A 71,555-nucleotide genomic window follows, 5' to 3' on the forward strand; every position below is an offset into this window, starting at 1 on the left:
CCGAAATAAATAAATAAAAAAGAAGAATGACAAATCAAAACAAATGGTGAGTCACAAGAACAATTCTCAAATGATCTGCATGCTCCGATTTTGTGCGAGAATATACTAGAATATCATCAATAAACACTATCACAAACAAGTCCAAGAGTGGCCTGAACACATTGTTCATTAGATTCATGAACACTGCCGGAGCGTTAGTCAACCCAAACGACATCACTCAGAATTCATAGTGGCCATATCTCGTCCTGAAAGCTGTTTTGGGAATGTCCGCTTCTCTAACTCTCACCTGATGATAACCCGATAGCAAATCTATTTTAGAAAACCATTTGGCACCTTGCAATTGATCGAATAAGTCATCAATCCTTGGAAGAGGATATTTGTTCTTCACCGTCACCTTGTTCAACTGCCTGTAATCGATACACATTCGTAGAGAACCGTCTTTCTTCCTTACGAACAATACCGGTGCTCCCCACGGTGATGAACTAGGCCTAATGAAACCCTTCTCGAGTAAGTCTTTCAACTGCGCCTTTAGCTCTTTCAATTCTGCCGGAGCCATTCGATAAGGAGGAACAGAAATAGGTTGGGTGTCCGGCAACACATCGATGGCAAAATCAATCTCTCTTTCTGGAGGAAGACCTGGAAGTTCATCTGGAAACACATCTGGGAATTCATTCACTACCGGAACTGATTGAAAAGTTGGTGGCTCTGCCTCGGTATCATGAACTCGAACTAGATGGTAAATGTAGCCCTTGGCTATCATCTTCCTTGCCTTAAGGTAGGAAATAAACCTACCTTTTGGAGAAGCTGTATTACCCTTCCACTCAAGCACGGCTCTCCCGGGAATTGAAATCGAACCATCTTCGTCCGGCAATCGACATTAGCATAGCACGAGGCCAACCAATCCATACCCATAATTACGTATAAATCAAGCATTTCCAGCTCAATCAAATCAGCTTTTGTTCGGCGATCATATATGACAACTACACAATTTTTGTACACTTTCCTTGCTATTACCGGATCACCAACCGGAGTGAATACCTCAAAAGGTCTAATTGGCTCGGGTTTCACCCCAATACATTCAGCAACATACGGAGTAACATAAGATAAGGTAGAACCCGGATCGATCAAAGCATATACAGCACGGGAAAATATAGTTAATGTACCTGTGACGACATCTAGGGAAGACTCAATATCCTGTCGCCCGGCTAAAGCATATACGCGGGGCTGAACGGCACCTGAAGTAGATGCTCCCCCTCTGCCTCTACCTCTACCTGCTAAAGTCTGAGGAATCTGTGCTGTCGGGCCCACCGAAGAAGAACCCACTGCTGAACCTGTGGGCTGAGTCCCGGCTCTATCTCTTATTGAGAGACAATCTCTCATCATATGGCCAACTTGACCGCAAGCCTAGCAGGCGTCCGAACCTCGACGACACTGTCCGGAATGTAGTCTACCGCACTGGCTGCACCGCGGTACTAGGGGTCCCCTCTGGATTGAAAATCCGAGGCCCTCGAACTGTGGCCCTGTCCTAACCGGAAAGAACGGTCAAACCTCCTATCTGGAAATCTGGAAGGTGCACTAGTCGCTGACTGGCCTGAATGCCTAGAATACGTCTGTCTCGGTCCCCCTCTATACTCACTGCTGGCTCCCATAGATCTAGCCCTCTTGCCTTGTCTCCTGTCAGTATCACGATCACTTCTTTGCGGTGGCTGTCGTCCCTCTAAATTCTGAGCTTGGGCTTGTATACGGGAAATGTCCATCCCGTCCTGCAATGAAGCTGTCAAGCAATCTTTGAATAAATATGGTCCCAGACCACTCACAAACCTGTGCACTCGATCCCCCATGTCGGCCACCATAGTCGGGGCATACCAGGCCAAAGAATTAAATTGCAAGCTATATTCCCGAGCACTCATGCTTCCTTGCTTTAGATTTAAGAACCTGTCCGCTCTAGCTCGGCGGACCTCGGGTGGCAAATAATGACGAATAAAAGCATCCACAAATTCTTGCCAAACCGGAGGAGGCGCGTTCTCTCCCCTTGATGCTACCCAGTTGTCGTACCATAATACCGCCACATCGCGGAGTCTATAAGAAGCCAACTCCACGGATTCGGTCTCGGAGGCATGAATAATCTTTAGGGTCCTCAACATCTCATCAATGAAGTTTTGTGGATCTTCATCCGGTTTTGACCCAAAGAACTCCGGAGGATTTAAGGTCATAAAATCACGAACTCTCGTGCTAGCTGAACGATCACTCGGGCCCGCATTCTGTCGTTGTGCCTGGGTGGCAACCAATTGGGTCAATAAATGTATGGCCTCAGTCACTTGTTGACCCGAAGCACCCGCTGGAGGAATCGGAGCCGAGGCTCCTCCTTGCCCTTCTACATTGGGCGGGGCCTAATTTTGTGATTCGCCCTCTTCTACATTCATCAGAGGCTCTCTTTCTGCCCGTTTTTTTGTCGTAGCCTTGACCTTCTGGGCAGCTGTAGCTTTTCCCTTTGGCGGCATTCTGAAATCACAGCACACTATTAGGGAGGATAAAATCTTACGCATGGCTCTATCGCACGATTGTCACGACCCAGCTAGGGGCCGCGACGGGTACCCGGGGCTACCCACCGAGCACCACTCACTCTACCACTCATCTTACTCACTTAAGGCCCTTTTTATCAACTTCATACACGAATTATGGGAAAAACATATTTTAGATAGAAATATAAATACTTTATATACATTTGCCTATCGGCCATCAAAATAATATATACATACAATAATATCTTGTGAGACCATCTAACCCACACTGCGTATCTATAAGCCTCTACTGACAGACTGTGTATATATATAGACGGAACAAGACTCCGTCGTGCCCAAAATATGTATATATACCAAAAGGAGAATCACAAGCACCTCCGAACAATGGAGTGCTCTCAATCAGCTGACAGCTACTATGGATCTGGATCAAGCTCACCTCCCTGTCTACCTGTGGGCATGAACACAGCGTCCAAAGAAAACGGACGTCAGTACAAATATTGTACTGAGTATGAGAGGCATAAACAATGAAGGAATACAACAATAATATAATGAGAACATCAATATGAAACATCTGGATCTGAATGACAATCATAGGAGAAGTAATGCATGTTGTCTTACTCATACTCATCATCATATCATATATGCATAATATGTAAGCTGCCCGTCCATAATGGAACGGTGTGATAATCAATAACAATAGCCCGCATCCAGGCCTCCCGCGTCTGGGGTACCATCTCATGCCGCCCACTAGTGGTGTCTGCCCAAGCCAAATGGTCATGGTGTATCCGTATAGCTGCCCGCCTTAGCGGTGACTGCCCGGCCAACTAGGCGCGGTGTAATATTATCATGACATGCTCATATTATTATAGTACATGCGTAAAACTCAAGATCAACTATACTTTATCGGGGTGACGTAAGGTCGTGATCCCCCGATTTCATTATGGAGCAATTATTGACATTCTGCCTCACCTTGAAGGAATTAGCAGATAAGGTGAGTGTGAGTAATCAATAACATCTTCATCATTATGGCATTTTAGTATTATATCTCTTATCTTATATAGACATTTATAGATATAGGCTTTTTAGCTTTCTTCGGAATACATGAACTCATGAAGAGGAAAGGAATTTATGCTATAGAATTCATGCCATTAGAAGGAAAGTACTAGCCTCACATACCTTTGTCGTTTAGCTAGGCTATCGTTCACTTAATCTCCTTCGATATCACGTCGCTACCTTCACAAGAGAATTCGAATTAGTATTAGTTAATTGACTATAAAAACGTGTCGTTATTTCTAGGGACAATTGGGCAGCGTTTCCTTTGTTTCTACTACTTTTCTCATGTCTCGTTTCAACTCCCAAACATTTACAACAGCACTTACAATATCGTATCAACAATCGTCATATATATACCTTAAGCAAAATCCACCATTTTCTCCAATTTCTCCACCTCTAGTGGTTTTAGCTCATCATCGTAATTTCGCATACTTCACACCTACTCCATGGTCTATACATCATTTATAACGTATTCATAATCATAGCACACCAACATTCATGATCCGACCTAGCTATCACCCAATTATGGCACTATTCACTCATTAATGGTCCATTTTCTATGTCTTGCTACAATTCAAGTGTCTTAGCTTTCCATACTTTAAACAACATGATAAAGTCATGAAACTTACCTTAGATGATGGTGGAATAAGTCTAGAGTGGAATTCCTTCCTCTTTCACCAAACCCTACTTCACCTCCTTTGAGATTTCTTGGTTTGGATGAACTTCACTTGAGTTTCATACACTTTGTTTCTTGGATTTAATGTTGTTGATCTTGATTTTCCTTTGATTCTCTTGGGTGAAGTGTTTTGGAGAATATTCTAGAGTGTTCTTGAATTGTGGAGATGAAAAATGAAATAAAATGAGGTTAGGGTCCCTTTTTAATACTCAAAATCTGATTTTTAATGAACAACAGTCGGGGTGTACAGTGGTCGTAAACCACAGTTTACGGACCGTATACTAGTTTACGGGCCGTATAACGTGGTTGTATTTAAGCATATCAAAAACAGAAAGGTTTGCTGAAGATCATGGCAGTTTACGACTTCAGTTTGCGAGCCGTATTTCGATTTACGGTCCGTATTCTGGGTCGTATTTTTCCATTTCAACATTTAACAAAAAGTCAAAATTTTTGAAATGTTGAAGGACGATGGCACTTTACGGTCCGTAAATCACTTTACGGGCCGTAAATCACTTTACGACCACTGGGCTGGAATAAAATTTCGCAACTTTCTTATTTCCAAAAATTCATAATTAGTCATTCCCTACTTAGTAAAACATCGCACACTCATACCCTTCATTGGTCTATTCATTGTAGGCTCGCGAAAAATTTCTGAGGTGTAACCGTGATAGCAATATTGGATTTTAAGTTGGAGAAGAAGAAATTGTAAAATTGGAGCAATTGAGCGTAGAAATTCCTCCGAGAAAAATTTGGTAAGATTTTCTTGTTTTATAGTATAATTGTATTAATAGTGTTGTAATGGAAGGATTAGAATTGGATTGGATGAAATTGGAAGTAAGAAATTGCATGAAATCGTTGTTATGCGAAATTGTGGGTTGAAAAGGATTAAGAAGGATTGTTGGGTTGTTGGAATTGTTATGGGATGAATTGTAAGAATTTTGTATGTATATCTCTATTGTTGGTATTTCTGTGATAACAGGAGAATAATTGAGAATTCGGGTTAAGCGAATATACAGGGAAAATGTTGCCCGATTTTCGTTAATTCCTTAACTAATGAAAAACCCTAATCGAGAAAGTATAAGTTAAAGAATAAGTTCTATAAGCGATGGGCTACGGATTTACGAACTAGAAAGTATAGTTACTAACGATAACGTTATTTTTATATTAAATAGGCTAGTTCTTGTGTCCACATTTCTTTCGTGTTTTTCTTCGTTTTTGCTTCGTTGTTAATTTCTTGGTTCAAGTCCGTTAGATTGAATTGAGTCGTCCGTCTTTCTTAGTCTAACAAGAATCTATTCCGACCAAGAGTAAAATTTGAACCCTTGTGACTAGTCGACATTAACAAGCACACAATCTTTGGCGGAAGCAATTTGTGAGGCAATTAAAGGTGCGCATACTTGAGCAATTGTGAGTTGGTTTTACTAATCTAACGTGTTTGCTCATTTTGTTGAGTATCTTGAATAGGTCCCATGGCTACGGAGGATGAAACACAAGTTCCCACCAGGGAACTCACACTAGTTGATGTGATGAGAGCATTGCAAGCCTTGAACGACAAAGTAGGGAGTATGGATGGTCGAATGGAAAACTTGAGAAGTAGGGTGGAAGTGTTTGAAGGAGGTAGTGAGGAGGTATCCTATTCACCCCGAGTGCAATACCAAGGAGGTACGAGGGGAGCTACTCAAAGCACTTCACTTACATTGTCAACCAGCATCTTCCACCGTCTATATAACCCCACTCCCCAAAACACACCTCAAAACACAACTCTCACCCCACCAAACAACATTCCTATAGGCCAACGGAACTGTCACACCCTAGCAATGGTAGGGTATGACGGGCACCCGACTCTCATCAGAGTCGAGCGAACCCTTAGACATTGCTCTATTAAAACCTGTCATTTCAAAAACTTTTAAGAACATAAAATTTTTTCCAAATAGAAATCATTATCTCTATAACGATTATGAGAACTTTCAATCAAATAAGTACTTTAAACTAATCTAAAATATATACTCTTTTAAAATCCATAAATGACTCAACTGACATCACTTTGTCGACATCTCGACAAACGTACCACAGGACACTGTCTGCAGAAGTCTCTAAGAAGTAAACTGAACATTATGTGTCAGGACAGATCCCTCACATACCCATAATCATACATATCTATACATGACTTAGGACAGCTCTAGAATGAGGTGGAGCTTGCCAAACCCAGCTGACGTCCAAGCATCCTAGCTATACACTTAACCTGCCAAACAATCTGGGGTTGCGGGCATGAACACAGCGTCCCCAGGCAAAAGGACGTCAGTACGGACAATGTACTGAGTATGTAAGGTGGTAACAAGTCATAATCATAATTTGACTTAGGAGAGAAGAAATCACAATCTAACTCAATACCTGCAGCCTTCGCTGGAAGAAACATAAATGTGCACACGAAGTCTCAAAATAATCTTTAAGTATATTATGAAATCCAACACATATGCCGCTTCCGAGATGTTAACAGAATGGTCCATTCAGACAGCCGCTTCCAGCTAGTATCACAATAGTCCCTTCGGACGGCCGCTTCCGGCTTAATAACGATGGCCCCTTCGGGCATCCGCTTCCGGCTTAATATCACCATCATATCAACACAAACTCAATCCACAAACATCAATTTCAATTCATATCATAAGTCACTAATAAATTCATCATAATCCAGTTATTAGCCTTAGTCTTTCATAAGAAGTTATTAAATTCGTATCTCACTAGACTTAGGAGGACATACTTTCAGGTTGGAGGGTAGAATTGTTATAAAATTCTTACTACTTATATTCTACTCAATTTCATCTTATTGCCTTACCCAAAGAATAAATGATCATATCAATACAAAGGGATGATACTATGGAATGTAGACATAAATCGTAAATGAAATAAAGTAGTAAAATCTCGCACCCCCTTCGGAGTGGTTTTGAAAATCAAACTTTATGTTTCCTTTAGTATAAAACTAATTTTCTCGAAATCATTAGTAAAACCATATACACAACTCAACTTGGCATCTTATGGGTGTTCCCTTCGGAACATAATAGGAGTACAATATCAATAAGCCATCACGAGGAACATATAGAATGAATAACAACAAGAATCATGCCAAAGGAAGGAAGGTTTGCCTTACATACCTTGTCGCTTACGTGATTAGCTTAACTTATGCGTCCAAACACTGGCCCATCCACAATCAAGGTAAAGGAAACCGTGGAAAACTTGAAAAAGGTTCATATACTTCTCTAAGCTTGTAATTAACTTCCGTAAATTCGGGCAGCATTTTCTCTGTAATCTTCGCTTCCCTCTAATTCCAATTCAATTTAACAACACAATCAGCAATAAATAACAACAACAACCATCTCATATAAGCCTCTTTAAATTCAAAGCATCAACTCCCAAAGATATACACCAAAACAGCCCAGTACACGCTTTGTATACGATATCTTCATACATTTTATTCTCCCAAATTCAAGAACCGCAACTTATCAACAACATCAACAACAATATCAACAATCATTTTATATCAATATCCAACTAATTCTATCCATTTAATCGTACCAAAACAGCCCCCAAGTCATTTGATATCCAAAAATTATAACCGAACTTTCAACGTTGTTTTCTCTATTCTAACCCGTCAAATCCATCAATTATCATGGTAAGAAAATCATTAACATCTTAAACATACCTTATATGAGCAGACACCACGAAACCAACATCCCCCAAGTTCAACTTTTAGCTTAAAACGACGACGACAACTCGTACTACACTTTATCCTTCACGAGCCTCGGGATTCGGGGCCTCGAACTTGATTGATTCTCCACTTTCTCTCTCTAACTCTCCTCTCTCCATCTCTAAAAGTTTGTGTACTGCTTGATGTGTAAATGAATGAATTTTTATTACTTTAGCCCTTATATATGGGTCTTGGGTCGGTTCCCACCGACCTTGAGTCGGGTTGGGCCGAGCCCACTGCCCAGCTTGACCTTTCTGTCTTAAAACGTCTATAAATTTTTATCCCTATGTCGTGTGAAGGCTCACAATATATGGTTGGAAAGGTATTTCAATTACCTACAACTTTTATTTTTGGAGGTTTCCCAAATTCCCAAATAATGATTGGGTTATGGCCTCTCAAAGTCAGATCACCCGAAAACGTAACTTAAAAACATATTTTTGGAGGGTTTACACTTGGATTTGGCTCAAGGGTCCTTCTTGAGAATTGATCAACTTCCCATGTACTATTCATATAACTTGTCATATACCCTTTATAAAATTCCAACATGTGGTCCCCACCTCAGCTTACGGTTACGAGGCTATATATCTTCTAACGTATCATTCTAATCATATTGTACGAATTCCAAATATCATACTCATGCTATCCTCATGATAATACAGTAGAATTCCATCCTTTATGCTTGTAGTATTTGCTCCTCCTTGAGCTCACATTAAGTCGTCTGCAACTTTAGTTACGCGAAATGTTTTGGGGCGTGACAGGAACAACCCACCCCCACAAGATCAAACTCCAAATGACCCACATCCAAATGATCCACTCCCAAATGATCCACATATTATTCTTGCAATGTTGGCATTGATAGTGAGTCCTTGTATGATTCTCTGCCTATTTATGATGATGATATTCATGCTTGGCTTTATTCAGTGATCCATTTCCCGATGAGAACGCTAGTGAGGAAAGTTATATTCATGCTAAGAGTATAGTATCATCCTTTAGTAGCCCTATGTCAATCGATAAGCTTGTCTTTGATGTTGTGAGTGATCTCGATGATAGCTATGTTGATGGTATTGCTTTGGTAGATACTTTTCTTGCTAAATTGTTTTCATGTGAAATCTCTTATGATGGTCAAAAGGCATATGTGTCCAATGGGGATTTTACAATTGAGTTTGAGCTGAGAGACACTTTCCTCTACTACTTGTTTGCTTATGATAATTGTCATTGTGGGATGATCCTTCCGGATCTCTCTAGTACTAATGAATTTGTAGTGGAGGCATGTTGTCTTCTTGTTGGATGTGTGTAGGTGACCCCTTAAATTTGAGGACATATTCCTTTCAAGATGGGGAGAATGATGCAATCCTAGTTGCCCCAAGATCACCTATGTGGAATCAAGTAAAGGAGCTCTAAACATCGCAAGGGTTGTACATGAAGATAGGTGCTCGTGAGCATGCATTAGCACCATACAAGGGATCCCAAGTGTGGAAGATTGCTTGGGAGGACAGAATGGAGAAGAGTGACGAAGATGGCTATGCATGTAAAGAGGCTAATACTTAAATGCAAGCCTTTTTCGAGTTTCATTTCCAAGAAACACTAACCAAACAAGGCCCTAACTTCATTAAGGGTATATTTGTAATAGCTAGCTTGTCTTCCTTATTTATTTCCAAGGAAGACCAACCATACAAGGCCCTTGCTTCATTAAGGGTATATTTGTAATAGCTAGCTTGTCTTCCTTATTAAGGGTACATTTCCCTAGGGTTAGACTATTTTGAATATTGATATTTGCTATTGTAAAACTCTTGAGAGTGAGAGCTTGTGAAGCCTTTGATTGTGTAATTATTGAGAGAAAAGGTTGCTTGGGATTCAAATCCCTTGAGGTCTTCCTAGAAATTTGGTGTTTCTTTTGTTCTTAATTTAGAGGTCTTAGTTTTCTATAACTTTGGTTGCTAAATTAGGTCTTATGTTGTGTCAAATTATCTATCCTTTTCTTTTCTTGAGTTTTTATTCTATTTTCGTTCTTAATCTTGCATCACCTCATCTCCATGAGCTCAATCAATTCATTCCAAGTAGGGATATCGAAATTTTATCGTTGAGCCCTATCTCGCTTCTTGGATTCCCACCACGTCTATGCATATCCCTGAAATTGGGTGAGGGCATACCTTGCTTTCAACGCTTCCGACACATTGTTGGTGAGGAATATCCTCTCACCTTGCAACTTTCATTGAAGGAACTCTTCCGGGTCACTACTCCCTTTGAACTTGGGAAGTGTCACCTTGATGGTATTCAAGCTCTGCTCATTATGCCCCCCCCCCCCCCCAGCATCATGACCTTGCCATCTCCCTCGGTCTTCATGACCTTGAAATCTAGCCTCATGGCCTTGAAACCTAGCAAAGCCACCTTGCCTTCCTCTACCTATATTGTTCATCTCCCCATGTTTTCCTCCTTGACGCGTTATATCCCACCACCTCTCTTGTGGCATCTCCTCAACCTCCTTTTCAAACAACGAATTTAAAAATTGGTTTTGGAAGGGATCTTGTTGTTGGTTTTGGTGTCACGACCCTAATTACCGATCATGCGGCACCTACCTTATTATCACTAGTAGGCGAACCCTTACCTGTTAACCCATTAATCACTAGACAATTTCAACTTCTTTAATCATTTATACTCTAACGATCAATAAATAAGTAAAAGAATAAATAGCCTGACCAAGTCATAAATAATAATTAATACTAGATGGCCCATACCCGTCCACAGGACGGGCAAATGCTCGATTCATTGTTTGCAACCTCCAGCTACAAAATGACTTGAAAGGTTCAAGACGGAAAAATATTTGTATACTCATTTCAAGCGTATTGTCAAAACCAATTACATGTACGACATAATAACAATTCATACTACTACCATGAGTGTTGCAGTAATTCTAAATTTCAAGGGCAAATTTCGAAGCTCCAGTATAAGACATCATCTTTCTCTGAGCTTTGGTAGATAATCTTTCACCCTGCCTCACCACTCTGACCTTTTCCGATTTTAAGAAACATAAGGTTGGAGAAAATATATGAGCCTCTATTAAGGAAGATATCAAAAGACCGATAGTGAAAATGTAAGCCTTCGCAATATGCCTTGCCCAAGGAAAACTTGGCTACCTAAATCACATTTCATTAACACAACTATAGTGAATGAACGTTATCCCTCAATAGCAGATGCTAATTTAGTATTATCCACTCTCTTCTTGCTCTCCAGCTATACCATTAATTAGAATATCTTTGAATTTCGTAAATTATAATTTAAGCCAACTGGCCAAACATTCTGAAATAGTAGAAATGAGGACACCTGTCAACATCCGGCAGGCCGAAGCTGGCTATTAAGGGTCAAGAACTATGCATGTCTTTTTCATGAGCATAAGACCACGATAACAAACCCCTGCACGTTAGGGAGGATTATTCAACAGGTTAACACTTAGGTTTATGCCAATAGATAATATTATACATTAAAAGAAAAAAGATGACATAAAACATGAAAAACCTTCTCTAAATAGTTTGTGAAGAATATCCAAGTAGTCGTTCAAAGTAGTCGTTCAAAGGATAATCAAGATAAGCAAATGGAATGCATTTATGTGTATTGTATCCTCTAATCTGTCATAATACGTCCCTTTTGTCTTCCCACCACCTCTCGGGCTCGTGGTTTGTTTCCCATGTTTATCATACATAGTTGACACTTGGAAAGGATCAAATAATAGTTAATGCTTTACATGGACACATCCAAAGAAACATGAAAATTTCACATCAAAAATAAACCTGCACAATTATTTTAGTACATATCTTTCAACCTCTTTCAGGTAATTTCCTTGAAACAACAAATCTTAAATCCCCTTAATCCTTAATTCCCCCCAAACAAGAAGAATCAAATCAGTCTCCGCCGAAAGCTAATATTGACATGACACAAGCACCGCGCTATTGGTACACTTTAGGTAGCAAAACTGATGAATACAGTAGATCAGTAGGCATAGTTGAAGGATAGAAAGTTAACCTTCCTACAATGCAACAGAATTTGTCTTCAACATTGAAGTTTCAAATCAACACGGAAATTCACAAGCAAACTATTAACAATCTTTAAGGTCTACATCAATTCAAACTTGTATTGTACCTACATATTTGATTGGGAATAGTCAAGTTGGAAATCATTGTTTTGTTTCATGAAATCCAGAGAGTCTATAGGCCATCGTTTTTGTAACGCAATTATATATTATTGACATATATAACTTTCTTAGTACTATTTAAAGAAGAAAATGAATGCAAACTGGCTTTACCTTAACTACTGTTCCTTCTGCTGCTCGCATCTCCAGAATATGATTTTTAATTGTATTTACCTCATCCACTCTTACTCCTGTTTGTATCTTCTGCATAGAAAAGGTTCAAAACCTTAAAATGCATGCAATTTCTATCATATCCTTCAGATAGAGTTGTATAAGAATCACCATTATGGAGAAAACAAACTTTTCCCGTATCTCAAAGTCTCTTTCAGTTTGAGAGCTCTAAAGAGTTCTTAGGATTCTCCATTATTTTCACAACTCAGGTATTATGCAGTAACAAAAGAGATACGGAAACAAAAATTTCAGTAAAATAAAACCAAAGGCAAAAGGAGAAAACAGCGTTCCAAGAGTTTGGACTAAAGCGAAAACCTTTGATTTTTGTTGAACATTGTGCATTTTGCGGAGTCCTTTTGGATCTCTTCCTTTTACCTTCCTGGAGGCATATTTATGAAGACCTGAAATGTTTTAGGAAAAGAAACAATTACTCCATCCCTAAAAAGGCGAGCATGTTTGATTTTTCAATACTTAAGGTAAATTAAAATAAGATATTTCTAAAAATATTGAAGACTGAAAATCCTCTCCTAATCTTATATATTTTATTGTCCAACAAACACAACCATGCAACACATTATTTGCTCAAGTTGATTTTAGACTATCCATTCAGTTCATGGTTGGTGTAATTATGCTGGACGAATACACTTATCAACCTGTGTATAATTCACAACACTTGAGGGTTTCTTGCAAAACAATAAAATATTTAGCAATTGGGGTGCTGGTAGTGATATATATATTTACGATGTACTTGCTAATAACAAACTGCAATTCACAGATAGAAGTATCCGTCTAAATCCTAGAGAAACCCACACAGCATGACAACATGAGAAACTTGTTATAAATTATAATACCTTTAAACATCACTTTTATAATCAAAGATAAAATTGAATAGTTCGGAGCAGTGGCTCCAAGTAAAGTTACAACATTGATTGTATGCATATTTACGATCCACTGTAAGATAGATGACATAAAGACAGAAATAAAGAATGATCCAAGACAGTAAGGTCCGTGTATTGCAAAGTAGCTTCTTATGAACATGAAAAAAGGAAAATTTATGTTGTATTCCAATGCTAAAACTCCAGATTTTATTGGACGGACCATTATCCACATCATCTTCAAACTCAAATATATCCAATTGATAAGCAGTAGTTGAACCAGCATAATGGAAAAGATATGAGACAGGCTTGCTCTAGAATTACTGCAAGTTTCAAAAACTCACCACAAATCACATTTCTAAACTTTCAAAATATTTTTTGTTGCCTCTTGGTATCACATCACCCCATTGAAGAGTTGTATTAGCTTATTCATGGCTACAAAAATGGGACAACGAAGCTATATTTATGTACAATATGTTAACCAAGTTATCCTATAATCAAATACAGCTTAAAACAAAGACTGTCTTTCATGTTTAGCACTTCTCCTCCTTCATAAATTCCATCTCAGCAATCTGCAAACAAGTAAAGTAGCAATTCTGGTATTATAGTACATCTCTATATGACATTATTATACCAAACACACTCAAGAATCTACTACATAAATGATATGGTCACAATGTATTTTAGAAAATTGTCCTTCAAAGTATATACATATAGTGTTTTGAAGGGAATGGAGCGTTTAGAGAACCATTCAAGAAAGCATCCAATATATTTTATCTACAGTTCATGAAACATCTGCAACAACCAAATCCTAATATAACAGTTGCTAAGCCATGATACATAATAATCAGTAATTCAGTTTATAGAAGAGTCATAAAATATCAGTCTAAGTTATTTTTCCAGTATATTCACTTCTTCCACAAAAGAGTCTACTGAGCAATAACCATTCCACGTTTTAATTACAGCATAAAAATATACCAACTATCTCATCTAGAAAACATCGCTGTAAGTCGTTATTAGATGTAATCAAATTTTAGAACTATGATTATAACCTTATAATTGTCTTATAATTCTCGACTTAATACTACCTATATGTGATCCATCATTAGATCATTAGTCCTCATGTTCTTTTAACATCTTCGAAATTTACCCACTTTTTCTCTAATTCCACTTATTATGGCTCAGGGAGCAATTAAGCTCCTTCGTTTTCAAAGTACCATATGAGTTGTAAAGTACTATATTTTCACCAACTGACCAAATCAATAATTTACAAACTTGATATAGCTTACTTTAGATTATTACTTCAGTAATCTACCAGAATCTTCTACACGGTCAATGTAAGTGAAGAGGAAGAGGATCTGAGTAGAGAGCTATAGAATTTGATAAAGGGCCATATGTCCATGGGAATAGTTTATAAATGTCTTTATATTGTTCTCATGGCAGAGGTCCTTGAGCGCATATATCAGTTTTCAAGAACCATTTATCTTGATTTTTTTTTTATTGGTAAATAGTATGAATGGTTGGTATTCCATAATCTCTTTAGTACAATGTATTATATAGCTTCTCAGATAGCCTATGTTCAAGCTCCCACATTTTAGCTTAAAGAGAAGTGGATGTACAGATGAAGTACATAATCTAAATACATTTCACACAAAAGAATTGAATTACCATCTAGAGATTGTTAGTGGACCGGCTCAAACTGCAACTGCTGTGATAGAGAGGAAATCAGAAATCTTGTTGGGGTAGAAATCCGGTTGTATAGAGATTTTGGGATCTTGAGGCATCGATAAAGACGTCACACCTAGAACACAATTAAAAGATAGTATTGGATGACAGACTTGTAGCATATGACTAATTAGAGAACATATTTTCCTTTTGATACCTGAAAGAACAAGAAGAGTTTTGGAGCCACCACTTTGTCCAAACAGTATATCCGTATCCAGTCTGTCACCGACCATGCATATTTTGAAGCTCTGGATCTTAAACCTATTGTCATAACTTTAAAGAAGATTAGAATCTTTGGTACTGGTTTGTGCTCAGAAATTTAAAAACTTGTAACACGTCACCCCTAAATCCTATGATCCTATTCTGCCCTCCTCACTCACCCCATTACATCAAAACTACCAACCTATTTGAATTAAGAGAGTGAATTCTCCGATATATAATACTTTTAGATGGACAAACTAATTTTAATGAATGTCCCGAAATGGAGGCTTCAGTTGATAAATCTAACATTTCAACTTCAATCACTGGGGTGTAAATGTATGTGAATCCTAATTCATTTACATCTGAATAGAAATGATAATAAATAACCCCTATATATACAAGGGAAAAGTCAAATAAAAAGGACACGAATGGGTAAATGATCAACTAAATACTAAAGAACTCTCGATATGGTGATAGTTTTTCCCATTAATCACTTATCAAAAATACAACAAACACCAAACCCGACAAATCCCCAATACCTTGTGATGGATCCCGATTGCAAATTTTGGCACATTGTGAACTATGAAGCATGATGGAATTTGTCACTGACATTTTTGTTGTTGTTGGTTGAAGACCTGTAACTGACATAGCAATGTAACTATTGCCAAAGCAAACTCAAGAAAACAACGATTTTGAAATGCTTAATTATTAATGCATTTAACATAACAGGACAATTGTAATAGTACTCTCCCACATATCTTTACCCTATTTGCCCTGCACATTAGTATAGAATATGTGATTGGCAATTCTTAAAAGAAGAAATACCTTTATAGAGGTTAGATTGATGCGAAGAGTATATGCAATCAGTTCAAAATCGAAACACCAACAAACTTTGAAGTCTTCACCACTACTAAAATAGACTAACTTTGGGCGTAATACATGAATTAAATCAAGCAGAGGATGGGCAAGGGTGAAACTCACCTGAGAATAACCCATCAAAATCTTCACACAAAAATTAATCTTGAATCTTCCAAAGCACCCACACATGAAGAACCCAGTTGAAACAATCAATCTTTACCAAAGAGTCGACCTTCATAGAGGTGTTTAGCAGTTACTTCTGTGTGGTTGACTGGTTGTAAAGTTTTTAAGGGAATTTAAAATTATCCTAAAAAACGCACAATCAGTAGAGTCGACTTGGAATTCTGATTTAGAATTTTGGAAGAAAACCTTGTAAAACTAAGAAGAAGAGCAAATAAATGGAAGAGGATGAACAGTGGGCTTTTGGTTTCCCAAAAGATGGCTCAATATAAGGGAAGAGAAGGATATCATTTTGCCCGTAAAACAGTCAATATTAACGGGAAGACCCTTCGTCGTACCCTCGACCCACGCTTATTACTGTCCTGCAATAGTCATGCGTAGACTTGAGTTTAATCCCAGAAGAGGTGAGCTTTCATCCAAACCCCATGAATAAATGGGTCATATATAAAATTTACATATAGCTCGCTAGCCTCAAGATTCTTCTAAAATGAGGCACATATTTCATACACACATGCACACCTGGTAGATATGAAAATGCAATTATCCAACAGCAATCTAGATTTATATCGTGAAACACTTCCAATCTCAAGAGTAGATGGAGTAGATACTCTGCTGCACTTTCTTACAGTACTTAGTTAAAGACAACGGTTACTAATCAAAAGGTTTCAAAGCTACTTGCGAGATCATTTACTCTATCAGTAGTGCATAGGTGAATTTAGTATCTCATCTCAATGAAATTTGGTGTGGTGGTGCTCGCAAGAAGCATTTTGCTGTTGAAATTTGGGAAGGCCAAAGGCACATACAAAGGCCACTTGAAATATCACTAAAACCAGTAACAAATTGAAAACTATCACAGGCAAAAAATTAGGTCTGAGAACTAATGATCAAAATATTACTCACACCACAATCCAACCTCTACAATTGACCAGAAAGTTAATAAATATAGAGGGTTGATATGTAGCTCTACTTAAATATGAACTAGACAGAAAGTTACTTACCACTACAGACATGCATAATTTATGTTGATAAATGAAAATTGCGTACTTCAGTATGTAAAATTGTCTTGTCTACTTCAATTTGTCTTTCACCTATACCCTTGACCCAAATTGAGTCCACATACGGGTTGGCCGTGGTAATTAGTATTCCATTTGCTGGTGGTCATACTACCTTCTTCCTTCTTTAGAGTAAATTGTTTAAACGTTCCGTTGTTTAAAACATGAAGAACGTGGAAAAAATTATTATGTCAGTTCATTTTCTCCCATTCGCTGTAGGTACAAGAGTTACCTGATATTGAACAAACCATCAAGAAATGCATAAAACAATAAAAGAAGCACCAGAAATACACGAACAATATAAGCCCCTAGCATTGTTGTTTCTTCCTATATTACCAACTGCTTTTCGATCAGTCTACCTGTATAGTAAAGCTGCTAGGAATTTAAAAATTTTAAAAACTACACGGTGTTCCATTACAATTTATTAAAATATAGGAGGATATATGCATTAAAAGAGGCCTTTGTAAGATTGGAAAAGTAAAGCAGCAAAAACCAAAGACCGATGAACCAAATTGAACACAAACTATAACGATTTCACGAATATCAAGTCAAAAACCCTATATTTAAACTACCAAAAACAAATTTAGATGTTTGTAAATGTCGGGAAAATTTGTTTACCTATCCATAAAAAAGGTTCGAAGATGTGCTCTAGGAATCGACATTCTTTGAAGTTAATTAAAAAAAAAAGGCTAAAGAGGGAACCTACATCAGCAAGATCCAAGAGAAAGCTCTGCTCTATGGCGATGGAATCTACGGAGAGGAAGAAGAACTTGTTGATGGGTAAGGTAGGGGAATGGACAGAGTGAAAGCCAATTGTCCCACATTAGTAAAAACGTTGATGCACGTGTCATTAAGTAGATTAAAGGGCTTTCCAAAAGGAGCATATTAGAATCAGCCCTCACCTCTGATTTATTTACGTATATGCCCTTCGTCGTACCTAAGCATTCAATTATTAATTGCGGAAGTCTTAACTATTACACTCCCAAAATTTGAAAGTCATCGAACAAGGACTCTAACCAATAACGTCTGAAGAATAAAATATATCTCAAATATAATAACAAATAATGTCTGGAATGAAAGTAGACATCTGGAAAGAGAGATCTTCAGGTGGCATGGCATGGATAGAAGCTCATCCTCGGATCCGATCAAGCTAACTAGCTTCAAGCTAGATATGTGGTCTGGATGAAATCTCTGGAACACAATCTGCACTCAAAAAGGGTGCAACAAGGTAGTATCAGTACAAGCACTATGTACCGGTAAGCATCATAGGCCGACTAAGATTAGTTCACTCATATAAGTATAAAATCAACAAGATAAATAGATAGGCACTTAATACTCAAATCCAAGTCACAGAATATCCCATAACAGAGTCACGGCCTAAGATGAAGCTTCTAAACCACAAGTCTGTCAAGTTTCAATAATCTCACCTGATAATCACAAGTCCAAGTTCCGTCCCTAGGTAGAGTCACTAATCCACAATTTAAATCAGTCAATGGTCATATTTATATCACAATAGGCATTCAACATCCATACCAAAATCAGAACCAAACGAGCATATCATAATGCAGAATAAAATGTAATGATGTACAATGCAAAATATGATGAAGTGCATGCAATGCACTGGCCAAATACACACTGTACACACATGCTCACTGGTGTCATTGCCCAGAAGTCATGACTTGCAGGGGATCCATAGTGTCCATGTACCACTCGTTCCGGATCCACTCCTCGGACCCGGGTACCTCTCATTCCGGAATCATTCCTCGGACCCGAGTACTTCTCGTTCCAAAATGAACCTCGGACCACGAGCTCACAACTAGGCCACATCCTCACCCCAGTCAAATGTGCCTTTTCATACACACACACACAAATATATATATATATATATATATATATGTTGTCACATCACTCTTTAATGATTAATTTATCAAGTACCATGTATCAAATAGTATCACAAGTTCAACAAGAAGATTATATTAACTTCTTCACTAATTTCACATGATAATGTATGTCTTCACGTATTCCAATTCATTAGTATGTATGGACTGTGAACAATTAGCAATATCAATATCAAGCACAAGGCATCATGCCACAAGTCTTTCATGAATCGTTACCGGACCATTTCCATCATGTATAAGTGTATGAATCCATAAATGAGTGTAAACATGGTAAATCAATGCAAACCCATAAGGCAACAGTGAAGGTACAAGACACAAGCCACAAGTCATATCAAGACTTAGATCAACTCAACCATGAAATGGATCATGCAAACCGTCTCACCCAACATAAGAGTCTATGTCCCTCCTTACTTTACATATAGCAAGTACGCCTCACAACTAAGTCTTGTATCACCAAGATGCTCCATTTTTCTATATATTATCAACAGTAAATCCTACATCAAGTTTTCATCTACGTACCATCATAAATATATAAATCATGATTCTGGTCTAAACTCAGTATCCTTCCCTTTTCCCGATGATATGTGTCCCAATAAGAGAGCATTGAGTACGACACGATAATTTAGGCAATAAGCCTAATCACAATAACAGGGCAACGAGCCACCATTAACGACAATCAACCTAATAGAAATCCATCCCGAATCACCACAGTATGAATACAACTACACCTCATATTTCAGTACATAAAGTAACGGCGACGAGCCCACAAAATCAGAAGTTATACCAACCTAGCTAATATCCAACCAAAACATCATGTCCGAAGACCTAATCATGCTTTCTCCTGTCAATTCTACACAATACATACGTCTCGCTAATCAAAGTCTAACTAAAGTAAGTCGTAACCTACCTCGAATGCAGAACAGGAGCCACAAACTACTCCACACGAGCCTTTTGTTTTTTAAGCGCCTCAAAATGGTCAAAGTCTAACAATATGATGCTAAGTGAGAAACAAACCATGTATTTAAACAAGAACAACAATTCGGAGAAGAAGACCCACTTACTTCTACCCTTTTCAATGGATGAAACCATCCTTTAATGGTGAATTTATCATAACTTCTATCTCTACAATCATTAACCTTTAATTCATGGATTTCTAATCAATTTTACCCTTTCAAACAGATTTTAGGACAAAGTTCCCATTTTTATTAGAACCCTAAGTCTCAACATGCAATTTCAACCATAAGAAATCAAATTCCCTTCCTAGAAAGTGATAATATATACTCCTAGATGATTAATTAACAACAAAATCAATAACCCATCAATTATTTAAGGGTTTACTAATCCTAGGGTTCTAGGATTCTAGGATTTTCACCCACCAATGATAGACCTTAAACTAATCATGGAACTTGAAGAAGAAAGGGAAAGGAACAAATAAAGGTAGGGACTTACCCTTCAAGATGCTTTCACCAATGAACGGAATGAAGTTTGCCTCTTTCTCTCTTGAAAACTGACTTCGGGGTCTTGTGGGTAATGGTTCGGAGTTGATATATAAAACTAGGGCTTTCCGCCCCGTTGGTCATTGCGGCGGTCATCATGGCCGATGCAGCAGTCCTGCTATGGAAGCCCTGAGTCCACTACAGCGGACCTGCTGGAACAGTCCACACAAAAATGGCCATAACTCCCTCATACGGTGGCGAAACACGACGATTATTTTTGCTATAGCTTCGTAATTACGATACGAATCTAATGTCTCAAATCTCACACAAAACAAAGGTCATTTGATCAATCTATACCCCTTTCTATCCAAATACCTATGGCGAAAACATCGAATAAGAGCGCGACAAAACTCAAACCCATCTGAAACTCTTCGGAACCTCACCAAATCTTGTGGACAAGTTCAAAATCATCATACTAACTCGTTGGAACTTTCAAAATATTGACACGGGGTCATCCTAACCTGGCGTTGATTGTGGTCAACTCTAGCTCGTTAACTTAACTAGCTTCTCTACCAATAACTCAGATCACACTCAAACCTTTCGGGAACCAAACCAATGACTTCACTAAGTCATAGATCCTACTAATGGGACTCTGGGAAAGGGTCAACAAGGATATATGGGTCAAAACCACTATAACGACCCAACGGGTCGTTACATTGGGGGAGGAGGTGTGGTTTGTTTTGTGGGGTTCTTTGGGGTGTGGGTTCATTTTGGGTTGTTTGGTATACTTGAGGATAGGTTTGTCGATTGGTGTTTTGGAAAGTGGGTGGTTGTTGTCGTGGAGCTCTTTGGTTAGGTGAGGAAATGGTAGGGGGATAGCACAAGGCTTGTGCTTGCCCGGGTGTGAGAGTCGGGGTAGTTTCCGTGTTCTTACCTAAATCTCCTTCAACTTGAGAATGGGGAGTGCCCACTCTACTTGATGTCTCAACTTGCACCACCTTCGCCTCCAAACTATCTATCCACTCCGTCAATCCTCCCACATTCGATGACAATGTTGCCAATTAACTAATGATCATGTTCATCGAACTCACCAAGTATGATGGTTCCTCCATATCTTAAGTACGATCTTCTTAATTAGACATTATGACCTGCAAAACTAGCAAACGACGTTAGAAATAAAAGCCTCACGTCACTCGTATTGAACTCTCAATCCTTACCACACTCCGTGCTCTTTCGAAGTTGTTGATGAATCGCTTGACCAATCAAACTCACACGGTTGTTTATCCTTTGTGGTAGAATGGATATTGTTTAGATGAATGACGGACGACTCAAAGAAAATCGGTCGAGAGCCAATCAAGTTTCGATGAAATAAATGGAAAAACTTAAGAAGAATTAGCACGAATGAATCACGGACTCAAAGACTAATTAACAACAAGTAAGATCGATTACACGTTGTTAAGTAGTTAGGAGAATCAAAGAAGTGAATTAGAAGTGAAAGGAATCGAATCGAGTTAAGAAGTGATCACCTGAAACTGTTGTTGATATTGAGATTTATGTCCACAGTATCCAAAAATTACGGCCACTAATTGTAATTACGGCTAGTAAAATTTGATTACGGTTTGAGACAGAAAGTTCACTTCAGCCTCTCAACTTTTACAACTTGTCAAGTACGGCCCGTAAGTTAATTTACAGTCCGTAAAAATTGAACCCCTCCAATTTCCGGTAACTTCAATTTTGAACCTCAACTTTTACGCCCCAAGAAATTATGTACAGTAATTGAATTACGGCCAGTAATTTTCAGTATATGTCAAATTCAAGTAACTTCAATTGAGCCCTCAAACTTTTACGCCCTGTCAATTACAGCCAATAATTGAAATTAAGGCCAGTAATTTTCAATATCCTAAGTTTCACTGATTTTGGTTTATACCTCGTTTGGCTCGGGAATTGTGATAGATTTTCTGAATTTGCTGACTTCTTGGGGCCCACTCAACCTTTTCACCTTCTTCTTCACCAAGAACAAGGATGAACAATGAAGAACGTTCAAAAATCCATTTTACCCCAAATCAACTCGTTTTTGTATCAAATTTCAGATCTAAGCTCCTTTTCACCTAGATAACAAAGCCCAATATCAATCAAAGCTCAATTTCACAACAATTCTAAACCTACGTGAGTTCTTCAAGCTTTGATGAACCTCTAATGGTGGAAACTTCAATTCTTACCCAAATGACTTCAAGCTTAATTTCTAGATGTTTTCCACCACAACAAACTCAAATATATCTTCAAAAACACTAAAATCAAAAAACAAAAACAATTTTCAATTTTTTTATGCTTTTCGATTTTATTTTTTATTTTTTTTGGATTTTCAAATTTTGAGCCTAGGATTAGAAATTATAGGAACAATCTCTTCACTACAAGAAAACTGACCTTTAGCGAGGGGAAATGTGACGACCCAATCGGAGGGCCATGACGGGTACCCGATGCTAACACACCCCGGCACCTCTTATCATACATTCACTTTCACATCTAGGTGAGCCACATAACTAAATCATACTTTTTATCCATCATTCATACTAATCCCATTGGGCGACAATACATTGAAATCACCATCAACAACTATGCCCGTAACAATGTACATAAGCCGACGAGGCTAACAAAATGATATCCAAAATATAAGCTGACAAGGGTAAATACATCTAACCATATACACATGTCTACGAGCCTCTAAAGAGAGTATGTCACAACATATAGGCGGGACAGGACCCCGCCATGCCCATAAGTATGTACACAAAAGAATAGATACCAAAAGCTATAGCTCCAAATGAAATGGAGCTCCGCTACGTAGTCCCTGAGTAATAAAACTATGGATCAACCTGTCTCCCTGGCTCTCTACGGGCATGACGCAGCGTCCACAAACAAAAGGACGTCAGTACGAAGAATGTACTGAGTATGTAAAGCATAATCAACATCATTATAGAACCATAAGATACAACGTAAGAAACAACATAAGATGGGAGGTAGTAGAACCATCGTCATAAACACTTACTTGCTTTTCATAGAGACCTTTCATTTCTAATACGTGATTGTGCACATACATCCTAATCCGTATCCATAATCATATCCGTATTTATTTTCATATTCATATACATATTTATATTCATAGCATACCCGACCATGAAGGATCGATGTTTCACATACCCGGCCATGGCAACGCTTGGTGATTTCTACATACCTAGCCCTACCAAGGCTCAGGGTTGTCCGTACCCAACTGCAGTGGTGCGCGCCCGATACATATCATACACGGCCATATAAGCTCAGTGTTACATAATATTCATACATAAACACATATACATAAGACCTCATAAGCATCTTTGACATCATTACAATCATCGTTTCATTGCATCTATCCTTAGAGGATCACTCATCATATAAGGAATTTCATAGAATCGTAACATAACGAGAATCATGAGCTTTAGTAGTTTTCAAAGATAGAATCATTTGGAGAACATCATAGGCTCATGAAAGAATAGATATATGGCCAAGGAACCATGCCTTATTGAAAGAAGGGTTAGCCTTACATACCTTTTCGTTCAGCTATTCTATCGCTTGAACGTTCTCCTTCAATGCTCACGTTTCTACCTTCATTAGAGTTTATACTAACATTAGACAATCGATAGCACTTGACTAAATCTAGAGAAAATAGGGAATCATCTCCTTTATTTATACAACTTCCCCCATATCATATATCAACTCCCAAACATCTATAATAACATTCACAACATAATAACAATACTCTTCATTCACCTACATTATCCATATTTCTCAATCCACTTCAAATCATCCATATTCATGGTCATGACACACTATTACATTCACTCAAATACGATGTCTATCCTATGTTTTTAACGCCATTTATAACATAATCATAATCACAACATATCAAGAATCATGACTCAATCCAAGCTACTACTAAAAAATATCACTATTCTCACATTCATGACCCATTTTCTATCTCCTTCTACAATCCAAGTCTTTCAACCTCTCAATACCTTAAACAAGATGGAAAGACCATAAATCTTACCTTAGATGGTGTAGGAATGGACTTTGGGTGGAAACACTTCACTTGAGCAAAACCCTAGTTCCACTTCCACTTGGATTTCTTGTCTTGGATGAACTTTAATGAGTTTCTTACACTTGATTCTCTTGGTTTGATGAAGTTGATCATTAACATCTCTTGAATTCTTGTGGGAGAGGTGTGGAGAAATGTTCTAGAGAGTTCTAGAGAGAAGGGGAGTGAAGATGAAATGAAATGAAATGAACTTTGTCCCCTTATTAATAATTCACAATCTGTCCCGCTTTGATTTCACGGACCAACATGCGGTTCGTATAATTTATACTGACCGTATGTTTGGCCATACTTTTGGTCCAGTGAATGCTGCCAATCTGGGATGAATATACGGCCTAACATACGGCCAGTATATTTTATACAGCCAGTATGTTGGGCCGTATAATGCCCAGCTTTTCCGAACTCGATCCCGTCGACTCGTTTGATCTCCAATCCTTATGGAACCTTCTTAACACTTGTTTAACACCTAGTTAACAATCTAAGGGATGTTATAACTCTTCTCCAAAGCATCATGAAGTCATCATTAATTCGGTACTCGTAAATCCTTTCTGATATATAACGTATACCTTCCCTTCCTTGGCAAACTTTCTTCTCTTACTTCGGATGTCTTTGAAATCTCAATTAGGGTCACCAAAGGCTATTCCTTACTTATCGAAACATCGTATACTTCGTGCCCTTCGTTAGTCTATCCATTGTGCATTAACGGAAAAATTTTCGAGCTGTAACATTCTTCCCCCCTTAAGAACATTCATCCTCAAATGTTAAGTTCTCGGGGATTCTATAAAAATTTCGCCAGAGTTTTCCCGGTAATAAGGCACTACCATCCTGTCACAACAGCCCATAGTAAAAATGCCTCACAGGGCCACAACATAATAGCAATAGAGTTTGGCCACACACGACCCAAATGCACAAAAAGGAAAACATACATACCTCATGATCTTGATGTCTCATCTTGGATCTCTTCCGGGGGTTGAAATAAGTGCGGGTACTTGGACTTCATATTTCTTCCGCTTCCCATGTCATTTCTTCTCAGTTATTGTTTCTCCACAAAACCTTAACTGAGGCCACTTCTTTGTTTCTAAGCCTCCGTACTTGCCTATCTAATATGGCAATGGGTACCTCTTCATAAGTCAACCTTTCTGTCACTTGAACATCATTTACTGGCACGATCCTAGTAGGATCTCCAACACACTTACTAAGAATCGAGACATGGAAAACTGGGTGAACTGACTCCAAATCAGGAGGTAGATCTAATTTGTAAGCCCCTTCGCCTACCTTGCGTATAATTTCATAAGGCCCAATGTACCGGGGACTAAGCTTCCCCTTCTTGCCAAATCTCATAATGCCCTTTATTGGCGACACATTTAAGAATACCCAATCTTTTACTTGGAACTCTAAGTCCCTTCGACGATTATCTGCATAGGACTTTTGACGACTTTGGGCTACTAATAACCGATCTTGTATGAGCTTAACTTTCTCTATGGCTTGCTGGACCAAGTCCGGCCTTATCAGTTTAGTCTCTCCTACTTCAAACCACCCAATTGGGGATCTACACTTTCGCCCATATAAAGCTGCATATGATGCCATCTGGATGCTAAAATGATAACTATTGTTATAAGCAAATTCAATAAGTGGTAAATGATCATCCCAATTACCTCCAAAATCCAGCATACATGCCCGTAGCATATCCTAGAGAGTCTGAATGGTACGTTCAGCTTGTCCATCAGTCTGTGGGTGAAATGCCGTGCTAAGGCTCACATGAGTCCCCAAACCCTCTTGGAAGGATTTCCAAAAATTAGCTGTAAACTGAGTTCCCCTATCAGAGATAATAGATACTGGAACACCGTGAAGTCGTACTATCTCTTTAACATAAAGCCTTGCATAATCTTCTGCCATATATGTAGTTCTGACTGGTAAGAAATGAGCTGACTTCGTGAGTCTATCCACAATCACCCATATAGAATCATACTTACGTCGAGAACGGGGTAAGCCTGTAATGAAGTCCATGTTAATTACTTCCCACTTCCAAGTTGGAATTTCTATAGATTGCAATAATTCGCCCGGCTTTTGGTGCTCGATCTTCACTTGTTGACAGTTGGAGCTATATCCTTCTTCATCCCATTCCATCAATATATAGATTTAAGATTGTGATACATTTTTGTTGCTCCGGGGTGGATAGAATAACGGGAGCAATGGGCCTCTCTCAATATTTGGTGGCGTAATCCTGCCACATCAGGAACACATAATCAGCCTCGGCATCAGAGAACTCCATCTCTTGAGATCTCAAATGGTGACTCCTCCTTCTGAGGGAGTGTATCTCCGTAATGAATTAGCATGGGATCTTCATATTGTCGCTCTTTCACTTCCACTACTAGCGACGAGACTGCTGAATTCTGAATGGTAGTTCCCATGCTACTTGAGTCCACTACTTGAACTCCTATGCTATCTAACTACTGGAGCTCATGAGCCATTTCTCTTTTCTCTGGCCGAACATCACACAAACTTCCCATAGATCTACGGCTAAGAGCATCAGCCACAACATTTGCCTTTCCGGGGTGATAAAGGATATCAACATCATAATCATTTAGCAATTCCAACCATCGTCGTTGCCGCAAATTCAACTCTTTCTTCTTGAAGATATACTGAAGGCTCTTATGATCTGTATAAATATCCACATGGACACCATACAAATAGTGTCTCCACATCCTTAATGCATGAATCACCATAGCCAATTCAAGGTCATGGGTTGGATAATTTTTCTCATGTTTCAGTAATTGCCTTGAAGCATACGCAATCACCTTACTATGTTGCATCAATACATAGCCTAGCCCAACGCCCGAAGCGTCACAATAAAAAACATAACCTTCCAATCCCTCTGGAAGTGTCAGGATTGGGGCAGAGGTTAATCTATCCTTTAGCTCTTGGAAACTAGTTCACAAGCATTTGTCCATAAAATGTGGCCCTAGGCCTCTTACAAATCGGTGCACTCGGTCACCCATATCCGCTACCATGGCCGAAGCATACCTAGCCAAAGAATTGAAGCAGAGACTATACTCTAGAGCACTCATACTTTCTTGCCTCAAATTCAAAACTTATCGGCTCTAGCTCGCCGAACCTCTAGAGGTAGGTAATGTCGGAGGAAAGCATCTACAAATTCTTGCCATACCGGGGGAGGTGTGTTGGCTCCCCGTGAAGCCATCCAAACTGTGTACCAATAAACCGCAACATCCCTCAATCTATAAGATGCTAACTCCACCGATTCAGTGTCTGAAGCATGTATCAACCGAAGTGTCCTCAACATCCCGTCAATAAATTTCTGAGGGTCCTCATCCGGCTTTGATCCAAATAATTCCGGAGGGTTCAAGCTAATAAAATCACAAGCCCTTGCACTAACAGCCCTATCACCTTGCCCTGTACCTGGTCGTTGAGTCTGGGAGGCAACCAATTGAGTAAGCAATTGAATGACCTCTTTTACATCTTGGCCTGAAGCATCCGGTGGAGGAGCTGGAGGTGTTGGAGCTGGGGCTGAGGCTCCCTCATGATCCTCAGAAATAGGCACTGAATGAGAGGACTGAGATTGAGCGGCATTCTGGGACTCACTTTCCTCTACAACCATTGGCGGTGCTTTTTCAGTCGGCTTTCCTGCCACTGTCTTGCCCTTTTGGACTTCCGTAGCCTTTTTCTTCATAGGCATTTCTGAAATACACAATACACAGTTAAGGAAAAGAGGAATACTTATATCATAGCTCTATCGCACGATCTTTTGAAGAAAGAAGGTCATTCATTCCTAAAATGCCTGCAGCCTCTTGTTTATAAGTGTGGCGCACAACACACCCATAACCAAGACTCTACTGGACACGGCTCGTAGACACACCCTAGGACATAACTGCTCTGATACCACTTTTGTCACAACCCAACCGGAGGGCCATGACGGGTACCCGGTGCTAACCCACTCGGGTACCTCTTATCATACATTCACTTTCATATCTAGGTGCGCCACATAGCTAAATCATACTTTCTATCCATCATTCATACTAATCCCATTGGGAAACAATACATTTATATCACCATCAACAACTATGCCCATATCAATGTACATAAGCCGATGAGGCTAACAAAATGATATCCAAAATATAAGCCGACAAGGATAAATACATCTAACCATATACACATGTCTACGAGCCTCTAAGGAGAGTACGTCACAACATATAGGCGGGACAGGACCCCGCCATGCCCATAAGTATGTACACAAAAGAATAGATACCAAAAGTTGTAGCTCCGAATGAAATAGAGCTCCACTACGTAGTCCCTGAGTAATAAAGCTATGGATCAAGCCTGTCTCCCTGGCCACCTGCGGGCATGACGCAGCGTCCACAAACAAAAGGACGTCAGTACGAAGAATGTACTGAGTATGTAAAGCATAATAAACATCATTATAGAACCATAAGAGACAACGTAAGAAGCAACATAAGATGGGAGGTAGTAGAACCATCGTCATAAACACTTACTTGCTTTTCATAGAGACCTTTCATTTCTAATACATGATTGTGCACATACATCCTTATCCGTATCCGTATTCGTATTCGTATTTATTTTCATATTCATATACATATTTATATTCATAGCATACCCGACCATGAAGGATCGGTGTTTCATATACCCGGCCATGGCAACGCTCGGTGATTTCTACATACCTAGCCCTACCAAGGCTCAGGGTTGTCCGTACCCAACTGCAGTGGTGCGCGCCCGATACATATCATACACGGCCATATAAGCTCAGTGTTACATAATATTCATACATAAACACATATACATAAGACCTCATAAGCATCTTTGACATCATTACAATCATCGTTTCATTGCATCTATCCTTAGAGGATCACTCATCATATAAGGAATTTCATAGAATCGTAACATAACGAGAATCATGAGCTTTAGTAGTTTTCAAAGATAGAATCATTTGGAGAACATCATAGGCTCATGAAAGAATAGATATATGGCCAAGGAACCATGCCTTATTGAAAGAAGGGTTAGCCTTACATACCTTTTCGTTCAGCTATTCTATCGCTTGAACGTTCTCCTTCAATGCTCACGTTTCTACCTTCATTAGAGTTTATACTAACATTAGACAATCGATAGCACTTGACTAAATCTAGAGAAAATAGGGAATCATCTCCTTTATTTATACAACTTCCCCCATATCATATATCAACTCCCAAACATCTATAATAACATTCACAACATAATAACAATACTCTTCATTCACCTACATTATCCATATTTCTCAATCCACTTCAAATCATCCATATTCATGGTCATGACACACTATTACATTCACTCAAATACGATGTCTATCCTATGTTTTTAACGCCATTTATAACATAATCATAATCACAACATATCAAGAATCATGACTCAATCCAAGCTACTACTCAAAAATATCACTATTCTCACATTCATGACCCATTTTCTATCTCCTTCTACAATCCAAGTCTTTCAACCTCTCAATACCTTAAACAAGATGGAAAGACCATAAATCTTACCTTAGATGGTGTAGGAATGGACTTTGGGTGGAAACACTTCACTTGAGCAAAACCCTAGTTCCACTTCCACTTGGATTTCTTGTCTTGGATGAACTTTAATGAGTTTCTTACACTTGATTCTCTTGGTTTGATGAAGTTGATCATTAACATCTCTTGAATTCTTGTGGGAGGGGTGTGGGGAAATGTTCTAGAGAGTTCTAGAGAGAAGGGGAGTGAAGATGAAATGAAATGAAATGAACTTTGTCCCCTTATTAATAATTCACAATTTGTCCCGCTTTGATTTCACGGACCAATATGCGGTCCGTATAATTTATACTGACCGTATGTTTGGCCGTACTTTTGGTCCAGTGAAGGCTGCCAATCTGGGATGAATATACGGCCTAACATACGGCCAGTATATTTTATACAGCCAGTATGTTGGGCCGTATAATGCCCAGCTTTTCCGAACTCGATCTCGTCGACTCGTTTGATCTCCAATCCTTATGGAACCTTCTTAACACTTGTTTTACACCTCATTAACAATCTAAGTGACGTTATAAATCTTCTCCAAAGCATCATTAAGTCATCATTAATTCGGTACTCGTAGATACTTTCCGATACATAACGTATACCTTGCCTTCCTTGGCAAACATTCTTCTCTTACTTCGGATGTCTTTGAAATCTCAATTAGGGTCACCAAAGGCTATTCCTTACTTATTGAAATATCGTATACTTCGTGCCCTTCGTTAGTCTATTCACCGTGCATTAACGAAAAAATTTTTGAGGTGTAACAGGAAATCCCGTCGTTAAGTGTCTAAATCCAGTCGCTATAAGTCAATAACCACCGGTAGAAATCTGGTCGTCACCCGTTGTTAAAAGCCTCGACGTTAAAAGTTAACGACCGGATTTCAAGTCCGGTCGTTAAAGATCCTTTAGCGACATAATTGTCCCCTCGCTAATTGCTACTTCGGTTATTAAAACTATTAAAAACAACTACTTTGGTCATTGAGAACATTCCCTCCTAACAATGCAATTGTTTACAGGTGGTTTTAATAAGATTACTAGACAATTTAAAAGGAATTAAATCATCACATTACTAAAAAAAATTATACACATTCAGACTACATGAAATTATATTTTCTCAACTCCAACAATAGATTTAAATTGTAGTTTCTACACATGTGACATGTCTAAACAGATTGTGACAAAATCTAAGTAGGTCTCTCATGTGCTTCAAGTTATTCTTTAACATCTCCAATTGCTTCCATTGTTCTGCACTTTCTTCAAGGGTGGTGGGGTTCTTCAGACTCCAGCTTGTAGACTGTAATTCTTCAACTGTTAAAAGAAGAAAGGTCATCTCAGTATAATAACAAAACTCCTAATAGCTAGGCAAGAGCATGTTCATGCCAAGAGAAAATGATTCTCTATCTCGTAAAGCTCAAGCTCTAAAGTATCGAAATTCTAATGCAATATTGATTTTCCTCTATTAAAAAGAATCCAGATTGATTTCCTGATTTTAGTACCAAGCATGAAACCTCATACATATACTTTATTCCATAAAACTAGAACATCTAATGAAAAAACCTCCTAAACCACTTTTCATGTAGGTCTAGTAACAAAGATATCATGACATCTGTTTTTTTATTTCATAAATGAAACAATCATGACCCTTCTACCTTATCCATACTCATTATCTTCACATAGCAAGAAATCATAAAATTTTAGTTAGTACATCAACTTAAAACAGTTACAATGGATGGGTTTCTCATCACAGATTCTGAAGCCTTGGATTAAAAGGAAAAGGGAAGATTATAAAACAATGAAACATATTTTATCAATTATTTTCAATATTTCCAAAAAACTACTAGAGGAATGTAACACCTCGTAGCTTCGGGCGAAGGTTTGACTCATAAGATGATAATATAATGGAACCAATATGAGGGTTGTAGGAAGTGTTTGGAAAACTAATCAAGTCATAAGAAATGTCTTTAGGCAAAGCAAAGTTGGAAGCCACTCTACGGGGCATGTTTGCAAGTGAGTTTGTAGAAGGTCTTACTTCCTACGACTATAACCCCTTTATTAATTTGGAATTTGAGAAAACTTCCTGAATGAAAGTTTTAGCCCTTTGAAATACCTTTCCAATGATATATTATGGGGGTCAAGGGGACATCTGTACAAAACGTTATGGCCATTTTACTGAAGGAGTACAGAGCAGTCCGTTCACTGGTCATGTTATACGAACTACTTATACGGCCCATATAATTTTATACGGACCGTATAAGTCGTCCATACTTCATGACTCTCCAAATCGACGTTCTGTTCAGCCATGATGAAATATGGTCATATTATACGGGCCGTATAACTTTATACGGACCGTATAATACGTCCATATAACTTCCGCCCCACTTTTGTATAAATTCAAGCCTTGAGTTCTTTTATTTCATTATTCACAATTCCAAGCCCTAGCAACAATCCAAAACATCAAGGTAAGTCAATCCAAACCCTTCCAACTCAATTCTAACATATATTCTAATAATCTAAGCAAGAAATTATTGTTCCTAATCTAGGGTTTTCAAGAAAACCCATCTCAAGGTTCAAGAATCAAGATTTAGGAAATCTTCTCCAAAACTCAAGTCTTTAATTCAAGTTTTGGAGCAATTAAGGTATGTAGAACTTCCATCCACATGTGGTAATCTCTACGTTCTTCCCCATGCTCCGTTTCTTGATATTCATGAAGTTCAAATCCTAGGGCACTAAACCCAACATATTGGTAGCCCGTATTTATGTATTTATGTACATGAATTTTGTATCTATATTCGTTATTGTATTCCTAATCTTCCATTACGGTTATTAGGAACCCTAGCTTAATCCATGAATCATGAATTCTTCCTCATGTGTTCTCATTATGTTTATATGAAACTTTATGATTTTATCTAGCAAGTTACAAGCATGTTTTCAAGTCAATTATATATATAATTATGAACTATTGTTATTACTCATGAATCAAGAACATGTTTGCAAGACTTTGACAACTTATCTCAAGAAACCATATTACAAGATATTTCATGAAACCATGTTACAAGTTATTTCGTGAAATCATGATTACAAGTTATTTCACGAAAATCATGGGCTTCTTAGCCAACTATATCATGTTCATGTTTTTGGGAATTGCTTAGCTAACCGAGAAGGCTCAGATAGCCTGAATCTACGTTGCCACCGTAGGATAAGGGTTGTCAGCAAGGAGGCAACACTTTCATTATGCAGTTTGGATCCTTACATGCTTATTATTACTTAAATCTCATATCCCTTGCAAGGTGTGAGTGTTCTGCTGGTAGGACGCAAGTACCAGATCATGTTGTCGGTTATACTATAGCGTTCCCCACGTTACAAGCAGTTTTACATACATGTATTTCCATTGATTTCTTGTTTTCAGACTTTACTCACGTTTCATGCTCTTGTTCAAGTTACATTTAGTTTCAGTTCATGTCATATACCTATGTTGTGCCATGTTCTTCATTTCAGCTGGTTTTACATACTAGTACTATTCACCATGTACTAACGTCCCTTTTTCCTGGGGCCTGCACTTCATGGTGCAGATATCGGTTTTCAGAAGCATACACCTGCGCAGTAGGATCACTTCAGTTATCAGCTTATTGGTGAGCCCCACTCCTCTGGGGGTTCAACATGGAGTCTGCATTAGTATTCAGTTTATGGTAGTCCAGGGCCATGCCCTGGTAGCTAGTATTCAAACATGTTTTAGAGGTTTCATAGACAGATGTTAGTCCAGAGAGTCAGTTATGCTTTCATGTTTGCAGACTGTTATGTTTTCATGATATTTCATGCTACGAGATAATTTCAAGACTTTATTCCGCAAAATTAAATTTTCATATTCATTTAATTTGCATCATATAGATTATATTGTTTTGATGCCCATGTTGACAAGCAAGCCATGAGGTTCGCTCGGACACGTGCAAGCAAGGCCCGAGTGTCGTGTTACGCCCAGGCCATGGTTCGGGGCGTGACAAGGAACTCCTTACACAGAAGATCGGAAACCAAATACCTCTACTATTAGAATTCAAAAACTGAGTTACTGCTGCTAATGAGTATGTTAAAAGAATCAGCTTTGATATAGAAGGCATATTATTGTAGAACCTGGTATAAATTGAATGATACTGGACATCATTTTACAGTTCTCCAATTCTAAAAAAAAATTACCAATGGATGGGTTATATACATGACAGTGGATGTATTACTTTTGTATCCAGAAAATAAATTTGACATGGTAAAATTAGAAGAACGCTCAAGCAGATAACACAATAAATAAGATAAAACAACACACAATTTTTAACGTGTAGATGCTCTCTTATAGATGACATTTAATAACAAGAGTTACTTAAAGTAGAAAAGAGAAACTAAAAAGTAACTAATTAAAGAATAACCATAAAAAAATGTCACCACCAAACTTATCTTTGTGTTGTATTCTGAGGGGTAAGGCCAAGCCCCCCTCTTGTACTTATTTTTAAGATATATGACACCCCTACTAACAAGGGACAGTTTAATTGTTATATCCCGCATTTTGTACATTCGGATAATTCAAGACAATTGCAAGAAGTTAAGGACAAGGCTATATTTTGATCTTGTTTAATACACAAGTTGTGTATAAAAACTTTTGATGTGGAAATATTAGGTAAAGTTAGGGGTAAAAAGGAAAATTCACAAGGTGGCCTATGGAAATCTTAAGGAAAATTTGGGGTTAAAAGTTGATTTTGGAAAGCTTGAAATTCTTGAAATAATAGGCCAAGTGGGCCGTGTAAATGGAGTGGGCTTAGGCCCACATGGAGGCTTGATGAATAAGATAAAAGATGACTAAGTCATCATATTTTTCATCTTTATCCCTAGAAATTTCAAGAAACATGGAGAACCAAAAAGAGAAGGTAAAAATAAGAGGCCATTCGGCCATGCCCAACCAAGCAAGAACCTTGGAAAAAAATTGATCAAAAATTATTTTCTTCTAGCTAAGCAACCAATTGAAAGGTCCCTAGCAAAGCGAAGTGGTTATTGGAGCAAGTAAAACATTTATTCTTGCAAACTACAAATCCTAGCCAAGTGAGAAGTTAAGGGAAAAAGGTAAGGTTTAATCCCTTTCTTATATGTTATGGATGATTATGTGTGTTGTAGTATGTAAAAGTTGATGAAATTCATAAAAATATGGATGTTATATGTGGCCGTGTATATGTAGTGTGTGTCCGTGTAGATATGGTGAGGTGTAGGAATGATGAATCAATTATTTTATCTAGTGTTTGGTTGTTGTTGTTGTGGATTCTATGTTGATAATGAAAGTTTGATGATTCTAGTTGAAGTTGTAAGTGTTGGAGAGTTGTTTTAGAAGCCAATGTAATTTGAATATAGTTTCTTGCAATTATGGAAAATAATGTTGTTAGTGTGTGAATTGTTGATGTGGTTCATGAATTTGAAGGAAGGAAATGTGTTAGTATTGTTCTTGTTCTATTTGGAAGGTTTCGGGTGGAATGGCATATTGGTTGGATTATTTTGAATATTGTTTGAGTGGTTTCGGTTAGTACTTGAATACGTGGACAATTGTGAATTGAACATAAATGAAACACCGTCGAAGTTTGTAGAAAGAAGTTGCTAATGTTAGTATGCGTTTTGGATTGATTGTGGATATTGTTAGAATAACTGTTGGTATTGTTGTTGATAATTTGGCCGAGTTGAATTCTTGGATTTGTTGTTGATGATTAGGCCAGGTTGGATTCTCAGGGATAGTTGTATTTACAGGGGAAATGCTACCGAAATTTCTGTAAATAAAGTGTTGATTGAGAATTGGGCTTCCAAGTAGCTATAGCTAATGTTTGGTATATACTAATATTGTTGTAGATCTTGCGAAGCCAAGGATTTAAATTCGGATTAGCTTAGGAAGCGGGCAAGGTATGTAAGGCTTACCCTTTCTTTCTTTTGGCATGATCTTTGTGAAACCAACATGACAAAGTATATGTATGATATCAAAGAAAATCCTATTCTTAGAGCCACTAGGATGGCTAACGTTCTTGACTTCCGAAGATTTGTTCTGCTATGTCTTGATACGTGTATATGGTTCCAAAAGTTCTATTTTGATTTGATCCATAGCGATATTCGAAAGGTACTTGATATGATTATTGCTCTGATACCACTTTTGTCACGACCCAACCAGAGGGCCAGGACAGGTACCCAGTATTGGCTACCGAGCACCCCTTATCACACTATCTATCGTTTAACCTATACAATTAAAATCCCCAACATGCTCACGATGAGATGGTCGCTAAACATCTTCACAAAACATGCATACGGGCATAAGCTCTCGAGATGTCAAAAGCGATATACAAAAATATACACTAAGGTGATCATGAGACGTCTATTACCCACACATATTGGTATATCCTTTTGTGTACATGTTTTGGGCATGGCGGGGTCCTGTCCCGCCCTAATATTCAGTATTCCCGATAGAGGCTCGTATATATATATGTGTGTGTGGGTAATAGACGTCTCATGATCACCTTAGTGTATATTTTTGTATATCGCTTTTGACATCTCGAGAGCTTATGCCCGTATGCATGTTTTGTGAAGATGTTTAGCGACCATCTCATCGCGAGCATGTTGGGGATTTTAATTGTATAGGTTAAACGATAGATAGTGTGATAAAGGGTGCTCGGTAGCCAATACTGGGTACCTGTCATGGCCCTCTGGTTGGATCGTGACATTAATATTAAAAAAAAAAAATTAAAAAAAAAAGAACATATGGCAGCATACTCTACACTTCATTGATTCAGAGTCGTTTTATGCCTTCAAAAAGGATAAAGTTAATGGCTAGTTATGGGCCACAGCGAAATGTGAAGCATCATTTACTCTCTCAATCAATAATTTGCTAAATCTTTAAATCTTTCCTACAACTTATATGAAAAGATCTATTCCGTAAGCAAAGAGATTAAGTTGAGCAAATTATAAACAAAAATTGCTCTAGATGCTGTCATGCCAGCAGTTTAGAACACCAAATGTTGAAGATCAGAAATTTCAGTACTTTAAGACCATTAAATCACCGCCACCCAAAACTTACACCTTCTCCAAAGAATTTTTCAGATTCCAACCTTTACAAGCATGCCGATCACCTGTATGTTATGCCTCCAGATATATTTTCTAAAAGGTATCTTTTATGCCTCTATATCAAAGGGAATGGAAGATCAACAACAATAGAATGTCTCATTTATTCAGTAAGAAGCAAAAGACCTACTATTGCTATTTCATTTTAAGCCATTCTTCTAAGGCAACACAGGGAACTAAGACAAATCAGACTATTATGGAAAAGGATATAAACATCTCACTTTAGTTTACATTCACGAAGCAGTTCTGGTTGGTTGACAGGCTTCTTGTGTCCTATCCACTGCTGGCTGGTTTGGTTCCAGAGGTGTCCTAATAGAAAACGCATACATAGAAAAATTGTTGAAATATATCTTTAAAGATGATGATAGAAAAGCTATTATGTCAGGCCAAATACCTAAAATAATGTATTTATTAAGTCTAAATAGAACTTATTAGATATGGACCTATTATCTTTTATCACTCTCAATGGCGTGAAAAAAATTAAACTTGCAAGGTTCAGTTTCAGGTTTAAACTCTCCACTGTAAAGTAGTAAGAAAAAGTAGAACCAAACATTATCTGCACTTGTAAAAGAAGAAAAAAAGGTCCAAGTCAACTTTAAGGAATAGATCCAGAAACACTGTCACTGCAGCACATAAACAAGACACAAAGAGTGATTCAACAAGATTCTGAACTTGAGGAAAAAGATAGAGCATCTATAGATTCAGAGAAAAATGAAACTGGGTTAGTAGTATAAGGGTGAGTAACATTTGTTTTTAATGGAACCATTGATTGGACCAATATTAAAACTGTACTAGCTTTAAATACTTGGAGGACTATTAGCGTTCCATGTTATAGAGAAAGGATCATTTTGAATACAGATTTAAACTTGAGAGACTATTTGTAGTCTTTTCTCTTATAAAATTACCTAAATAACATGACATCATAGAAAGGACCACAAATTCTCCAACACAGTAAAAGAAAATTGAATAACCAAAAACTTGGCAAAAAGAAAAGAACCAACCTCGTCATATTGGTAACTCATGCTGGTAGAGATGGCAAAAGTGATGTCTTTATATGCATTCTATCATATATAAGAACTCCGTCAACTTCCTGGTGCATATTTGATTGATAAGGCTACATGCAGCTATGCCTATTTAACTGAATCATATTTGAAGCTACAATTAAGTTTTATGCCATTATAAAAAAGAGTATAAGTTTAAGTCACAACCCTCAATGGAGAAGTAATCATAGATCGATAATAAATATGATAATCTCCACACATTTTCAAGCGCCTAACAAACTGCAAAAAGAATTAGAATTGAGAAATAGCTTGTTATGGCCATAAAGAAATACTCACAAACAACACTAATTAGGCATAAAAGAAGACTACATTAAAAGCCATTTATTAAAGTGTACACTAAGAAGCAATCCAACTTCAAATAGCAATGTCTTAACAAATAAGGTTTGCGTCTAAGTAAGCACTGGTGCTTACAAAAGGTACCTATAATGTAGTCATTCATATCCCCACTTCTAGGTCGGACGAGTTTCAGTTAATATTTAAAAAAAAAAAAAAACAAGTTTAAGAAAGATTTATCCCAATCTATGTTTGTGATGAATCTAGTGAACTCTCCAATGTTAAATTAAAACCAAACCCTCAGAAATTTGAAGATATTCAAACAAGAGGGACAAACACTTACATTTATGATTTCCATTACTGAGGGGGGGGGGGGGGGGGGGGGGGTGGAGAGAGGGGGTCGTCATCACTAGACATTTCAACCTTCAAACAATTCAGAAACGACATCAAAATAAAATAAAACAACAGATCACAATCTATAGTGAATTAATCCCTATTCATAACTTTTATAAAGGAAATAACATTGCCAGAAGCTTAAATGTAAAATTCATTCAAAATGGTTCACCAAGTACTCAAAGGTGAACCACAACCATTAAGAGCGAATAGAAATTTAACGGAAACATTTTTCATCATACTTAAGAACAATATAAGAGACATAGGGCATCTTATAACCTACCTCGTTTTGAACTAACATGGCGACTGTGGGCTAGTGATGCAACAATAATTACCAGCTACTCCTCCTTGAGCACGATCCCGGCAAGTTCACTCATTCCATAACGATCCCGGCAAGTTCACTCATTCCATCGAGTCAAGCAAGTCAATTGTCTCAATCCTAACAATTTTAATGGCTGATTTATTAGGACAGAGTCCATGCGGCAGATGGAGGCGGAGAAAATTGAGTTTCTCTCACACACATACACAGAGAGACAGAGAAGCGAGAGGGGGAGGGGGATAGTGGCTAGGTTTTGAGTTTGCGCTCATAGTGAGGGTTTTGAGAGAACAGGAACGGTTGTGGGTGAAAAAACGAGGGAAAAACACAAAAGGGTGGCGCTTAGTTTTTTATTGGGTTAATATTAACAATCGGATATAATGGGTTTTATCAACCGGATATGGTCCCATCGCTATTGTTATAATAAAAATTGATATTTAGCTACCGAAAAATATATTGGTCGTTGTTTGTCACTTCTAACGACCGGCTTTATGTCCCTTCGCTAAGTTGGGACCAAAAGTCACAAATTTGGAAGTTGAAAATCATGCAAGAAGTCCCACACTTTGTGGCCAATTTTAAATGGTCCAACACTTGTGTGGGCCATGGACACTTGGAGAGTTAGTATGGGAACTTAAAAGATGACTTCTAAGTCATCTTCTCTCATTTTATACTTAGCCAAAAAAAAACAAGAAGTTGAAGAACAACAACTACAAACTTTCGGCCAAGCCAAGAGAAAACCAAATCCAATTTGAGCCATTCCAAAAATATTTCTTTGGTGCAAATCCACTAATTGAAGGTCCCTAAGTAACGTGGAAGTGTTGTTGGAGCGATCAAGCCATCCGTTTAGTAGATCGCAAACCCTAGGCAAAGTGTGGAGTTGAAGAAGAAAGGTAAGATTTGGTCTTGTTTATGTGTTGTGAATGTTGTATGCATGTTGTAGTATGCTAAAATGAATGAAAATCATGAGATAGGGTATGTTGGAAGTGGGTTGTGTGCTTGGTGTGTTAGCAGTATGAGGTGTGTGTATGTTGTGTGGTGTTGAGGTGATGAATTAATTCTATGTAGCATGTTTGATTGTTGTAGGGTGAAGAAATAAATGAGAACCATTTAAATGTGTATGTGGGTATGTGGCCGTGTGTAGCCTCCCATGTGTGGCAAAGGATGAATTAATATCGCTTAGTGTTTTAGTTGTTGTCGTTATGAATTCTAGTTTGGAAATGAGCGTTTAATGACTCAAGATTGATGTTGAAATTGTATGGGATGGTTTGAGGGTTATTGTGCGTTTGATGTAAGTTGTACATTTATGAGAATGCTATCGTTATAGTGTGGATTGTTGATACAAATCATGATTTGAAAATGAGGAGTGTGTTGTAGTGCAGTTCTCGGGTTTGGAGGTTGTTTTCTTTTGGATTGGTCATTGGGGTTGCTAGGTTGATTATTGTTGTTGTTGTTGTTGTTGTTGTTGTTGTTGATTCTGGCCGAGTTAAATTCTCGGGGTTGGCCTATTTACAGGGGAAATGCTGCCCAAATTACTGTAGAATTAAGTGTTAGTTTGGAATAAATTGCCTAGTGCCGATGGCTAATGTGTAATACTCGTTGACGTATTTGTAGACCTTGGGGAGCCCGAGACGTAGGTTGGGATTAGCTTGAGTTGGGCTAGCTTGGAGTGCGTACGAGGTAGGTAAAGCTCAACCTTCTTTCTTTTGGCATGTCTTAGTTATAAATAGGATATGTCACGAGCCTCGAGGAAATTCTAAATCCGCAATCCGAGTATGTTATGATCTCCATATATATTCCTTGGCATTCGTAGGTTTGATGTGATGAAATATGAACCCTTATGTTTTCGAAATAATTGATTTCCAATGTTGCACTAAAAGTTTTGTTTTAAAGAATTCCGTAACTATGAACGCCGTAACTTTCACAGAAAGGCTCGGATTGCTTCGATATCTTCGTAGGAGTTTGCATGGCGTATGATAAGTATGTTTTCCATAGGCGGGCCCGGCTCGAGTCGATACCCGTCCGTGGGTCCCGCGACTTTCCTTTATGTAATTCGGAGGACTTTTGAAAGAATGTAGTATGACTATTATCTCGATTTTCAAAGTACGGTCATTTTACTTATAATTGAGTCCATGATAATGATTTTATGCATATGGTTACTCATGACTCTGCTCGTGCGTTCTGTTATATCTTTCGCCGGTTCCCGGGCCGGTTCTGTTGTCGTGCACACTTTGATATACTCCGGAGTTATGCTGTGCTTATGGTTCACCGAGCTACTCGCCAAAGAGGGTCGGGTTCCACTTATATATGATGTTATGGTGTGTATGGTGTTATGCTGTGTTATGATGTGTGACGGGGATACGGAGATTTGAACCTTCTGGTGTTATGCTGTGTTATGGCGCCATCGACGGGCGGGCGACCATATTCTCTGTGCCCTATGCATGACTTATATTTTGAGAGTAAACATTTTGATATTTTGGGTTTGCACTTATGTTCTGTACTTCTATTTCGTTTATGCCTCAGATTTGTTTTCTGTATCTTCTGCTTTGCATACTCAGTACATATTTCGTACTGTCCCCCTTTCTTCGGGGGGCTTCGTTTCATGCCCGCAGGTGCAGACGCACAGTTTGGTGATCCAGCCGTTTAGGATACCCTCTTCTGCTGTTTGGAGTGCTCTTCTTATTCCGGAGCCTACATTTTGGTATATATCTTCGTTCGTTGCATATGTATGTATTTGTTCAGGGGAACGGCGGGGCCCTGTCCCGGCATATGATTCGGTCTGTCTGTTTAGAGGTCTGTAGACGTATATGTGGGTTTGTGCCTACTTCTGCACGGGTGTGTTTGTATGATCCCACTTGCCATGGCAGCCTTGTCGGCGTGCGTTTGTATATGTTTTGGGCCGTTGCGCCATTTGATAGCCTTGTCGGCTTCTGATATATATGTACATATATGGTTGTGTTTGAAATGTGTCTGAGACAGTTTGATATAATTTGAGGCAGCGTGTGATATTTGTGCCCGTATACGCTATCTGTATGTGATTCGGATTTGATGAGTGTGTTCGGGTTGCAACAACTATAGAGGTATCAAGCTGCTAAGCCATACTATGAAAGTGTAGGAAAGGGTGGTGGAGATGAGAGTGAGGAGAGGTGTGTCTATTTCAGAAAACCAGTTCGGATTCATGCCGGGACGTTCAACTACAGAAGTCATCCATCTTATGAGAAGGTTGATGGAGCAGTATAGGGAGAGGAAGAGGGACTTACACATGGTATTCATCGACCTAGAAAAGGCTTATGACAAAGTTCCAAGACAGATCCTATGGAAATTCTTGGAGGCTAAAAGTGTACCTGTGGCGTACATTAGGGTGATCAAGGACATGTATGAGGGAGCCAAAACCAGGGTGAGGACAGTAGGAGGAGACTCAGAGCACTTTCCAGTTGTGATGGGGTTGCATCAAGGATCAGCTCTTAGTCCGTTTTTATTTGCCTTGGTGATGGATGGATTGACACGGAAAATTCAAGGTGAGGTGCCATGGTGTATGCTTTTCGCGGACGACATAGTCCTGATTGACGAGACTCGTAGCGGAGTTAACGCAAAGCTGGAGTGTTGGAGACATACTCTGGAGTCTAAAGGGTTTACGCTGAGTAGGACCAAGACAGAGTACTTGGAGTGTAAGTTCAGTGAAGCACCTCAGGAGGCTGACTTGGAAGTAAGGCTTGGTATCAGGCCATCCAGAAGAAAAGTAGTTTCAAGTACCTTGGGTCTATTGTGCAAGGCAGCGGGGAGATTGACGATGATGTCACTCATCGTATTGGGGCAGGATGGATGAAATGGAGACTTGCTTCCGGAGTGCTATGTGACAAGAAGGTGCCACCAAAACTTAAGGGCAAGTTCTACAAAGTGGTGGTTAGACTGACTATGCTGTATGGGGCGGAGTGTTGGCCAGTTAAGATCTCTCACGTTCAAAAGATGAAAGTTGCCGACATGAGAATGTTGAGATGGATGTGTGGCCACACCAGGAGTGACAGGATTAGGAATGAGAATATTCGGGATAAGGTGGGGGTGGCCTCGGTGGAAGACAAGATGCGAGAAGCGAGATTGAGATGGTTTGGGCATGTCAAGAGGAGAGATACAGATGCCCCAGTGCGGAGGTGTGAGAGGTTGGCCATGGATGGTTTCAGACGAGGTAGGGGTAGGCCGAAGAAGTATTGGGGAGAGGTAATTAGACACGACATGGCGCAATTATAGCTTACCAAGGACATGACCTTAGATAGGAGGGTTTGGAGGACCCAAATTAGGGTAGAAGGCTAGTAGATAGTCTCGTTATCCGTTCTTATTAGTAGTCGCATTATTGCAATATAATTTTTTGTGCTCCGATTTCTGCTATTATCTGCTATTTCCTGTGCTTTGGTTATCTTGTGTCATCTGCTCCGATTTCTGCTATTATCTGTTATTTCCTGTGCTCTGATTATCATGTGTTATCTGTGTCGCTTGCATTATTTCATTTTCATATCGCTTTAAATCTTTTATCCGAATCTGTTAACCTTATCTGACTTCTTTTTATGCTTTTATTGAGTCGGGAGTCTTTCGGAAACAGCCGTCCTACTATGGTAGGAGTCAGGTCTGCGTACACTCTACCCTCCCCAGACCCCACGATGTGGGATTTCACTGGGTTGTTGTTGTTGTTGTTGTTGTTGTTCGGGTGCCCAGTTTGGGCACTAGTCACGGCCTACGGGGTTGGGTCGTGACAATTTCTATCCCTCTTGCGCTTCTACCCATCTTGAGTAGTGGCCTCCTTTCTTAGGGCTTCCTCTTCAATCCTTTACCAAGCTACCTTCCACACATCATAGGCCTTCTTATGTGGCTTGTATGAGTCTCCAAAGATCTCTTCTCTTATCATCCACATAGCTTGTAGGGCTTGGAGTTCCATGTCTTGGCCTTGGATGTAAGTCTTTAAGTGATGTGTCACGACCCAACTAGGGGCCGCGACGGGTACCCGGAGCTAGATATCGAGCACCGCTCACTCTACTACTCATTTTACTCATTTAATGATCTTTTGCCAGTTTTACGCATGAAAGTATAGGAAACATAATTTGTATCAAAACATAAGTACTTTATATACATATGTCTCTCGGCCATCAAAATAATATATACATAATAATAGCATCTTTTGAGACCACCTAACCCACACTACGTATCTACGAGCCTCTACTGTCATAATGAATACATAGACGGAACAAGACTCCGTCGTGCCCAAAACATATATATATATATATACCAAAGAGAAATCATAAGCACCTCCGCACAATGGGGTGCTCCCAACAGCTGATAGCTCCTAAGTATCTGGATCAAGCTCGCCTCCCTGTCTACCTGTGGGCATGAACACAGCGTCCAAAGAAGGGACGTTAGTACGAGTATTGTACTGAGTATGAGAGGCATGAACAATGAAGAAAGGCATCAATAATATAATGAGAGCATCAATATAAAGCATATTGATCTGACCGATAATCATAAATGGAATAATGCATGCTGTCTTACCCATACTTATCATCGTAACATGTATGCATCATATGCAAGCTGCCCGCCCATGTCGGAACGGTGTGATAATAAATAATATAAGACCGCGTCCAGGCCTCCCGCGTCCGGGGTACCATCTCATGCCGCCCACTAGTGGTGTCTGCCCACGCCCGAAGGACGTGGTGTATCTGTATCGCCGCCCGCCGAATCGGTGTCTGCCCGGCCAACTAGGCTCGGTATGCAATGCTCATGCCATGCTTATCATAAAATAATCATAATAATGTACTCATTGTAAAATAATTATCTTATCATAGCACATGCGTAAGGTTTGAGAACAACTTTACTCTATCGGGGTGACGTAAGGTCGTGACCCCCCGACTACTTTATGGAGCAATTGCGGACATTCTGCCTCACCTTGAAAGGACTAGTACATAAGGTGAGTGTAGGCAAGGACTAACATCATCATCATCCTAGCATCATCATATTGTATAACTTATCTCATATAGGCATTGAACTTTTTGGAATGTAGGAGCTCATGGAAAGATGGTAATTCGGACTATAAGATTCATGCCATTGGAAAGAAAGGACTAGCCTCACATACCTTGCCGTTTAGCTAAGTTGTTGTCCACTTATTCTCCTTCGATACCACGTCGTCACCTTCATGAGAGAATTCGTACTTCATTAGTTAATTAACTACAAGAACGGATCGCTAGTTCTAGGAAAATTTGGGCAGTACTTCCTTCGTTTATACTACTTTTCCCATGTTCTATATCTACCCCCAACATTCACAATGCTATTCGCAATATCGCAATCAAAATCATCATTTATGCACCATTAACAAAATCCACCATTTTCCTCCAATTTTCCCATATTTCTCCCTATAGCTCACCTTAGTGCTTTCGTGCATTTACTACTTGTTTCACGTTATAAACATCATTTATATCATATTTGTACTCACAACACTTCAACATTCATGATTCAATTCCACTATCATTCGTTTATTTCACTATTCACTCAATAATGACTCATTCCTATGTTCTTCTACATTTTAAGTATCTAAGCCTTCAAATACCTTGAATCACGTGGTATAGTCATGAAACATACCTTAACTGATGATCGAACAAGCCTTGAGTTGAAATACTTCACTTAGCCAAAATCCTAGTTCCACCCTTTTAAGGATTTCTTGACTTAGATGATCCTTTGATGTGTTCTTACACTTGTTTTCATGAATTTAGTGGTGTTGATCTTGATGTTCCCTTTGATTCTCTTGAATTCTTATGGAGGAAATATTTCGAGAGTTCTAGAGCATTCTTGAGTTATATGGAAGAAAAATGAAATGAAATGAAGCCTAAGTTTCTTTTAATAATCACAAAACTGATCTTTAATGAAAAACTTTCGGGATGACAGTGGTCGTAAACCACAGTTTACGAACCGTATTGTGGTTTACGGTCCGTCGTCCGCGATCGTTTTTAAGCATTTCAAAAACAAAAAGTTTGGCTAAGGGACATGGCAGTTTACGACTGAGGTTTACGGTACGTAAACCAGTTTACGGGCCGTCCTCCAAGTCGTTTTTAGCCATTTCAACACTTTGACAGAACTTGAAATTTTTGGACAGCTGGAGGACGATTGCACTATACGGTCCGTAAATCACTTTACGGGCCGTATAGTGCCCTTTACGACCACTGAGCTGAAAATTCTCCGCCACTTCCTTATTTCCAAAAATTCATAATTTGCCATTCCTGACTTAACAAAACATCATGCACCCAAGCCTTTCGTTGTTCTACTCATCACACAAGTACGGAAAAATTGACGAGGTGTAACATTCTCCCCCCCTTTTGGAACATTCGTCCTCGAATGTTCGACACTCGGGAATTCTAGAAACAATTTGCCAGAGTCTCCTTTGTAATTTGACTCTACCAACCTGTCACAGCAACCCACAATATCATGGCCTTACAAGGCTATATCACACTATCAACACATCCATGGCCACACACGACTAAAAGCATAATACTAAAGTGTACATACCTTACATCTTCGACGTTTCATCTTGAATCCCTTCCGGGGGTTGGAATAAATGCGGGTATTTGGCTTTCATCTTTTCTTCCGCTTCCCAAGTCATTTCTTCCCGGTTGTTGTTTCGCCATCGAACCTTGACCGAAGCGACTTCTTTATTTCGGTGTCGTCGCACCTGTCTATCTAAAATAGCAATAGGTACTTCTTCATATGTCAGCTTCTCTGTCACCTGCACATCGTCAACCGGGACTATTCTTGTAGGATCCCCGATACACCTGCGGAGCATCGAAACATGGAACACCGGATGGACTGATTCAAGCTCCGAAGGTAGGTCCAATTCATATGCTACCTGTCCCACCTTACGGACAATTTTATAGGGTCCGATGTACCTTGGACTTAGCTTCCCTTTCTTGCCAAATCTCATCACCCCTTTCATCGGTGATACTTTCAGAAATACCCAATCATTTACCCGAAATTCCAAATCTCGTCGGCGGTTGTCCGCATAAGACTTTTGGCGACTTTGGGCTGTTAACAGTCGGTCTCGAATCACTTTAACTTTTTCAACTGCTTGTTGGATCAAGTCGGGGCCTATCAATTGTACTTCTCCGGTTTCAAACCATCCAATTGGGGATCTACACTTTCTTCCGTACAAAGCTTCATATGGGGCCATTTGAATACCGGAATGGTAGCTGTTGTTGTAGGCAAACTCAATTAATGGCAAATGATCATCCCAACTACCGCCGAAGTCTAGTACACACGCTCGTAACATATCTTCTAAAGTTTGAATGGTACGCTCGGCTTGCCCGTCAATCTGTGGGTGAAATGTCGTGCTAAATTTAACTTGAGTACCTAACCCTTCTTGAAAAGATTTCGAAAACTTAGCTGTAAACTGGGCCCCTCTGTCTGTAATAATGGCTACATGAATTCCATGAAGTCGCACAATTTCTTTCAAATACAACCTCGCATAATCTTCCGCCGAATACGTGGTTCTGACTGGGAGGAAATGAGCTGCTTTCGTGAGCCTGTCCACGATCACCCATATAGAGTCATATTTGCCTCGGGAACGGGGTAATCCCACAATAAAATCCATATTAATCTCTTCCCATTTCCAGGTAAGAATTTCCATTGCTTGCAATAAGCCCCCTGGCTTCTGATGTTCTGCTTTCACCTGTTGGCAGTTCGGACATTGCGCCACGAAATCTGCTACGTCTCGTTTCATGCCATCCCACCAATATAGCAATTTAAGGTCATGATACATTTTGGTCGTACCTGGATGGATGGAATACCGAGAATGGTGCGCTTCCTCTAAAATTTGCTGGCGTAATTTTGCCACATCCGGTACACACAGTCTGTCTCGGTATCTAAGAACCCCATCTATGGAAACTGCAAATGGAGACTTCTCTTTCCCACGGGATACATCCCTGTGATGACACATCTGTGGATCTTCGTACTGGCGTTCTTTTATCTACGCATTCAAGGGCGAGACTGCAGGATCATTAACATTAATTCCTGCCTTACCTGAATCAATTACACGTACCCCAAGATTTGCTAGTTGATAGAGCTCACGAACCATTTCTTTTTTTTTTCTGAAGGGACTTCACTTAAACTGCCCATTGATCGACGGCTAAGCGCGTCTACTACCACATTCGCTTTCCCGGGGTGGTATAAAATATTCAAGTCATAATCCTTCAACAATTCCAACCACCGCCTCTGCCGTAGGTTCAACTCCTTCTGCTTAAAAATATGTTGAAGACTCTCGTGATCTGTATAGATATCGACGTGCACACCGTACAGATAATGCCTCCATATCTTTAAGGCATGAATAACCGTAGCCAATTCGAGATCATGAGTTGGATAATTCTGTTCATGTTTTCGCAACTGTCTCGAAGCATATGCAATAACCTTGCCATGCTGCATCAGCACACATCCTAGTCCCACACCGGAAGCGTCACAATACACGACATAACCATCCGGCCCTTCTGGAAGTGTTAACACTGGAGCTGAGGTCAATCTATCTTTTAGCTCTTGGAAACTACGCTCACAAGCATCATTCCACTGAAATTTCGCTGACTTCTGGGTTAGCTTCGTTAATGGGGCTGAAATAGATGAAAATCCCTCTACGAATCTTCGATAATAACCTGCCAAACCCAGAAAACTACGAACTTCTGTAGGCGTCGTAGGCCTTGGCCAAGTCTTCACAACTTCTATTTTCTGGGTGTCAACTCGGATGCCATCATCTGAAATAACATGGCCTAGAAATGCCACAGAATTTAGCCAAAACTCGCACTTTGAGAACTTCGCATATAATTCTCGGGCTCGGAGAACGCCAAGAACAATTCTTAGGTGGTCTGCACGTTCTGACTCTGTGCGAGAATATACCAGAATATCATCGATAAATACTATCACGAAGAGATCCAAAAATGACCTGAACACATTATTCATTAAATTCATGAACACCGCCGGGGCATTTGTCAATCCAAACGACATCACTCGGAACTCGTAGAGACCATATCTTGTCCTGAAGGCAGTCTTAGGAATACCTGCTTCTCTAATTCTCACCTGATGATAACCCGATCTCAGATCTATCTTGGAAAATCACTTAGCGCCCTGTAACTGATCAAACAAATAATCGATTCTGGGAAGAGGATATTTATTCTCTATTGTTACCTTGTTCAACTGTCTGTAGTCAATACACATTCGTAGAGATCCGTCCTTCTTCTTTACGAACAAGACTGGCGCTCCCCACGGTGATGAACTGGGTCTTATAAACCCCTTCTCAAGTAAATCTTTTAGCTGTGCTTTTAGCTCTTTCAGTTCTGCCGGATCCATTCGATAAGGGGGAATAGAAATAGGCTCGGTGTCTGGTAATACATCGATAGCAAAGTCGATTTCCCTTTCTGGAGGAAGACCTGGAAGTTCATCCGGGAATACATCTGGAAATTCATTTACTACCGGGACAGATTGGAAAGTTGGCGGCTTTGCCTCTGTATCATGAACCCGAACTAGATGATAAATATATCCCTTGGCTATCATCGTCCTCGCCTTGAGGTAGGAAATAAACCTACCCTTAGGGGATGCAGTATTACCCTTCCATTCAAGTACGGGCTATCCCGGAAACTGGAATCGAACCATTTTCGTTCGGCAATCAACATTTACGTAACACGACGCTAACCAATCCATACCCATTATTACGTCGAAGTCTATCATTTCCAGTTCAATCAAATCGGCCCTTGTTTGTCGGTCACATTTAACGACTACACAATTCTTATATACTTGCCTCGCTATTACGGGATCACCAACCGGGGTGAACACCTCGAAAGGTTTAATCGGCTCGGGTTCCACCCCGATACAATTAGCAACATATGGGGTAACATAAGAGAAAGTAGAACCCGGATCAATCAAAGCATATACCTCACGAAAAAATATAGTCAAGGTACCTGTGACTACATCGGGGGAGGATTCAAGATCCTGTCGCCCTGCCAAAGCATATACGCGGGGCTGAACAGCTCCTGAAGTAGATGCTCCCCCTCTGCCTCTGCCTCTACCTGCTGTAGTCTGAGAAGTTTGTGCTGTCGGACGCACTGAAGAAGAACCCGCTGCTGAACCTGTGGGCTGAGTCCCTGCTCTATCTCTTACCGAAGGGCAATCCCTCATCATGTGACCAACTTGCCCGTAGGCATAACAAGCATCGGTACCCTGACGACACTGTCCGGAATGTAATTTACCGCACTGGCTACACCGCGGTACTGGGGGTCTCCTCTAGCTAAAATCTCCCTTGATCTGAAAATCGGAGGCCCTCGAACTCTGGCCTTGTCCTGACTGAAAAGAACAATCGGACCTCCTGTCTGAGAACCTGGGAGGCGCACTGGTCGCTGACTGACCTGAGTGCCTAGAGTGCGTCTGTCTCGGTCCCCCTCTATACTCGCTACTCGCTCCCATCGATCTAGCCCTCTTACCTTGTTTCCTATCACCGTCACGCTCACTCCTTTGCTGTTGTTGTCGTTCCTCAAGATTTTGAGCGTGAGCCTGTATCCGGGAAATATCCATCCCATCTTGCAAAGAGGCCGTCAAACAATCTCTAAACAAGTGGGGTCCTAAACCACTCACAAATCTGTAGACTCTATCTCCCATGTCGGCCACCATAGTTGGAGCGTATCTGGCCAACGAATTAAACTGCATACTATACTCTCGAGCACTCATGCTTCCTTGCTTTAAATTCAAGAACCTGTCCGCTCTAGCTCGGCGGACCTCAGGCGGCAAGTAATGACGAATAAAGGCATCCACAAATTCTTGCCAAACGGGAGGTGGTGCATTCTCTCCTCTTGATATCATCCAATATTTGTACCATAGCACCGCCACATCGCGGAGTCTATAAGAGGCCAACTCTACCGATTCATTCTCGGAAGCATGCATAAGTTTCAGCGTCCTCAACATCTCATCAACAAAGCCTTGGGGGTCCTCATCCGGCTTCGACCCAAAATATTTCAGAGGATTTAAAGTCAAGAAATCACGGCCTCTCGTAGTGGCAGAACGGTCACTCGGGCCCGCATTCGACCGCTGTGTCTGGGCGGCAACCAATTGTGTCAGTAGGTGTATGGCCTCAGTCACTTGTTGACCCGAAGCAACTGGCGGAGGAATTGGGACTGAGGCTCCTCCCTGCTCTCCTACATTAGGCGAGGCCTCATTCTGTGATTCACATTCCTCTACATTCGCCGGAGGCTCCCTTTCTGCTCGCTTCTTCGTCGTAGCTTTGTCTTTCTGGGCAGTTGTAGCTTTTCCTTTTGGCGGCATTCCGAAATCACAACGCACTTTTAGGGAAGGATAAAATCCTATGCATGGCTCTATCGCACGATCTAGTAAAAAGAAAGATGGTCATTTTCCTAAATGCCCTGTAGCCTCTTGTTTATTGATGTGGCGCGCAACACACCATAAACAAAACTCTACTAGACACGGCTCGTAGACACTTCCTAGGACGAACTGCTCTGATACCACTTTTGTCATGACCCAACTAGGGGCCGCGACGGGTACCCGGAGCTAGATACCGAGCACCGCTCACTCTACTACTCATTTTACTCATTTAATGATCTTTTGCCAGGTTTACGCATGAAAGTATAGGAAACATAATTTGTATCAAAACACAAGTACTTTATATACATATGTCTCTCGGCCAGCAAAATAATATATACATAATAATAGCATCTTTTGAGACCACCTGACCCATACTACGTATCTACGAGCCTCTACTGTCATAATGAATACATAGACGGAACAAGACTCCGTCGTGCCCAAAATATATATACATATATACCAAAGAGAAATCATAAGCACCTCCGAACAATGGAGTGCTCCCAACAGCTGACAGCTCCTAAGTATCTGGATCAAGCTCGCCTCCCTGTATACCTGTGGGCATGAACACAGCGTCCAAAGAAGGGACGTTAGTACGAGTATTGTACTGAGTATGAGAGGCATGAACAATGAAGAAAGGCATCAATAATATAATGAGAGCATCAATATAAAGCACATGGATCTGACCGATAATCATAAATGGAATAATGCATGTTGTCTTACTCATACTTATCATCGTAACATGTATGCATCGTATGCAAGCTGCCCGCCCATGTCGGAACGGTGTGATAATAAATAATATAAGCCCGCGTCCAGGCCTCCCGCGTCCGGGGTACCATCTCATGCCGCCAACTAGTGGTGTCTGCCCATGCCCGAAGGTCGTGGTGTATCCGTATCGCCGCCCGCCGAAGCGGTGTCTGCCCGGCCAACTAGGCTCGGTATGCAATGCTCATGCCATGCTTATCATAAAATAATCATAATAGTGTACTCATTGTAAAATACTTATCTTATCATAGCACATGCGTAAGGTTTGAGAACAACTTTACTCTATCGGGGTGACGTAAGGTCGTGACCCCCCGACTACTTTATGGAGCAATTGCGGACATTCTGCCTTACCTTGAAAGGACTAGTACATAAGGTGAGTGTAGGCAAGGACTAACATCATCATCATCCTAGCATCATCATATTGTATAACTTATCTCATATAGGCATTTAACTTTTTGGAATGTAGGAGCTCATGGAAAGATGGTAATTCAGACTATAAGATTCATGCTGTTATATCCCGTATTTTATACATTCGGATATTTCAAGATAGTCGTGGCAAGTTAAGGACAAGGCCATTTTCAAGAATTATTTTAATGTACAAGTTGTTATGAATATTATTTATGAACATTATTAGTATGGAAATATTGGGAACGACCAAGGGTAAAAAGGGAAATTTACAAATGGGTCCATGGTAATATTGTGGAAGGGTAGGGGCAAAATGGGAATTTCACAAAAAATTCAAGAGAGTTCAAGAAGGGGGCCATTTGGCGGTGGAGTGTGTGTGTGTGTGTGTGTGGGTCCCACCCCTTTTATGGGCTATGTAATTATATATGGACCAAAGCTTACATGGCAAGACTCAAGTATTCATCTTTATTTTAAAGAAAATTCAAGAAAAGTGGAGAAGGGACATGTGTCCACTTGGTATTGGAGGGAGCTATATATATATATATATAAGTGATGACCAAGCAAAACATAATTTATCACTTTGCAATTCTAGAAAACTCAAGAGAAAGAGAGAGCAAGAGAGATATTCGGCCATGACTATGGCCGAATTTGGTGCCAAGGAAATTGAAGGAAAAAATAATAATAATAATTTTCTTTTAGCAATTTAACCAATTGGAAGGCCCTCTATAACGTGGAGTAGCTGTTGGAACAAGTAAACCATTTGTTCTTGCAATTTGCAACTCTAGCCGAGTGAAGAAGTTGAGTGAAGAAGGTAAGGTTTAATCTTCATTTTCATATGTTATGCATGGTTTATGAATGTTGTGGAGTGTGGAAATGGATGAAATTCATGAGATTGTGGATGTTGGTGCTTGGCCGAGTAGGTGTATGTGGTGTGCGAATGGTGAACTAATTTTATTTAGTATATTTTGGTTGTTGTGGATTTTATGATGCAAATAAAAGTTTAATAATTCAAGTTGAAGTTATAGTTGTTTGTGGCTTATTGTGGAAACTAATGTGATTATAATATAGTTTCTTGAATTTATGAGAATGATGTTGTTAACGTGTGAATTGTTGGTGTGGTTGATGAATTTGGAAGAAAGAAATGTGTTGTTGTTGTCCTATTGGAGTTTGGAAGGTTTCGGTTGGCATGGTATATTGGTTGGGTTGTTTAGAATATTGTGCGGATTGCTTGAAGTATTATTAAATCTCGTTTGAATGATCTTGAATAAGTATTTGAACTTGTGAGTGGCGATGTTGGTTTGAATGTATGTAGTTGAATTGAATATAAATGGAAAGTTGTCGACTTATGCAGGAAAGAGTTACTAACGTCGTAATGCGTTTTGAATTGATTATTGATGTTGTTAATATGGTTGTTGGGATTGTTGTTGATGATTTAGTCGAGTTGAATTCTCGGGGATGGTTATATTTACAGGGGAAATGCTGCCGAAATTTCGGCAGATTATAAATGAGTTTATTTGAAAGACTAAGACAAGGATGTGACGACGAGTCTAATGATTTTGTCTATTCTCTTGAATGTAGACTAGCAAGCTTGGATGAATAAGCGTAGCTAATAGGGCGTGGAGCAGGTATGTTAAGGCTCGTCCCTTTCTTTCAAAGGCATGATTCCGATGTTATGATTGCATAGTTGCTTCCATATTCTCCTTGTTTTCAAAAATTAGATCTTTATGATTTCAAGGCATGATTCTTTCCCGATAACCCGTCAATGTTAAAGAGATTATGTATGTAATAAGAGTCAGCGGGTTCGCTCGGCTCCGAATATGGGGTCGGGTGCCCATCACACCCTAGTAAGGTCGGGGTGTGACACATGCCATTGGAAAGAAAGGACTAGCCTCACATACCTTGCCGTTTAGCTAAGTTGTTGTCCACTTATTCTCCTTCGATACCACGTCGTCACCTTCATGAGAGAATTCGTACTTCATTAGTTAATTAACTACAAGAACGGATCGCTAGTTCTAGGAAAATTTGGGCAGTACTTCCTTCGTTTATACTACTTTTCCCATGTTCTATATCTACCCCCAACATTCACAATGCTATTCGCAATATCGCAATCAAAATCATCATTTATGCACCATTAACAAAATCCACCATTTTCCTCCAATTTTCCCATATTTCTCCCTATAGCTCACCTTATTGCTTTCGTGCATTTACTACTTGTTTCACGTTATAAACATCATTTATATCGTATTTGTACTCACAACACTTCAACATTCATGATTCAATTCCACTATCATTCGTGTATGTCACTATTCACTCAATAATGACCCATTCCTATGTTCTTCTACATTTTAAGTATCTAAGCCTTCCAATACCTTGAATCACGTGGTATAGTCATGAAACATACCTTAAATGATGATCGAACAGGCCTTGAGTTGAAATACTTCACTTAGCCAAAACCCTAGTTCCACCCTTTTAAGGATTTCTTGACTTAGCTGATCCTTTGATGTGTTCTTACACTTGTTTTCGTGAATTTAGTGGTGTTTATCTTGATGTTCCCTTTGATTCTCTTGAATTCTTATGGAGGAAATATTTCGAGAGTTCTAGAGCATTCTTGAGTTATATGGAAGAAAAATGAAATGAAATGAAGCCTAAGTTTCTTTTAATAATCACAAAACTAATCTTTAATGAAAAATTGTCGGGATGAACAGTGGTCGTAAACCACAGTTTACGGACCGTATTGTGGTTTACGGTCCGTCCTCCGTGATCGTTTTTAAGCATTTCAAAAACAGAAAGTTTGGCTAAGGGACATGGCAGTTTACGACCGAGGTTTACGGTCCGTAAACCAGTTTACGGGCCGTCCTCCAAGTCGTTTTTAGCCATTTCAACACTTTGACAGAACTTGAAATTTTTGGACAGCTGGAGGACGATTGCACTATACGGTTCGTAAATCACTTTACGGGCCGTATAGTGCCCTTTACGACCACTGAGCTGAAAATTCTCCGCCACTTCCTTATTTCCAAAAATTCATAATTTGCCATTCCTGACTTAACAAAACATCATGCACCCAAGCCTTTCGTTGTTCTACTCATCACACAAGTATGGAAAAATTTCCGAGGTGTAACATGATGTGTGCCATGTAGGATCATATCAGTCAGTGAGACATTTTCTTTAGCCTGGCCACTTGGTCAGTGAGATATTTTCTTTAGCCTGGCCTACGGGTCAGTGAGACAGATTGCATAGCCACTTGGTCAATGAGATTTTACAGTTGCCAGGCCACTTGGTCAGTGAGATATATGATAGTATTATCTTGCATTTCATATGAAATAGGTCAGGTGAGATATTTAGGGCATTCTTTGGCCTCCAGATTACTACATTTTCAGCTCAGTTTCAGTTACAGTTATCAATTGCCTTACATACTCAGTATAGTGTTTCGTATTGACGTCCCTTTTTCTAGGTGACGCTGCATTCATGCCTACATGTACAGATAGACAGACTAGTAGACCTCCCCAGTAGGCAGGACCTGATATCAGCTGATTGGTGGATCCCTTTGTTCGGAGTTGCCAGGTCTTTTGGAGTCTTTCTTTTGTGACTACAGATTGGATGGGTATGGCGGGGCTCTATCACAACCAAGTGAGGTGTTTGCGCTTGGATAGCCGCTCAAGATCAGCCTCATGTCATGTATTCCAGTAGAGGCTTGTAGATAGTATGTACAATCAGATAATGTCCAGTCTTGTTGTTTCATAAGTTGTTTGCAGTTGAGCATTTACAGACTATTCTATTTCAGACATGTTCTCTTATAATCCTGTAAATATGATGGCCCTATTGGCCCACCTATGTTGCTTTTATGTCACAGATGTACGTCAGATGGTACTTGGCTAGTATGGTCAGGTGCCCGTCATGGCCCTCCAGTTTGGGTCGTAACAAAAGTGGTATCAGAGTCGTTCTGTCTGAGGGTTGTTGTCACGACCCAACCCCGTAGGCCGTGACTAGTGCCCGGTCTGGGCACTCAAACACATTCTAGTATATAGCAGAAGCCGACAAGGCTTTATTCCCAATTTAGATAATTTCCAGAAATATTTTGGCAGAGTTTCCTTTGTTTTACGGACTATCCCATATACCCTGCACGCAGAAAATACCAACAAAGGCCACACAGGGCCAACAGAGTAACATTTAAATATATGCGGACCGGCCGCCGCGGCAAATGGGATCGCCCAAACACAACATATACACACAGCTGTACAGAAAGATCCCAACCCACAAACATGTCTACAGACCTCTAAATGGACCAACAGAATCATATGGCGGGACAGGGCCCCACCGTACCCATGAACGAGAATATACACATATAGAAGTGACAGACTGTACCAAAAGATGGCTCTGAATAAAAGAGCGCTCCAAATGGCGGAAAAGATATCCTAGACAGACGGATCAGCAAACCTGTCGTCAGTACCTGCGCGGCATGAAAACGCAGCCCCCGAGGAAAGGGGTCAGTACGAAATATGTACTGAATATGTAAAGCCTGAGTTGCAGAAACAAAATCATAACTGGTATAGAACGTACAGAAAGTAAACAGAAAATACAAAGTATCAGATATATATTTTCAAAACATGCGGAGTGTGTACAGAAACATATGTCATATCAAATCCGGCCCCTGCCAAGGGACTCGGCAGACAGAACGTGGCCACCCTCCCGATGCTGGTGCCACAACACAGAAGAATCAGAATAGGGGCATAACCCCGTAACATAATATGTCATATCGGATGGCCATAGTAAGTCATATCAGAACAAGCGTACATGGCACAGCATACTCCACAAAACCATGTACGCGTACACCTGCCCCCTCACATCGAGGCACGGCGAACAATGCAAAGGATCACGCTTGACAACATATCCTGGCCCGGGCTCAGTGTGGGAAACATTGGGGCATCCACGAATGGAGTAGTGAGAGACTAATGCAAATTAAAAATATCATAAATGTTTTCAAAGACTCGGTGAAGCGTATCAAAGCCAAACAAATCCAATGGAGTTGGACGGGATCATAATAGACGAGTTTCGGATATCATAATGAATTACAGAAGTATAACCTTTCTGAAATCGTTCCGAGTGTCAAAACAATTTATTGGACTCAATGGAATATTTAAAACAATGTTTGTTAGGTAATTAGAATAGTAGTCAAAACGTTTCTTTTAAGAACTATTCGAAAAGAAGACTTAAGTACATTAAGGGCAAAACCGGGAATAGTGGGCCCACCTCGGGACAAGCAAGGCGGTGGGCTCCAATTACATATTTTAAACATATGGGGTCACTTACAAAGGTTCTACGGACGTTCTAGGGCTTTCCAAGTAGTTTAGGGAAAGTTTGCATGATTTTCAAGAATACAAACCAAAAGGGCTCAATCTTACTGAAGGAAAAAGCGAGATTTTCAATTGCGGATTCCGATGGGCAGAAAGTCTTTCGACGCCCGAATCCGATTCTAATACACTTAGGCATGCCAAAGGAAGGATCGGGGTAGCTTTACATACCTTTTGAGCTTTTTAAGCCTATCCAAGCTCACTCTCCGTTTCGTCGAAAATCTGCAAATGGTCACATTTACCAATTGTAAGTTATAGATGTTACGAATTCAATTTAACTCATACATGTCTACCGAAATTTCGGCAGCACCTCCCCTATACATATAGCATCCCCGAGGATTCAACTCGGCTCAAAATCATCAACAACAACCCAAACGACAACATCAACATCAACAAAGAACATTAAAAACACAAATATCCTTCAACTAGTCATCTTTCTCACAAGTTGCCATAACCTTCATTCTAGCCCAAACTTTCAAACTAGTATCAAAAATTTTACATTCATCAACACTCAAGATCATCACCATATAGTTCTAGAAACATTTCATATCGTTTTCCTTAAGTTATACACTCGATATACATAGTATACAACTTTCCATCAAAGTCATGACTTGTGCAAAACATCAAATCTTTGGCATACAACTTCATAACATGTTTCCAACTTCCAAATTCATCAATGATCATCACAATTAACAACCAAACAACTTCATTTTCTTAATGTCGGAAAATCATACTAGAACGACATAAGTTTCTACATTCCAATTCAATACAACTTATATCATTCTATCTTCATTTACATAGCAAGCATCACAATAACACACCAACACACTAAACCACTTAATTCATTTCTATCCCAAGCCAAACACACCCTACGGCCATATGCCCACTTTATCAATATCAACTAAATTCATCCAACTTTCATTTCCAATATGCATTTCACCACAATCACAACTAGAATACAACATAAATTTCAACTCATTTCAATTACACATTGACACACACACACGGCCACATTCTATATTCCATACCCACTTTGCAAACTTCCATTTTTCTATACAATCAACTCATTTCTACATACTACAACACAAACAAGACTTCATAACACAATAATAAGGGATAAATTCTTACCTTTTTACTCAATCTTCTTCACTTGAATATAAGGTCAACTTGAAGGAACAAGACCTCTTTCTTCCAAACCAACTACACCAAGTTGTAAAGGGACCTTGAATTAGTAGGAATTCAACAAGAAAATAATTTTTGGAGGGAGATTTGTGAGGGTCAAATTTTCTATGACCAACCCGAGACCTTCTCTTCTTGCTCTCTTTGGATGCTTTGTTCTTTCTTCTATGTTTCTTGAAGGGTCTAAGGGATAAAGGCCACTATATATTTAATTGTAGCACATGGAAAAAATTTGTAAAGTGTGGTGGGCTTGTGTCACGACCCGAACTAGGGCCATGACAAGCGATCGAGCTTACCCTGCCCGATGTCCCAACTTACGTCACTTGATCCACAATATGGCGTTTTTTTTTTTGAAAGTTGTAAACACGATACCAAAGTCAACACGTTATTCAGAACGTCTCAAGGCGTGTTACACACATACATACATACATGCGCTTGACATAGGGCCAGGCGAGCCAAAAAGCCTTACACCAATTCTGTACGACAAAAAGACGATCGACAAAACCAAACAGTACTCATGACACCCACGCTGTTCGCAGACTCCTAAAGAGTATGACTTACAAGACATATATACAAAATTATACCGAAATAGGAACAGCCTCCGGAACTAGTGGAGCTGTCTGACTTCCCAAAGCTGTCTCCCCCTAAATAGCTGGATCGCCGGGTCGCGTCCCTGGACCTGCGTGGCATGAAACGCAGCCCCCGTAAAAAGGCAGTCAGTACGAGATATGTACTGAGTATGTAAAGCGATAATAAATCATAACTAGCACATAGTTTAGGGAAGAAGTGGTCGTAACCAGCCCAATACCTGCAGTCTTCGCTGATAGAAGCAGAAAACGTGTACGCAAGGTCTCAACAGTCCTTAAGTAATTAACACAATCCATCCAACATATTCAAATAAGCAATGTAGTCTAACACTTTCTTTCAAGCAAATAATAAGACGTAACGTACGTGCCGCTTCCGGCTCAACAATATACTATAGTAGCCCCATCGGACAGCCGCTTCCGGCATAATAATAATATAATAGACCCATCGGGCAGCCGCTTCCGGCATAATAATAATATAATAGCCCCATCGGGCAGCCGCTTCCGACATAATAATAATATAATATAATATATAAATTAAAATAGATCGTAGGTGAAACGCAGTGGCAAAACCTCGCACCCCTTTCGGAGTGGTTTTTGAAATTAGCATACTCAGACATAAGCTGAGGCCATAGCTCGCTCAGGCATAAGCCGAGGCCATAGCTCACTCAGTGATCAGCTGAGGCCATCGCTCACTCGGACATAAGCTGAGGCCATAGCTCGCTCAGACATGAACTGAGGCCATCGCACCCCCTTCGGAGTGGTTTTGAACAGTCTTAATAATAAAATATCGCACCCCCTTCGGAGTGGTTGTGAAGTCTAATTCATATTCCCTTTAGCTTGAGACCGACAATTAGTAAGTTTAAATAATAATTCCTGGTTGAAATCATTAGCAACCCACAACAAAGTTTCAATGAATCCAATTCAGCATGAAAGACTAGCAACCGTACAGAACTAGGTCAAATGGAGCAATACGAGAGGTCTCGGGCCTTGTGGGCCCACCTCGGGTAAAGTCGGGGTGACGCACAAAATTTACGTGCATTAGGTCTAGTGAAGTCATCCGTGAAAGTTTCGGGGCGATCGGGTTACATTTATGCAAGTTATGGAGGTTTACCCTTTTTCCCACAAGTGTGCTCTTTAAGGATCAATTCTACTGAATGAATAGTGCCAAAAATCTAACTCGGATTCCTATGAACGGAATGATCCCAGAGGCTCAAATCAAGACCTAGCACAACTAGGACATGCCAAAGGAAGGAAAGGGACAGCTTTACATACCTTTCTTGCCTTTTACGATCGCCAAAGCTCAAATCCCGTTTCGTCAAAAACCTACAAATGGTCACATTTACCAATTACTATTCATAAGGCTTGAAGTCCCAACTTTGATTTAGGATTTGCCTACCGAAATTTCGGCAGCACCTCCCCTATAAACATAACATCCCCGAGACTTAGCTCGGCTTAAAGTATCAACACAGCAACCCAACAACAACATTCACAACAACAACAAGCATCACACAACACATAATATGGCGTAACTAGCCATCTTTCTGACATAGCGTAACATCTTTCATTCCGACCTTACATTTCCAAACTAATCTTACCATTTTCATATTCGTCACTTATCAAGGTCATTACAACATACTTCGGAGGCATATCATATCGTTTTCACTGAATATTCATAAAGTATACACAATATACAAGTTTCCTACTAAGGGCATATTTCACCCACAACTTCCAACCTTTTAGCAACATGTTCATGATATGTGTCTATCTTTCAACTACATCAATGACAACCATAATTTGCCTCTTAATACTTTCATTTCCACATTTACACAAACCATAATTAAGTTGTATAATTTCCTTTAACAACTTAACAACCATTTTTGCATAATAACAAGAGCCATTATTCTTCCATTCGTTTCATAATATCACAATTAACATACTAGTGAAATTTAATTCACCTTCCCTCCTAGACATAGCACCACACGGCCACACACTAAAATTTCCAACTTACACCAATTCATTCGACTTTCATTTCTAATACAATTTCTACCATAACAATGACTAGATTTCAACAAAAATTCAACTCATCATATACATGCAACATATGCATACCCACGGCCACATGCACTTCATCCCAACACACAAAATTTTCATGCTCTTCATTCATTCCCACACACTACAACATATATACATATATTCCATGATATAAAAATGGTAGAAGTCTTACCTTTTCTCAACTCCTTCACTTGTCACCCAAGCTACTTTCTTGCCAAAGTAATTATACCACCTTGTAGAGAATCTTGCACTTAGTAGTATTACACAACAATTTCAATTTTTTTGTTCAAGATTGAAGGACTAGAATTTTTTTCTTTTCTTTCTTTCCTTTCTTTCTCCCTTACCTGAAACCCTCTTCTTCTTTTCCTCTCAATTTCTTTTGTTTTCTTGAACCTTCTATAAGATAAGTATGACTTATATAATATAATCCATTTTATAATTGTCACATGGAAATTAATGAATCCATGGACTTGGGCCATGTTGGCCGGTTGGGCCTTCCCTTTGGGCCTCATTTTTCTTATTTCTTTTTTAGTCCAATAGGCTACATTTCGTAATTCATGAGGCAAGTTTCCAAAATTCCAATTTTGCCCTTGGCCTCCTTTCGCAATTCCACACCAACGCATTCATAGCCAACACATTCATACCAAGTAAGGTCCAAATATGGCCTTATTCATTTCAAGTCAAGTTACTTCAAATTTTTCGAATATGCGAAGATGTCGGATGTAACATCCTCCCCCCCCCCCTTTAAAACATTCGTCCTCGAATGTTGGGTTTGTCCTCTTAGGATCCCATCCAAGGTAGCCCCTTTATCCGCTTCCTTAGTTCAGATTTATAGCCATGATCTTGTTATGCTATGGGCTCTCCCACCCTTAAGGTTTCAGCTAAGGTCCCACGAAGTCTCTCGTCTCGACTCACTCTATTAGCCGCTAGGCTCATGCTCTACTGCTGTCGTAATACACCATGTCATAATGATAGGAAACAACTTATATATAGGTTAAATTTACAAATAGGCTATCTGAAGAAGAAGATACCTGGTGGTGCATCCTGCGATGTCTCTGGAGTCGGCCTCCCGCCTAAAGCATAAATACGATGTGGCCCTGCATTGGAACTAGGCGCTCCACCCCTGCCCCTACCTCGGCCAGAAGATGTCTGGGGTCCCGTCTCAGGGGCTCTTACTGCAGGTGACGACGCTGCTACCGAATTCCCAGGAATGGCACTGCCCCGCGGGCAGTCTCTAGCATAGTGGCTCGGGTCCCCGCAAGTATAGCATACACCTAGTCGACATCGTCCTACGTGACGCCTCCAGCAACTCGCGCATCGAGGAGGGGGCATCACCTCCTGCCCTGACCCCGCAGGCCACTGAGAACTTGACGCATAAGGAGGATTTTGTCTCTGTCTAGGGAAGGCCTCCTTACCCCGCTGACACCCATGAAACTGCGAGGGTGCGCTGTGCTGGGGTCTGCTGCCTCTGGTGGGGCCTGTACTCTGATGCTCTGCCCTGGCCCTCTTGGGCTGGCCACCGCTCCGCTCTGAGGTGGCCTCTCGCTGACGCTTTCGATCTTCTGACCCCTGAGCATAGGCCTGAACACGAGCTATATCCATGCCCGGCTGCATTGCCAAGGCCATACAAGCCTCCTGCCACTCCGGTTCTAATCCCATCACATACCGGTGAATTCTATCTTCCATGTTTTGCACAATAGCAGGGGCATATCTAGCTAGAGAATCAAACTCCACATTGTACTCTCTAATGGACATGTTACCCTGTCATAGGTTAAGGAATCTGTCAACTCTTGCCCGCCTTAACTCAGGTGGCATGTGATGATGCAAGAAGGCATCCGAGAATTCCTGCCAAGTCGGCGGAGGGGTGTCCCTGCCTCTCGATAGCTTCCATGACTGAAACCAATTAATTGCTATGCCCTGTAACCTGTAGGAAGCTAGCTGAACAGACTCTGTAGTTGATGCCCTCATTATATCTAGAGTACGCTGCATGCCATCTATGAACTCCTGAGGGTCGGCATTGGGGTCCGTGCCCTTGAATTCTGGGGGGTTTAGGGCAAGGAAGTCTCGGGCCCTGGCACTAGCGGCCCTATCCGAATACTCATGGCCCCTATCCTGTCGCCCAGCTTGGGCAGCAAGTATCTGAGTTAGCAATTGTATGGCATCCTTCATCTCTCTTATCTCCTGATTCTGCGCATCCGGCTGATGAACTGGAGGTACCGGTACTGGTGCTGGAGCTGGGGCTGGATCAGATGCCCCCCTGGGCCCTTCCGGAGATAGGGAAGTAGGAGAACTCTGGGACCGAATATGTATTCCAGTGTAAGTCCGAGCCCTGGTAAGTCTGGGGGCTTGGCTGGCTGCCTCATCTGCAACCGCCTTGCCCTTCTGTGCTGCCGTCGCTTTACCCTTCCTAGCCATTGCTGAAATTATACCAACAATTGGATTAGGGACTTTACTTATGACACAGCCCTATCCGCACGATCTTTACCAAGAAAGAAAGGAGGACACCCTATTAATGTCTCGTAGCCTCCTGCTTATAAGTGTGGTGCACAACACACCGATAATCAAGACTCTACTAGACACCGTCTGCGAACATGCCGAGGACTGAACTGCTCTGATACCACTTCTGTCACGACCCGAACTAGGGCCATGACAAGCGATCGAGCTTACCCTGCCCGATGTCCCAACTTACGTCACTTGATCCACAATATGGCGTTTTTTTTTTTGAAAGTTGTAAACACGATACCAAAGTCAACACGTTATTCAGAACGTCTCAAGGCGTGTCACACACATACATACATACATGCGCCTGACATAGGGCCAGGCGAGCCAAAAAGCCTTACACCAATTCTGTACGACAAAATGACGATCGACAAAACCAAACAGTACTCATGACACCCACGCTGTTCGCAGACTCCCAAAGAGTATGACTTACAAGACATATATAAAAAATTATACCGAAATAAGAACAGCCTCCGGAACTAGTGCAGCTGTCTGACTTCCCAAAGCTGTCTCCCCCTAAATAGCTGGATCGCCGGGTCGCGTCCTTGGACCTGCGTGGCATGAAACGCAGCCCCCGTAAAAAGGGGGTCAGTACGAGATATGTACTGAGTATGTAAAGCGATAATAAATCATAACTAGCACATAGTTTAGGGAAGAAGTGGTCGTAACCAGCCCAATACCTGCAGTCTTCGCTGATAGAAGTAGAAACATGTACGCAAGGTCTCAACAGTCCTTAAGTAATTAACACAATCCATCCAACATATTCAAATAAGCAATGTAGTCTAACACTTTCTTTCAAGCAAATAATACGACGTAACGTACGTGCCGCTTCCGGCTCAACAATATACTATAGTAGCCCCATCGGGCAGCCGCTTCCGGCATAATAATAATATAATAGCCCCATCGGGCAGCCGCTTCCGGCATAATAATAATATAATAGCCCCATCGGGCAGCCGCTTCCGGCATAATAATAATATAATATAATATATAAATTAAAATAGATCGTAGGTGAAACGCAGTGGCAAAACCTCACACCCCTTTCGGAGTGGTTTTTGAAATTAGCATACTCAGACATAAGCTGAGGCCATAGCTCGCTCAGGCATAAGCCGAGGCCATAACTCACTCAGTGATCAGCTGAGGCCATCGCTCACTCGGACATAAGCTGAGGCCATAGCTCGCTCAGACATGAACTGAGGCCATCGCACTCCCTTCGGAGTGGTTTTGGAAAAGGCTAGATAATAAAATATCGCACCCCCTTCGGAGTGGTTTTGAATAGCCTAAATAATAAAATATCGCACCCCCTTCGGAGTGGTTGTGAAGTCTAATTCATATTCCCTTTAGCTTGAGACCGACAATTAGTAAGTTTAAATAATAATTCCTGGTTGAAATCATTAGCAACCCACAACAAAGTTTCAATGAATCCAATTCAGCATGAAAGACTAGAAACCGTACAGAACTAGGTCAAATGGAGCAATACGAGAGGTCTCGGGCCTTGTGGGCCCACCTCGGGTCAAGTCGGGGTGACGCACAAAATTTACGTGCATTAGGTCTAGTGAAGTCATCCGTGAAAGTTTCGGGGCGATCGGGTTACATTTATGCAAGTTATGGAGGTTTACCCTTTTTCCCACAAGTGTGCTCTTTAAGGTTCAATTCTACTGAATGAATAGTGCCAAAAATCTAACTCGGATTCCTATGAACGGAATGATCCCCGAGGCTCAAATCAAGACCTAGCACAACTAGGACATGCCAAAGGAAGGAAAGGGACAGCTTTACATACCTTTCTTGCCTTTTACGATCGCCAAAGCTCAAATTCCGTTTCGTCAAAAACCTACAAATGGTCACATTTACCAATTACTATTCATAAGGCTTGAAGTCCCAACTTTGATTTAGGATTTGCCTACCGAAATTTCGGCAGCACCTCCCCTATAAACATAACATCCCCGAGACTTAGCTCGGCTTAAAGTATCAACACAGCAACCCAACAACAACATTCACAACAACAACAAGCATCACACAACACATAATATGGCGTAACTAGCCATCTTTCTGACATAGCGTAACATCTTTCATTCCGACCTTACATTTCCAAACTAATCTTACCATTTTCATATTCGTCACTTATCAAGGTCATTACAACATACTTCGGAGGCATATCATATTGTTTTCACTGAATATTCATAAAGTATACACAATATACAAGTTTCCTACTAAGGGCATATTTCACCCACAACTTCCAACCCTTTAGCAACATGTTCATGATATGTGTCTATCTTTCAACTACATCAATGACAACCATAATTTGCCTCTTAATACTTTCATTTCCACATTTACACAAACCATAATTAAGTTGTATAATTTCCTTTAACAACTTAACAACCATTTTTGCATAATAACAAGAGCCATTATTCTTCCATTCGTTTCATAATATCACAATTAACATACTAGTGAAATTTAATTCACCTTCCCTCCTAGACATAGCACCACACGGCCACACACTAAAATTTCCAACTTACACCAATTCATTCGACTTTCATTTCTAATACAATTGCTATCATAACAATGACTAGACTTCAACAAAAATTCAACTCATCATATACATGCAACATATGCATACCCACGGCCACATGCACTTCATCCCAACACACAAAATTTTCATGCTCTTCATTCATTCCCACACACTACAACATATATACATATATTCCATGATATAAAAATGGTAGAAGTCTTACCTTTTCTCAACTCCTTCACTTGTCACCCAAGCTACTTTCTTGCCAAAGTAATTATACCACCTTGTAGAGAATCTTGCACTTAGTAGTATTACACAACAATTTCAATTTTTTTGTTCAAGATTGAAGGACTAGAATTTTTTTATTTTCTTTCTTTCCTTTCTTTCTCCCTTACCCGAAACCCTCTTCTTCTTTTCCTCTCAATTTCTTTTGTTTTCTTGAACCTTCTATAAGATAAGTATGACTTATATAATATAATCCATTTTATAATTGTCACATGGAAATTAATGAATCCATGGACTTGGGCTATGTTGGCCGGTTGGGCCTTCCCTTTGGGCCTCATTTTTCTTATTTTTTTTTTAGTCCAATAGGCTACATTTCGTAATTCATGAGGCAAGTTTCCAAAATTCCAATTTTGCCCTTGGCCTCCTTTCGCAATTCCACACCAACGCATTCATAGCTAACACATTCATACCAAGTAAGGTCCAAATATGGCCTTATTCATTTCAAGTCAAGTTACTTCAAATTTTTCGAATATGCGAAGATGCCGGATGTAACAGCTTGGGCCTCACTTGGCCGGCCACCCCCTCAAGTCTTGGGCTTTGATTTCAATTCAATTTTGAGCCCAATGACTTGTGAATCAAATTTTGTAATTCCCGAAACTAATTTCCAAAATTCCAAATTTGCCCTTCGTCTTCCTCGACACTTCCACATTAATATTCTTTCATGCACAACTCTTATGTTAAATGTAACCAATTATGACTTTATTTCATACAAGTCAAGATTATTTCTAATTTTCCAAATGCGCGAAAATACGGGATATAACAGTTGTCTACAAGCCGTGTCTAGTAGAGTCTTGTTTATGGGTGTGTTGTGCGCCACACTTATAAATAGGAGGTTGCAGGACATTCAGGATGGTTACCTTCTTTTCTTATTTAGATCATGCGATAGAGCTAAGTTGTAGGATATGAGATTTTTAATCCTAATCCTGATTGTTTTGTAGTTGGGTGATGGCTTCTATGGGAAAGAAGACTAATGGTTCGGGGGCTCCCACGGTGATTTATTTGTATAATACGGATCCATCTAAGGACGTTCCCTCTATTGAGACAGATCCATCTGAAGTCGTGTCTTCTAGGGAGACAGACCCATTCGAGGTTCAGGAAGGATCGACAGGTAAGGTGGGAAAGTCAAATAACCCAAGCTTGATGTTATCTGCTGAACAATGTTCAAATGAAAATGACGGTAAGTCGAGAAAAATCCGTATAGTTCATACGTTTGTAGAAGGTATGAGTGTCATGGAACAACCTGTAGAAGTACAACAAGAGGGAGAACTTCCCCAACTACCGTTGGATCGATTTGTACCAGACCAGAGTTCCAGAATAGGACCAAGGTAAGGGTTTCAATCGTTGAAATTTCAGGATTTGGGTAATAAAATAAGAAAAAGAAGCTTTCCGCTTAATTGAATGTCAAGAGTACTACAAGTAAGTATAAAGTGTTTGTGTTGGCATCAGCGGTGAAATGCAGAATCTATTGTTAATAATTTTAGAGAGGAAGTAAGGGAATATGTACATAAGAGACGGTTTGCGAGCGTATAAGCCTCTGTGTAAGAGGATTGGTTGGAGTTTTGTGAACTGATGTTCAGATGCGATATATGAAATGAGCATTATTACTTCATATTTTTTCTATTTTGATCAGCCCTGTGTGGTTGAGTTGCATATTATATGTGCTTCTATATTTGGCCTTGTGAGGCACGAGATGCATTTTCTGGGCTGTGAGCAGGTTTGGGATTTGTAATAATTATAGAGGAAACTCTGCCGAATTTTTTTTCAAGACATAAAGGAAACTATTGAGTAAGTACGCAACCTTCGAGTAAGATTGTTAAAAGGGATAAGGTTTAGTAATAAATAATTAGAGGTGAAATTGGCAGTCAATTGTGGAATAGATTTAAGAGATTACCTTAGGTCTGAAAGAGTGAATAGTGGGATAGTGTGATAGGTAAATGAGAATAGGATATAAGGGTACAAAGAGAAAGTGATTTATTTCTTTAAACCAGAAAGTCGAGAAGGAGTTGAATGCTTATATAATAAGGAAGCCAAAAGAGACGAGTCGTTCCAAAGGGAATTATGCATTGAGGAATAGTTGACCGATCCTTATGTAATTTTCATAAGATTGAGATATGAGACAGACTTGATATATATACACATATATATATGCAAAATGGATACGAGCCGGTTAGAGCTTGACCCATGATTGTGAGTAAAAACATATAGGTTACTACAGACTAGCCCGACGGACCTTTAGCAGCGTTACGAGACAAGAGATGAAAAAAAGGCTTCATGCGAATAATAACCAAGGAAAGGAAAAGGTAGAATAATATGATCGTTCGAAGCAAGATAAGAAGAATAAGTAAGTTAGAAAGGAATGGCGAACAACGAGTATTGGATACACGGAAAGTATGTGACTAGAAGAAAAAGGATATATTGTGAATATATGAAGAAAGGTTCGAGTAATAGAGGAACAACAAAACGTTCGCCCGTTATGACGACTTCGATAAAAGAAATATGGAAGAAATACACCCCTTATGGGTACTTTGATGATAAGTAAGGATTTTAATGGATATTTTAAGGTAACTGGGATAGGATTTTAATGGATATTTTAAGGTAATTGGGATTGTTATAGTATCGTAAGGATATGTGATAAGTGGTTATTTCAATCAAGACACGAGACGATTACTTATCGAGTACTTTACTCTGCAGATGTCAGTTAAGGGTAACTCTACACCTATTCTAAGTTCATTGGACGGTTCCGTTGGACTTCTAAAAGATCCCTAAGAGGACTGTGCTTCGTCACATTAATAGCACACCGGAATAGCAGAGAATTATACGTCTACGGTATTATGAACTGATTGAGGGAAATTGCGGAACGACTCAACCCCAAATTTTAAGTCAAAGCTGGAAGGTGAATGTGGTTGTGCCTAAAGTTATCATATTGCTAATGGGGTCCCTTAGGGAAAAGAAGAAGACGAAGTAAAACATGAAAATGGACGAGGTATTGTTTTAGTGTTTATTGGACCAACTTAAGTATTCTTGGGGGGCAGTATAAATGGAAATCATCTTTCAAGTAAGTTATGTTGCGATGTCTTAAGAGGAAACCATTAAAAGGGAATGGAATTAGAGGCTGGAATGCGAGTGTGAGAGCTAAGATAGCATGGTTGTAGAAGCGGATGCAAAAGATTTATAGAATAATTATGGGCCATTTCGGACAAGATGACTTATGCGTGAAGTAATTTATATGTTGCAAGCCCTCGGAATTTGAAATGGTAGCGAGAAATATTATAATAATAGGGATCTACTATGTGATTTGATAACCGTTAGAGCTCAGATGATAAGGTAAAGATTAACCCTGACTTTATAAAGCAACGTCAGCATGTTGAGACACGAGAATGAATTGACCAAAGGTACAAATCGAAGGACGAAAGTGAGGATGTGAAATCCCTAAGCGGCGGCAAGATAGAACTACATATGAGATATAGTTAAGTGATAGATGGGGGATGAAAGTGACATAGAAGTATCAACGTAAGAATGGACAATGTGCAATTATACAGTGAACGTTGATCCAAGAAGGTGTACCTATAAGTACTTGCTAATTATGATGAGAGACTTGCGAGATTGACTTAGTAAATGATTGGAAGTACGATGACTACATCATAAAGGATAAAAGGTAAAGAGCACCTATAATAATCCAACATGAAAAAAAAAAAGATCGACAAGTTGTAATATCAAGAAGAGAAAGGGAAGTAAATGGCTAATGATTCGTCTTTCACGTTATTGAAAGGATACCCAAAGGACGTCAAGAAGCGACCAACGAGGGACAGCTAAAATCTTCCAGACCACGATAAGACTCGACAGACGACAAATTACGGATGATGCTTCATGAGGATGAACCTGTAAATAATCATGCCCTATGAAGAGCTTTGATGAATAGTGAATATGACTTGTGTAAATTACAAGGAAATGAACATCAAAATTGTAAGTCATGAAGACATGAATACGACTTATGCGTAGTCAATAGAAAAAGAGAAATGTTTAAGTTAAGTAAAGGCGTAAACAGGGAAGGAAACCAAAGGTAGCAACGTTGAGTTATTAGAAGAACGGACACAACTTCAGATTATGTTCGAACCAAGCTAATATTTGCAGTGAATATACAGTTCTTT

General features: G+C 39.7%; 2 long non-coding RNA genes across 24 annotated transcripts; both read right to left on the minus strand.

Moving 5' to 3' along the window:
• Nucleotides 1-2,699: 2,699 nt before the first annotated feature.
• On the minus strand, nt 2,700-18,091 carry LOC132636056 (uncharacterized). Of its 21 annotated transcripts, XR_009580936.1 has the most exons (12): nt 16,130-17,850; nt 15,688-15,783; nt 15,105-15,208; nt 14,891-15,023; nt 13,567-13,794; nt 12,663-12,748; nt 12,291-12,380; nt 11,315-11,404; nt 7,401-7,567; nt 6,643-6,851; nt 6,393-6,505; nt 2,700-2,970 (listed from the first exon to the last, which is right to left on the minus strand). It is a non-coding gene; the product is annotated as an uncharacterized LOC132636056 (long non-coding RNA). The 21 variants fall into 21 exon arrangements; XR_009580935.1 differs by lacking the exons at nt 2,700-2,970; nt 7,401-7,567 and having other exon boundaries at nt 6,340-6,505; XR_009580940.1 differs by lacking the exons at nt 2,700-2,970; nt 6,393-6,505; nt 6,643-6,851; nt 7,401-7,567 and adding exons at nt 10,760-11,127; nt 11,507-12,014.
• Nucleotides 18,092-31,250: 13,159 nt separating this feature from the next.
• LOC132636058 (uncharacterized) lies at nt 31,251-39,865 on the minus strand. Of its 3 annotated transcripts, XR_009580957.1 has the most exons (4): nt 39,380-39,865; nt 38,371-38,649; nt 37,591-37,678; nt 31,251-31,552 (listed from the first exon to the last, which is right to left on the minus strand). It is a non-coding gene; the product is annotated as an uncharacterized LOC132636058 (long non-coding RNA). The 3 variants fall into 3 exon arrangements; XR_009580956.1 differs by lacking the exon at nt 31,251-31,552 and having other exon boundaries at nt 36,863-37,678; nt 39,380-39,863; XR_009580955.1 differs by lacking the exon at nt 31,251-31,552 and having other exon boundaries at nt 36,863-37,678; nt 38,371-38,507; nt 39,380-39,857.
• Nucleotides 39,866-71,555: the final 31,690 nt, after the last annotated feature.

Source organism: Lycium barbarum, chromosome 4 (assembly GCF_019175385.1).
Source record: "Lycium barbarum isolate Lr01 chromosome 4, ASM1917538v2, whole genome shotgun sequence".
NCBI classification, from domain to species: Eukaryota; Viridiplantae; Streptophyta; class Magnoliopsida; order Solanales; family Solanaceae; genus Lycium; species Lycium barbarum.